The sequence below is a fragment of the Mustela putorius genome, unplaced genomic scaffold (genome assembly GCF_011764305.1).
Source record: "Mustela putorius furo isolate JIRA1106 unplaced genomic scaffold, ASM1176430v1.1 tig00003898_pilon_pilon_pilon, whole genome shotgun sequence".
Taxonomy (NCBI): Eukaryota; Metazoa; Chordata; class Mammalia; order Carnivora; family Mustelidae; genus Mustela; species Mustela putorius.
Window position 1 is genome coordinate 19,614,530 of NW_025422047.1, and position 72,089 is coordinate 19,686,618.

General features: G+C 39.1%; 1 pseudogene and 6 gene segments (V, D, J or C); 6 read left to right on the forward strand and 1 right to left on the reverse strand.

The window, feature by feature from the left end:
- Nucleotides 1-6,771: 6,771 nt before the first annotated feature.
- LOC101689615 lies at nucleotides 6,772-11,631 on the reverse strand (annotated as a pseudogene).
- Nucleotides 11,632-12,173, forward strand: LOC101689313. The segment is given in 2 exon segments: nucleotides 11,632-11,716; nucleotides 11,839-12,173. Coding segments are annotated over 2 exon segments (381 nt in total).
- Nucleotides 12,174-23,835: 11,662 nt separating this feature from the next.
- On the forward strand, nucleotides 23,836-24,316 carry LOC101689035. The segment is given in 2 exon segments: nucleotides 23,836-23,887; nucleotides 24,051-24,316. Coding segments are annotated over 2 exon segments (318 nt in total).
- Nucleotides 24,317-30,146: 5,830 nt separating this feature from the next.
- LOC106003341 lies at nucleotides 30,147-30,721 on the forward strand. The segment is given in 2 exon segments: nucleotides 30,147-30,265; nucleotides 30,387-30,721. Coding segments are annotated over 2 exon segments (381 nt in total).
- Nucleotides 30,722-32,866: 2,145 nt separating this feature from the next.
- Nucleotides 32,867-33,886, forward strand: LOC101688475. The segment is given in 2 exon segments: nucleotides 32,867-32,976; nucleotides 33,161-33,886. Coding segments are annotated over 2 exon segments (552 nt in total).
- A 5,927-nt stretch (nucleotides 33,887-39,813) lies between these two features.
- On the forward strand, nucleotides 39,814-40,364 carry LOC101688192. The segment is given in 2 exon segments: nucleotides 39,814-39,901; nucleotides 40,023-40,364. Coding segments are annotated over 2 exon segments (381 nt in total).
- Nucleotides 40,365-65,555: 25,191 nt separating this feature from the next.
- Nucleotides 65,556-66,219, forward strand: LOC101687901. The segment is given in 2 exon segments: nucleotides 65,556-65,679; nucleotides 65,801-66,219. Coding segments are annotated over 2 exon segments (465 nt in total).
- The last annotated feature ends 5,870 nt before the right edge of the window (nucleotides 66,220-72,089 follow it).

The window sequence follows — 72,089 nt, forward strand, 5'->3', positions numbered from 1 at the left end:
TGAAGGTCACACCTAAAAATTACAAAAATTGACCTTCCCACCAGTAGAGGGAATTTTGCCCAGAGAAGAATTTGAGAATTCTTACTTTATAGGGAGTGGAGGACGGAATGGAAGAATCTCAGAATCAAGAAGTTTTCCACACATAAAAACACATTTCAGGGACGCCTGGGTGGCTCAGTTGGTTGGGCAGCTGCCTTCGGCTCAGGTCCCACATTGGGCTCCTTGCTCAGCAGGGAGCCTGCTTCTCCCTCTGTCTCTGCCTGTCATTCTGTCTGCCTGTGCTCGCTCTCTCTCCCTCTCTCTCTCTGACAAATGAATAAAATCTTAAAAAAAACCACATTTCATATATATGCATATATTTATATTTTGAGTTGATATTCTTCACTATAGCTGTCTTTAAATCTTTCATGGTGGGAGAGGAGGATGCACATGAGTTTTATTCTTTGTCCTTTTGTGGATCTAAGAGTAGGCTTCACAGAAATTAGGAAAGTCTTGGTCTTGGAAATGAGGTAGTCTTGGTTTCCCAGGGACCATTTCTCTTGATCGGTACTTTAGGACCAGTTTCTTTTTGGTACCATTCCCTGGGCACACACAATGTTTATGCTTCTCTGGATTTTTTCTCACAGAGGTCATCAGAAGATTCCAAGAAATTCATGTGAATGAGAAAGGGGTTTTGGAAGGAGAGATAATTCTGGAAACTCACAGGATTGGAGAACTTTATCAATGAGTCTTGGGGAAAGAACACTGTCATGGCATTTAGGAGGAATATGGAATGTGAAGCCGTGTTGACCAGGAAGTGGGAAGCATGACAGGATGAATAGTGGATTCTTTAAAGGAACTTCTTCTGAGGCAATTAGTCAGCATTGCTTTGGGGGACATTCCATCTATTTTGATTTGGGAAAATGAAAGCACTTTAAGAATAAACTCATATAATTATATTTTCTGAATTTGCAGCTTGATGTTTTCTCAGAATTTCTACTGCATCTTTCAATAGTTTGCATTATATAAGACACATAACATTCAAGTAAATTTCTTAAAGCATGTCAGATTTCTCTATGCAAATTTGTCCCTCAGAGGCACAGGCTAAGAGAAAAGCATTTCCCCAGTGAGTTCCCTAGAGATGTGACCACAAGACATCAGTGCACCTGTGCTGATGCAGAACATGTGGGGAGTTCATTTTAGTGCATCTGATGGACTAGACTATGGCAGGAGCAGGGTCTTTTTCTTTCTTTTCCTTATTGGCTGTTAGACAATGTGGGAAGTTACTCTGTTGAGGAAAGAAGAGATGCTCTGATAAATAAATAAATAAATAAATAAATAAATAAATAAATAGTAGCTGAGCTGGCTAGAGGCTTTAATTCTGAACCTGAGCTTAACTGGGAGGAACCATGAAGACATCGATGGGAGCTTTAATCATGTTCTCGTGGCTGCAGCTGAACTGTGAGTTCAGAGTATATTAGTGGATATTCTTCAGAAGTCAAGACTGGCTTTACTCAGGTTTCTTCCTGTTAGTGTAGAAAAGGAGAATTCTGAAGCTTAATAACCTGGAATCTCTTCTCTATTCTCTGACCTTTTCTTTCTGCACAGGGTTCAGCCTGGGAGAGAATGTGGAGCAGCCTCCTCCTACCCTGAGTGTCCAGGAGGGAAGCAGCTCTGTTATCAACTGCAGTTATTCAGACAGTACCTCAGACTACTTCCCTTGGTATAAATAAGAACTTGGAAAAGGTCCCCAGCTCCTTACATACATTCGTTCAAGCATGGCCAGAATTTTGTATTTCATTCACTGCTATATTTTCAGTAGGTAGAACAAACATTTTCACATAATTCGTTATCACTAGGTGCTAAGGAAAGCAGGAAAGAAGAATTCTGCTACTCATAATTTAATTTAAGCTTTATGATTGGATTGAATTTGCAAATTTATTTGTGACAAATAAAAGTCCTTGAAGTATATGTCTGATTATTTGTTTGTTTTACAACACACTGTTTCTTTCCATTTATATGTGTCTCTTTCTTAATAGCGCTCAATGGTTTGAAGATAACTCCATTTTTCCTGGACTTGTAATTTTTTGTTACCATTATAATGAAAACTTTTCTTTCTGAGATACATGGGAAAATATTTATATGTATGTATCAGCCACCATACAATTTTTTAAAAGATTTTATTTATTTATTTGACAGAGACGATAGAAAGATCACAAGTAGGCAGAGAGACAGGAAGAGAAAGGAGGCGGGGGAGCAGGCTGCCTGCTGAGCTGAAAGCCTGATGCAGGGTTCAATTCCAGGACCCTGGGATCATGACCTGAGCTGAAGAGAGAGGCTTAAACCTACTGAGCCACCCCTAAAGATTTTATTTATTTATTTGTCAGAGAGAGAGAGAGAGAGCCCAAGCAGGGGGAGGAGTAGGCAATGGAGAAGCAGGTTTCCTGCCAAGCAAGGAGCCTCCTGCGGGACACAACCCCAGGACCCTGGGATCATGACCTGAGCAGAAGGCTGACGTTTAACCAGTTGAGCCACCCAGGCGCACAAAGTCATTTGGAGTAATGGCTAATGTAGAAATGACCTGTTACCAACCTCCCTGCCACATATATTCACATTTTATGGAATTAAGCATTGTTAATCACAACCTTCTTTTTAAACAAAGTTATTTCTCTAGTGTTGTGGAGATATCAGTGGAGCTAATGAAGTTGTGTAAATATTTAATTCTCTCATTCTCCCACCTCTGCTCAAGGGTAGGCTCCTTACAAGGTTCCTCCACGTCTTCCTCACTAAGGATGGCTATAATTGGCAATTGTCATGGTGAGAGTGGTTTCTCTTAGCGGAGTTACAGTTGTGAGTTATTTGCTCACTGGCTTTTTCTTATTGGGAAATGCATCAAATTAGATTCAGCTTATCATATCTGACCAAAGGAGGTTAGAACTGTAGCCCAACACGTCAATGGGCTTGATTCTTTCCCTCCTTATACCGCCATCTCCTGTGCAGTAGAAGGAAGATGACTCCTGATCAGTGGCTTTCCTATAAACCTGATAATGGAGTCAGAAGGAAGCATGCTTCTATATTATTCATTTATTTCCTCTAAAGTCCAGTTAGAGGCTTGAGAGAGGGTGCAGTTTCTACAGATTTGAATGCTTGATCATATTGAGGTGAGAATTGATTCAAGTTTAAACCTTCATCATATTTGGTATATTTGTTTCTTATATCCTGGGACAAGGTAGTACAAACTTTTAGGCCTTCTCTTGATCCTGTGAAGCCAGACTGCGTGCTGAGAGTCTCTCTTTTGTTTGCTTTCTCTAGGACGGTGCTGACTGAACTTGTTTGATTTCTCCCAATTGGGGAGAGTGGGTCTACTCTCTGCGCATGCTCACTAGCCCCTTACAAAAGCTCACTGCTGTTGTCATCCTGTTTGCACTGGTGGGAGGCCACAGGATGGGATGATGTATGGGTGAGGGGCTGGGTGTTGTGTTTAGGGTTTAGTCTAATTCGGTTTCGTTGTTGTGGGTGTTCCATACTCACATTTACTTTCTGAAGGTCTACTCTATAATGTAGTTTGTACAATATTTGTTCCTTCTTATTAACACCTCTAGCATAGGTGTGCTCAGTTTCCACACTGCAGGTTTACTTGCTTCCCACCAGTCTTAACCACAAATGCTCATAATTAGGAGCTCTTAGGGGAACACTGTGAAGGAGCAGAGTGTGAAATTTCCACTTCGTTCCTGTCCTTGACTTCAACACTCCTTCAAAATCACTTTTTGTCAACACCTGGCTCAGTTTGCACACTTCCCAGCACTGTTTGTTTAATGTTCCACACTCCAAAATCCTCATTCTCTCCATTTCCCTCCTTCTACCTCTAACCCCATTCCTACAGTGCCTTAAATTTTGGATGGTGATGGATGGTTGATAATTGGTCTTGCATTCTAACATTCTCATATTTGATCTGAAGGCTGATGTATAGAGTAGAAATCTTAAAAAGAGTGTCTGAAATATTTTTAATTATAAATTTTTACCATTTTAACATACAATTTACCATTTTAACAGTTTTTAAGTGTACAATTTACAGGTTGAGATACATTTACATTGTTGTTCAAGAGCAACACCATTGATTTCTAGAATTCTTTTGTCTTGAAAAACAAAATATTTGTAGTCATTAAACAATAACTCTCCATCACTCCATCCCTCCAGTCCTTGGGAACTACCATTCTGCTTTCTCTTTTCATGAATTTGACTAGTTTAGATATCTCACAGAGGTCAATTCTGCAGTATGGGTCATTTTGTGACATTTTATTTAACATTATCTTCTCAAGATTCATCTATGTTGCAGCTTGTGACAGAATTTATTTCCTTTTCAAGGCTGAATAATCTTCCAGTGTATGTCATATCCCATTTTGTTTATCCATTCCTATCTGTTGATGGACTTTGGGGTTGCTTCCACTTTTTGGTAGAAATAGGAATTCAGAAACATCTCAATATTTTTGGTATATAAGCAAATTCTTCCCATTTTTGAGTGTATACCAGAAGTGGATTGCTGAATCATAAGGCAATTCTGTTTCTAAATTTTTGAGAAAGGTTTATACTTGTTAACTGGAACAACTATGCTCTAGACTAGGTTACCACAAGCAATTGTCAAGGAATAGAGTGATCACTAGTCATGAATGGAGCTCCACTATCACTGAATCACAAAATCCTAGAATGGGTTGTCCCTTTTCCCACAGTCTAATGCATAGATCAGGTGTCAATAATTGGTCTGAATGGAATGGTGAAGCCTCAACTCAGGAGTCAGTTCCTGAATAGCAGTTTGGGTATCCATTATAATATATTTCCTTTCCAGTTTTGGTAAAGGGGCCAAACCTGCACATATCTGAATCTCTTTCTTAGTTCCAATTATATAATAAAGAGCCCGTTAAAGAGTGTCTTAAAACATTTCAAAGGCTTTGGAAGAAGTCTTCTTGCTACCCTCCAGTCTCTCTTCCAATTTTTCTCTGTCAACAATCTTTTTAAAAAATATTTTATTTATTTATTTGACAGACAGAGATCACAAGTAGGTAGAAAGGCAGGCAGAGAGAGAGAGGAGGAAACAGGCTACCCGCCGAGCATAGAGCCCAATACAGGACTCAATCCCAGGACCCCTAGACAATGACCTGAGCCAAAGGCAGAGGCTTAACCCACTGAGTCATCCAGGTGCCCTCTGTCAACAATCTTTAGTGGCAAATACAGGAAATGGGTTTTATTTTTTGGCTTGTTTGTCTGTTTTGTTTTATTTTTCATTTTAAAGAATAGTACTTTATTGAATAAGTTTTGTTCGCAAAAAAATAAGCTTCAATCTTTGATGATGGCCAGATTATATGGTGGGAAGCAATTTCCTTTGTTATCCATACTGATGGAAAGGTTTCTACTAAATGAAAAAAAGTCATACAAGTATATTCACACATATAGCATCTATCTCAAAACATTTCACATGATTATTCACATCACTCATACAATGACAAAATATCATTCTTTCAGATTGATTTGATAAAATATACCAGTAGTGAAAAAAATATAAAATCTTCTAACAAAAATTAATAAAAATGTACAAGACTGTTCTTATATACCTTAGAGAAATTATTTCTTATATACATACTCATAAAGTTTGGATTGGTTTACATGAATAAAATACCAAGTAAAGATAAAAAAAAGTCATTTTAGAAATAACTCTGGTTACTCCCATACCACACAGGTCATATGAGGATTTGAACAGCAACTATGGATTTAAATATATATATATATATATATACATATATATATATATATATATGTATATATATATACATACATACATATACATATAATCTTTATATAATCTTACCTATAAAACAGCAGTATACAAACTTCAAACTAAAAGGTTATGCAAAGTAACACACAAATGTCCTAAATTTTTTAAAAGATTTTATTTATTTATTTGACAGAGAGAGACACAGCAAGGGAAGAAACACAGCAGAGGGAATGGGAGAGGGAGAAGCAAGCTCCCCGTGGTGCACGGAGCCTGATGTGGGGCTCCATCCCAGGATCATGGGATAATGACCTGAGCCAAAGGCAGATGCTGAATGACTGAACCACCAAGGCATCCCCAAATGTTCTAAATCTTTTTTTTTTTTAAAGATTTTATTTATTTATTTGACAGACAGAGATCACAAGTAGGCAGAGAGGCAGGCAGAGAGAGAGGAGGAAGCAGGCTACCCGCTGAGCAGAAAGCCCGATGTGGGACTCGATCCCAGGACCCTGAGATCATGACCTGAGCCGAAGGCAGAGGCTTTAACCCACTGAGCCACCCAGGCGCTCCCAAATGTTCTGAATCTTAAGGAAACTTTAAAATACCTCTTCTATTTGTAAATAGAAGCAGAATAAAACTGATCTGATTGCCTTATTAGGAAGTTTATTCTGGAAACTTGTTAATAAAGTATTGGTGGGAATTCTCAATCTTCATTATGCTGTTACCTGAAGTACTCAATCATTTTCTTCAGTAAAGGAATAAGTAAATGAATAGACTACATATTAGTTAACACATATTATAACCAGTCTAACTCTGACAATAACAGGAGTGACCACAAAGTGCCTCAGAGTCAGCTGTGTCTTGAATTTCTCACTGAAGGATTGGGACAATCTACATTTGGAACAATTTTATCAGTAGACAGAAACAATAAATGCCTTTTATCCTGTTTTCTTAAAGTCCATATCTCTAGTCTTTAACAGATAACAATGAGATAGCTCTAGCAGATGAAGCAGGAAGGGAACTATGTTCTAGAAGAAGCATTTATCTGTCTTTGATACAAGCTTCTCAATTAATTCCTGAAGAGGTGCCAACTCATGCCTATCAATCAGATTAAGCTCCTGAACAAAGAAAATAAAGGGCTTAAGGGAGGTGTTGAGGTAGACCTTTTTCCACAGTTGCATCACAGAATCAAACTGCTGGTGTTAAATATGCATAAACCCAGAACAAATGCTTTAAATGGTCTTTGCCATAGACATAAAATTTTTTGGAAAGGGAACACCAATCTTGGAAGGCAAAAGACTTTCATCATCAAGCTGATCCTAACCCAAACATTTGATTGACTTTTTGATATTAGTACCATTTTCCCAATAGATATTCATATCTTGGACCTGCAGACATGACTGGACAGCTTGCTTCACTGCAGAATTCTGTAATAATTCCATACAGTAAGTTGATTGGTTGAAGAAATCTACAGTGTTAGCTGAAATCCATTCACCTAGGTCCTCTCCCTCTGTCAACAGAAGAGCTTGTCTCAGATTTCCACTTCCTAGAGTTGCTTCTGCCTGTTTTAAGAGATGATGAGAGCTGGAGAGAGCTGATGAGAGCCTTCAGGCATATTCTTCTTTGGTTTGAATACTTGAGAGGAGTGGCGGCTGAAGAGATAGCTCAACTTCTATCCTCAGAGGAGAGGGACTGCTGGTCCCCAACACTGTCTGGATTCAGAGTCCAGGCAGGAATCACAAGGAAGCAAACAGTCCTCAACTCTTTGCCCACAAATATACTGGGTGCCCCTGCTATGAACCACAGGTCTAGCAGGAGCAAGTTGCTACGCAGGCCTCCCCCACCTTGCTGACCTGAAAATCAGGGAACAGGTATTTTTCTGTCATCTATCTCTGTGTTCAGAAGTATTAGCTCTGCCATCAAGTTCTTGATACTTTTGAGCTTACTTTATTTTTATTTTTATTTATTTTTAAAATATATATTTTTTATTTTTTAGAGGAATATATGATTTTTTAAAATAATTTATTTTCAGCATAACAGTATTCATTGTTTTTGTACCACACCCAGTGCTCCATGCAATCCGTGCCCTCTCTAATACCCACCACCTGGTTCCCCCAACCTCCCACCCCCCCACCACTTAAAACCCCTCAGATTGTTTTTCAGAGTCCATAGTCTCTCATGGTTCACCTCCCCTTCCAATTTCCCTCAACTCCCTTCTCCTAACTCCCCATGTCCACCATGCTATTTGTTATGCTCCACAAATAAGTGAAACCATATGATAATTGACTCTCTCTGCTTGACTTATTTCACTCAGCATAATCTCTTCCAGTCCCATCCATGTTGCTACAAAAGTTGGGTATTCATCCTATCTGATGGAGGCATAATACTCCACAGTGTATATGGACCACATCTTCCTTATCCATTCGTCCGTTGAAGGGCATCTTGGTTCTTTCCACAGTTTGGCGACCGTGGCCATTGCTGCTATAAACATTGGGCTACAGATGGCCCTTCTTTTCACTACATCTGTAGTGAAATTGCAGGGTCATAGGGAAGCTCTATTTTTAATTTCTTGAGGAATCTCCACGCTGTTCTCCAAAGTGGCTGCACCAACTTGCATTCCCACCAACATTGTAAGAGGGTTCCCCTTTCTCCACCTCCCCTCCAACACATGTTGTTTCCTGTCTTGCTAAATATTTTACTTATTTAATTGAGAGAGAGAGAGAGAGAGACAGAGAGAGACAGAGACAGAGAGGGAGAGAGATACAGAGCACAAGCAGAGGGAGTTGAAATCTCCCTGATGAGCAAGGAGCCACATGTCGGACTTGATCCTAGGACCTGAGCAGAAGGCAGCTGCTTAACTGACTGAGCCACCCAGGTGCCCCTTGAACTTGTTTTATTACTTGTAAATTTGGGAGAATGATATCTTCTTTTAATATTTTATTGTGACAACGTATCGGCAATATATCTGAAGAGATTGGCACGTAGCGAATGAGCAATTTAGGAAGGTACCTCAATAGGTACAGAAGAAGTTTCTTCTGTAAAAGAAGATTCAGTGTAAGATTCAGATTCATTCCTGAGAGAAACTCCCAGTGAATAAGGAATTGAAGGAAATTTCCTTAATGAAAAAGGGCTCAACCGAAAACCTACATCAGATGTCATAGTTGGTGGTGAAAACCTCAATGCTTTCTACTTAGTTTCAGAAATAAGGCGAGAGTTTTGGCTCTCACCACTTGTATTTCATATTGAAGTAGAGGTTCCAGCCAATGCAATACAGCATGGAGAAGAAACAAACGCCACACAGTCTGGAAAGGGGGAAGTGAACTTATCTTTTAACAGCCAACATAAATGTCTGAGCAGAAAACTCAAGAGAATCTGCAAAACAGCTACTTGAAAGGTTGGTTTAAGAAAGTCAAATGTATGCCTACCATATAACTCACCTGTTGTACTTCAGAAATTGATCCAACAGAAATGAAAGCACATGTCTATAAAACATCTTATATACAAATATTTATAGCAGCTTTATTTGTAAGAGCCTTACTGGGATTAATCGAGATGGCCAGCAACATGTGAATAGACAAGTTGTTTTAAAGGCACATGATGGGGTACTGCACAGCAACAGAAACAAAGTCTTGATAAATATGACTACGGAAGAATCTCATAATAATTATGCTGAGAAGAAGCCAAAGAAACACATGATTCCATTTACACAAAATTATAAAGATGAAAACTAATTCATGACAGGAAGTTCCCCTGGAAATAGGGATGAGGAGGGTTGAGAGGAGGATTACAAAGTGACATGAAGAGACTTTAGGGGTGATGTATGTGTTCATTTTCTCAATTGTAGTGATGGCTTCACAAATATATACATACATCAAATCATATCGAATTGTTGAATTTGCTGCACTTTACTGTCATGTAAATTATGTATTAACAGAGCCATTCAATATCATTCTATGCACTATTTTCCCTTACTGCGGTGCCAGTCTTCTTGTGTAATGTAAAATGCAAAATATTTCTCCTGTAGGCTTTCATTGACCTGAAACTATATATAGATATAGATATAGAAAGATAGATAGATATTTATTTATTTTTAATTTATGCCTAATGACTTTCTGCATTCAAGTGTTATACTGTTTATTTTCTTTTTTTTCTTAAAGGTTTTATTTATTTGACAGACAGAGATCACAAATAGGCAGAGAGGCAGATAGAGAGAGAGGGAAGCAGGCTCCCCGCTGAGCAGAGAGGCCGATGCGGGGCTCAATCCCAGGACCCTGGGACCATGACCTGAGCCAAAAGCAGAGGCTTTAACCCACTGAGCCACCCAGGTGCCCCTATACTGTTTATTTTCAACCAGCATCATCCTAACCTATTTAGCATTTTCCCAGCAGATTTTTTTTTTAAGATTTTTATATATTTGACAGAAATATTTTTATATATTTGACAGAAAGATACAGTGAGAGAGGGAACGTAAGCAGGGGAGAGGGAGAGGGAGAAGCAGGCTTCCTGCTGAGCAGGGAGCCTGAGGTGGGGCTTGATCCCAGGACCCTGGCATCATGACCCCAGTGGGAGGCAGACACCCAACTAAAGAGCCACCCACGGGCCCCATCGCCCCATCCCTGCATATCTGAAGAGAAGTTTGTAGTGGCTTGTCTAAAATTGCGTTCTAGCATAATTTTGAGGCAGGTTCTGACAATGTAATTTGGAAGGGGAAGGGGAAGGGAATGGATACTTGAATGGAAACAGTATTCAGGCCTGAATTTCTTACTTTACTTGTATCTGGGAAATCATTCCCATGTTGACTGTGGACTCTGATGTTCCTCAACCTGAATATTTGGGGAATAGCCTCCAAAAAAACAGCTGAGCTAAGCTTCCTAATGTGTCTAGAGTATATGTTTACAGGACTTTAGAGAAGATTTAGCCATTTCTAGAACTTTTCTCTGATAATCCTGATTTCTTACTTTTTGAGAAAAATTATTTGATTAATGTTTAACAACAAAATGTATCAGATGGATGATAATAGAAAGCATCCTTGAGGTTAAACCTATTAAGAAGATAGGATTAGTATTTGTTGCTGAATTCACGTACACTAGTCACCTTAAGTTGGAGTCAATAAAACTGTGAGAACATAAACTCTCAGATGATTCTATAGGGATTTGATGACTCCGTGTATGAATTTATTCTGTCTAAAATTCCTATTTTTCACTTTTTAATTATTCTAAAAATCAGGAATATTTGACTATTAGATAGTGTGACTTCTGAAACTTTTTATTAAAAATAGTATTTATTGCATTTGCTAATAGTTTAGGAATAAGTAAATACAGCATTTTAAATAAATGCTATTTGCTCATTATTTTTGTTTAATTTAAAAATATTTATTGAGTACTTAAAAAATGACAGTCACAGTTCCAAATATTGCGTGAAGTGCCAAAAACACAGAATCAGTCACCAATGACTTGACTTCCTCTTACTATTTCTGTATTAAGCTCCAGTTCCTTTTCTGGCAGTCAGTAGGTTATAGGCCAGCCCACATGGACACATGAGAATATGAAGTACTGTAGTAAAATGCTTCTGAAGATTGTTACCCTCCCAACTACAGAAATGCCCCGGGATGCTATGATAAAGAAGTTCCATATCAGGCAGTATCTTAAGAACAAAATAGACCTGAGAAGTTAGGATTGCTAGTTAGGGTTTTTCAGACTTCCAATGGTCACCTGAAGCCTGACATGTACCTCTTAAGGTCAGGGGTGAAACAGATGGCTGCCTTGGGGAGGATTCTGGCCAACATGTGTATATTTTAGTCCCTGTCCACCAGGGGGTGCAGCTTCCTACCACAGTCACATTTCCTGTGGGTTTCTACTGATCATTTCTGTCACTCCAACCTTCTCCATAGTAAGAATGAAGAACATTATTTAGGTGACACTCCAAAGATGAAGTGTTTTCCAGGCTTCGTGAGTGTGATACTCTTAATGCTTGGTAAGTACCATTCCTCTTAAAATTTGGATTCTTTCTTCCACGGTGTCATCAAAACCTTTAACTATCATATATCCATGAGTTTTATGCCCAAGGTGATACAGATCTCCTTTCTCTTTCCTCAGGACAAACCCATGGAGACTCAGTGACTCAGACAGAAGGCCAAGTAACTCTCTTAGAAGAGACTTCCCTGACTGTGAACTGCACTTATTCAGCATCAGGATCCCTTACTCTTTTCTGGTATGTCCAGTATCCCGGTGAAGGTCTACAGCTCCTCCTGAAAGCCTTGAAGGACAAGGAGAAGAAAAGCAACAAAGGATTTGAAGCCACCTTTGATGGCAGATCGAAATCCTTCCACTTGGAGAAAGGCTCAGTGCAAGCCTCAGATTCAGCTGTGTACTACTGTGCGGTGACTGACACAGTGACAGAGACTGTAGGGGGAGCTGAGCACAAACTCTGAGCAGGACAGGGGCCTGGAAGCTGAGTGCCTTTGCCTGATGCACTCTGGTTCCATCACAATCTGTTGTTTGTCCCTCAGTGTCTGGTTGGTACAAAATCATACAAAGGACTAGAGCATAAGAACCAGCAGTAACGTTCCCCAAACCCAGGTGTTCCTTAGTGACATTGAAAACAGTTCAATGCCAAGAGTTCCTCAGCAAGGGTGTACCTTATTTCAATGTAGAATTACACAACAAAGAAGTGGTCTTGGAGTGCCCACTAGGTTAAGTGTCTGACTCTTGACCTTCTCAGGCTATGATCTCAGGTTTGTGTGATCAAACCCCAACATCAGGCTTCCTGCATGTTGGTTTGGAATTCTGCTTCTCTCCCTTTTTCCCTGTCCTTCTGTCCTCTCCCATTGACTAGTTTAAATAAATCTTTAAACTAAACAAACAGTTATGGATGAATTGGTCTCTTGTTCATCTTTGCAGTGAAATTCCAGGCTGAGAAGTAGTTCAGGCCACCCTGGTGGGTGTTGCTGTGTCTATGACACTTCTAAATACACACAGTGTGAATTGGAAGGTGGCTTCTGCCAAATATCTTCCTGACCGAGTATAAGCAGGAGAGGTGATGGGGGAGCTTCAGTGCAGAGCCAATTTTATTAGAGAAGAAAGGAGGAGGAACACATGTACCTGAGCAAGGAAAAGAGAGGCCAGCCACCTCTGCTGTAGTTTCTTTTCTAGTAAGTCAGGTGATAGACACAGACTGATATTCAACATGAAGTGCTGGGGGCAGAAACAGAATGAAGGTAGAGGTTCATGTTCTGGCCAGATAATTAGCTCAGTTGGTAAGAACTCAAGTGAGATCATTCTCAGTGCCCAGGAAATATGGTGATAGAAAATGCTCTTGCACTGAGGTTTCCTAACAATACAGATTGATAGATGATACTGGGCAGAAAACCTATAGATTTCTCTAACTTCTGTTTTGTAATGTCTCACAGAGAGTCACAAATCAGGGAATTGGGAGAATGCAAATGAGTCAAGAATGTCATACAGAAAGTAATAGAGACCCCAGTATGGAGCCTCAACTCTATGGTCAACTAATCTTTGACAAAGCAAGAAAGAATATCCAATGGAAGAAGGACAGTCTCTTCAATCAATGGTGCTGGAAAAACTGAGCAGTCACATGCAGAAGAATGAACCTGGCTCACTCTCTTACACCATACACAAAGATAAACTCAAAATGGATGAGAGACCTACATGTGAGGCAGGAATCCATCAAAATCCTAGAGGAGAACATCAGCAGAGTAACTTCTTCAACATTGGTCCCAGCAACTTCTTTCAAGGTAAGTCTCCAAAGGTAAGGGAAACAAAAGCAAAAATGAACTTCTGGGACTTCACCAAGATAAAAAGCTTCTGCACAGCAAAGGAACAGTCAACAAAAGTAAGAGGCAACCCACGGAATGGGAGAAGATATTTGCAAATGACATTTCAGATAAAGGGTTGGTATTCAAGATCTATAAAGCACTTTTCAAACTCAACCTTCAAAAAATAATAATCAAGTCAAAAAATGAGTGGAAGACATGAACAGACATTTATTCAAAGAAGACATACAAATGGGTAACAGACACATAAAAAATGTTCAATTTCACTAGCCATCATTGGAAATACCAATCAAAGCCACAGTGAGATACCACCTTACACCAGTCAGAATGGCAAAAATTAACAAGACAGGAAAGAACAGTGTTGGTGATGATGGGTGAAAGGGGAACCCTCTTGCACTGTTGGGAATGCAAGCTGGTACAGCCACTCTGGAAAATAGTTTAGAGGTTCCTCAAGACATTAAAAATAGAGCTAACCTACAACCCAGCAATTGCACTACTAGATTTTTATCCTAAAGATAAAGGTGTAGTGAAATAAGGGGCACAGGCACCCCAATGTTCATAGCAGCAATGTCCACAATAGCCAAACTGTGGAAGGAGCTTAGACGTTCTTCAACAGATGAATGGATAAAGAAGATATGATTCATATATATAATGGAATATTACTCAGCCATCAGAAAAGATGAATACCTACCATTTGCACTGAGATGAATGGAACTGGAAGGGATTATGCTAAGTGAAATAAGTCAAGCTGGGAAAGACAATTATCATATGGTTTCACTCATATGTGGAACATAAGGAATAGCCTGGAAGACCACAGAGGAAAGGTGGGAAAATTGGATGGGAAGAAATCAGAGAGGAAGATAAACTGTGAGAGACTCTGGACTCAGGGAAACAAACCAAGGGTTACAGAGCAGAGGGATGGGGTAACTAGGTGATGGGTATTAAGGAGGGCATGTGTTGTGATGAGCACTAGGTGTTATATGCAAGTAATGAATCCTTGAACACCACATCAAAAACTAATGATGTACTCTATGTTGGCTAACTGAATATATGAAAAAACACAATAGAAAAAAGCAATGTCTGAATTGTGCTGCATCACTTTGCCAATATGGTTGCAATCTTCTTTGTTTTTCAAGTATTTTTTATGTGACTTCTTTATTTTAGGAGGACTTACAGAAAGGTATACCCAAAATGTTTATTTGTGTTATAACAATGTTTAAATAAAATACGGTCCATTTCCTAGAGATTGAAATCTAGTAAAATACCTTGAAACATCAACTCCAAATTATCAAGATGAGGAACAACTTAGGCTAGTAAGTGACAAAGGGTCAGAATTGGGATTGTTAGTCAAAAGGTATTTTAGTTTATAGGTAGTAATGACTTTAATAATTCATATATTCACAAATTCCCACTTTTGTTAAAAGTAATAAAAAGTCATAAAACCTTTCATAAAGGTTTATGCATATTCCCTTCTATTCTTGTCACCAAAAAGGGGAAAAGAGAGAATGGTCAACTTCTATATAACATTTTGTCCAGGCACCCGAAGTACAAGCATTTCTCCCTCCTTTGGGATCAGATAGTTTTTAGTGTTCACTCCTCTGAGTCCTGCCTCTTGATCCTATTAGAGTTATGTGTACTTTCGTTTTTACCCATAGATTGTAAACTAGTTTGTTTTTCCTTTTATATATTCTTTTAAAAATTCATTCATTCATTCATTCATTCATTGACTCACAGGGTTTTTTTTTTCACTTTCAGGAAAGATTCATTTTAATTGGTTTCAGACTCATTTACCATTACCTTCTGAATGAGCTCTTAATGCAATATTCAAAAGAGTGCATTTCTTTTGCTTGTGAACTACCTGATCTAGGAAATAGTCCTTTGTCCTTTGTGAAAATCTCCCCACCAATTCTTTCTACATTCTGTCCATTTAAGTTTGGGTAATTAAATGCACTTATTGTTATTTCTTGGCCTAATGTTACTGCTTCTCCAGACTTTTTAAAAAATTAACATATAATGTACTATTTGTGTCAGGGGTACAGTTCTGTGATTCATCGGTCTTACACAATTCACAGCACTCACCGTAGCACATACCTTCCCCAATATCCACTCCCCTTTATCCCTCCCACCCCCTTCCTCTCCAGCAACCCTCAGTTTGTTTCCTGAGATTAAGAGTCTCTTATGTTTGTCTCTCTCTCTTTCTGGTTTTGTCTTGTTTCATTTCTTTCCTCCCTTTCCCTATGATCCTGTCTTGTTTCTCAAATTCCTCATATCAGTGTGATCATATGATATTTGTCTTTCTCTGATTGACCTCTTTTGCTCAGCATGATACCCTCTAGTTCCATTCACATTGTTGCAAATGGCAAGATTTCATTTCTTTGGATGGCTTCATGGTATTCTATTGTATATATATATATATATATATACCACACCTTCTTATCCATTCATCTGTTGATAGACATCTAGTCTCTTTCCACAGTTTGGCTATTGTGGACAGTGCTCCTGTAAACATTCAGGTGCACAAGCCCCAAGCCCCTTGGGATCCCTACATTTGTATCTTTAGGGTAAATACACAGTAGTACAGTTGTTGGGTTGTAGGGTAGCTCTATTTTCAACTTTTTGAGGAACCTCCTTACTGTTTTCCAGAGTGGCTGCACCAGCTTGCATTCCTACTAGCAATATAGGAGGGTTCCCATTTCTCTGCATCCTCACCAACATCTGTCTTTTCCTGACTGGTTAATTTTAGCCATTCTCACTGGTATGAGGTGGTATCTCACTTCACTTTAGTTTTTATTTAAATTCCAGTTAGTTAATATATGGTGTTATATTAGTGTCAGGTGTACAATATAGTGATTCAATACTTCCACAGAACCCCCAGTGCTCATCAGGAGTAGAGCACTGCTTCATCCCCTCAGCTACTGAACCCATACCCCAACCCTCTCCCTTTTGGTGACCATCACTTTGATCTCTCTAATTAAGAGTCTGTTTTTTTATTTATCTCTCTCTTATATTTTTCCCCTTGCTTGTTTGGTTTGTTTCTTAAATTCTGTATGAGTTAACATTATATAGTATTGTTCTTTCTCTGACGGACTTATTTCTCTCAGCATTATACTCTCTAGCTCCATCCATGTAATTGCAAATGGCAAGATTTCACCCATTTTTTTTGCTGAATAATATTCCATTATACTTTTGTATATTCTAAACATTTAGTAAATTACCCCATTGAACCTAAAAGCTCAAGAAATATTTATATTTTTTGACTAAAGACAAGAAATTAAATAAGTAGCACACAATGAGACTTACTAAATTATTTTCTGATATTAATTTCCATGAAATACCATTTTAAAAGTAGGATTTGGTTCACTTGTAATCCCCACTCAGTCTAAGCATTTATCTTATCTGCTTTTCCTTCATCAAGAAGCCTGGAATGTTCCTTCTATCCCTATACTTTGAAGCGTTTTAATCAGGAACGGATGCTGGATTTTGTCAAATGCTTTTTCTGCATCAATTAAGAGGACCATGTGGTTCTTCTCTCTTCTCATATTAATTTGTTCTATCACATTGATTGATTTGTGAATGTTGAACTATCCTTGTAGCCCAGGAATGAATCTCACCTGGTCATGGTGGATAATCTTTTTAATGTGCTGTTGTATCCTGTTTGCTAGGATCTTGTTGAGAATCTTAGCATCCATATTCATCAGTGATATTGGTCTAAAATTCTCCTTTTTGGTAGGGTCTTTGCCTGATTTGGGGATCCAGGTAATGCTGGCTTCATAGAAAGAATCTGGAACTTTTCCTTCTGCTTCAATTTTTTGAACAGCCTCAGGAAAATAGGTGTTATTTCTTCTTTGAAAGTTTGGTAGAATTCCCCAGGGAATCTGTCAGGTCCTGGGTTCTTTTGTTTTGGGAGGTTTTTGATCACTGCTTCAATCTTGTTACTAGATATCGGTCTATTCAGATTGTCAATTTCTTCCTGGTTCAATTTTGGGAGTTTATAGTTTTCCAGGAATGCATCCATTTCATCTAGGTTGCTTAGCTTATTGGCATATAATTGTTGATAATAACTTCTCATGATTGTTTCTACTTCCTTGGTGTTAGTTGTGATTTCTCCATTTTCATTCATAATTTTATCACCTTACACCAGTTAGAATCGCCAAAATTAGCAAGATAGGAAACAACATGTGTTGGAGAGGATGTGGAGAACGGAGAACACTCTTACACTGTTGGTGGGAATGCAAGTTGGTGCAGCCACTTTGGAGAACAATGTGGAGATTCCTCAAGCAATTAAAAATAGAGCTTCCCTATGACCCTGCAATTGCACTCCTGGGTATTTACCCCAAAGATACAGATGTAGTGAAAAGAAGGGCCATCTGTAGCCCAATGTTTATAGCAGCAATGGCCACGGTCGCCAAACTGTGGAAAGAACCAAGATGCCCTTCAACGGACGAATGGATAAGGAAGATGTGGTCCATATACAATGTGGAGTATTATGCCTCCATCAGAAAGGATGAATACCCAACTTTTGTAGCAACATGGATGGGACTGGAAGAGATTATGCTGAGTGAAATAAGTCAAGCAGAGAGAATCAATTATCATATGATTTCACTTATTTGTGGAGCATACCAAATAGCATGGAGGACAGAGGGAGTTAGAGAGGAGAAAGGAGTTGAGGGAAATTGGAAGGGGAGGTGAACCATGAGAGACTATGGACTCTGAAAAACAATCTGAGGGTTTTGAAGGGGCGAGGGGTGGGAGGTTGGGGGAACCAGGTGGTGGGTATTAGAGAGGGCACGGATTGCACGGAACACTGGGTGTGGTGCAAAAACAAGGAATACTGTTATGCTGAAAATTAAAAAAAAAAAAAAAGAAAGAAAAAAGAAGCCTGGAATGAATGGGGCTCGAGTTGTTTCTCCTGACGGCTTGATCTGAAGTGTTTTTGCCAACCTCGTCAGTACTCTAGGGGCACTCTAGACCTGAAAAGAAACAAAGACTTTCTGATGGTCTAACCTTGAAAGTTAAACAGAGAACAGAAATCATGTGAGTCCGTCCAATTATAAATAGCAAAGGTGGGGAAGACAGGGGACAGAGTTTGTGTAAAGTTCACTTCAGGCTTTCAGTTCTGCCATTTCATGTCAACTTCAGACATCTGGAGGCCATGTCTCTAGAAATCCATCATACAGATAATTCCTCACAGGTACCAGGATAGGATTATTTCGGGGTATTGTGAGCCTGGAAACTCAACAGAAAAATCCCATTACATGTTGTCAATTGTTATGAATAAAATCTCCCAACTTACTGGCCTTGGAACTATCTCAATATCCCAGATATACTACCTTTTCATCTATCTCTGCTGAAAGTGGAAAGAACAAGAATGAAGAGAAGAAGAGGAGAAGAAATATTAAGGAACACAAAGAGAAGGAAAGGGAGAGAACAACATTGACTTTTTACAGCAACAAGTGGCCCAATCAGATTCAGTTGTGTGGATGAGAAAGGTCCATGAATTGCACAGGAGAGGTGGAGATGTGAAAGTTATCTGAGAGAGGACAGTATCCTACATCCTATTTTTCACCAAGAAATTATGGTTGGAATAATGTTCTATGCAGATGGTGACTGTCTGTTTCGTTTCTGGAGCTCTCTTAATTTCAAGAAGGTGTATTTACTTCTGTAATACATAACACATGCTATCAGATAATTTTCCCTTATCCATTGTTTTATATAATTGAATTCTCACATTGTTTGTCAGACTGTGTGACTAGGGAAATGGTGTCATTCTTCCTTAGGATTCTTTGAAGTTCTAGGTAACCCCCTAGGCACTGACTCTTCTAGAAATATCATTCATCTTTACTCACACACTAACTCACAAATCTCTTACATAAAGTATTTTAAGAAAATAACCCAACCATTTATCCTCCTATATTAGAAGTATTGCCCCTATCTCCCTGCACTGTTGAGCAGCACAGTTTTGGAGACATAAGTGTGCCCTGTCCTGGGCCATTGTGGGTGGAGTCTGGAGTTCTGTGAATGACAGGGCTGAGGTGTGATTGGTGCTCGGTGGTTCTGTTGAAAGGGATTGACTATAAGACACAGTTTCTCTGAATCCAAGACTCTATGCTCTGCACAGCAGGCCGACGTACTCATCAAGTAGACAAGGAATCATGAGGAGACATTGGGGAACTCTACTGGGGCTCCTGTGCATCCAGGTTTGCTGTGAGTGGGGGCGTTCCTCATGGGTACTGGGGTGGAGTCCACAGACCGCAGTGGTGTGGGGAGCTCCAAGAGGGTCCCACAACCTCAGCGGTGTGTTTTAGGATATTCTGCAAGTTTGGAAACTGCATCAGTTACCTCTTGGTTACATCACTTGTCTTTGTTTTTCTTTGTTTTCACACAGCGGTGAGAGGAATGACGGTGGAGCAGAGCCCTTCAACCCTGAGCCTCCAGGAGGGAGCCAGCTCTACGCTGAAGTGCAATTTTTCTAGCAGTCCAGACAGTGTGCAGTGGTTCCGACAGCACCCCAGGGGTGGCAGGCTCATGGGGCTGTTTTTCATAGCTTCAGGGATGAAGCAGAGTGGGAGGTTAAACTGCACAGTGAATACTAAGGAACGGTCCAGCACCCTCCATATTGGGGCCTCCCAACTGGAAGACTCAGCCACCTATCTGTGTGCAGTGGAGGCACAGTGCTCCCTGGTGATCTGCAGCCTGCACCCAAACTGCAGCTGTGCCTGCAGCCCCCACCCTTCCCTGGGGCAGGCATTTGCCCGACTGCAAGCTTTGCACATGTCCAGACTTTCAGATTTACCTTAGGGCATGTTTTTCCTCCTAAAATTAGACCCATCAGGGTTGTCCTTTCACTTTCTTTTCTTGCCCTTCATCTTCTTAGAAAAGCCTTTGCAGGAAAAAAGCTCTTCGAAGGAGCTATTAGATCAAGTGACAGAGATGCTCCCATCTAGTGCCCTGGAAAAACAGATCTGCTGGAAGATAGCATAAAATGTGTATGAAAATGAAAATGGTTTGAAAAATAATACTTTAATTAAGCTTTAATTTATAATTATTTATTAATGCTTTAGCATTTATTGCTGTGCTATCACTTTCTTGAAAATAATACTAGACTTACCTTTGTACCTGTATTTTAAAAGTGAGTCCTATAAGTGGGAAGAACAAGTTTCTGAGCAGAGAGATACATGGGGCACCAGGACACAGGCAGGAACACATGCAGGCTCAGGTTCTGGGTCACAGCAGGCTGTGTGTGAGCTGAGCACTTGGCCGGACCACCTGTGCTGTTTATGCCTGCTTTGGACTAGCTGTGGTTTTTACATGCAACAAAGGATGTAGTAAGTACTGTCAGGAAATTAATGCAAAGTGAAAGTGTATACCTGGACATTTCAATAAAACAATTTGGCCATTTCTTGTGGAACTTTGGCCTCCTGAGTATTTTCACTGAAAGGATTGAAAACTCTTGTCCACACACAAGTCTCTTCACAGGTGTTTTATAGCTGTTCATATATAATTACCAACGCTTGGAAGTAGCAGCATGTCCTTCAACAGATAAATGAATAAATAAATGGTGTTCCGTACAAGCAATGGAATGGGATTTGGTGCTAAAATGATCAGGGCTATGAAATAATGAAGAGATAGGGGAATCTTATATGCATTTACCAAGTGAAAATAGCCTATCTGAAAAGGCCACATAGGGTATGATTCTGATCCTGTGACTTTCTGGAAAAGGCAAAAGATCCCAAATTTTCATTTTGAAATGATCTCAGAAATTGTTTATGCATCCTTGGCTGGAAATTCTGAAATTCTAAATTAAAATTTCAAGCAGAAATCCAAAATTCAGAAAGCAATTAGGCTGTTTTAGAGAGAGTGCTCCTTGCTTTCCATATTAGTAAGCGCATCCACCTCCTCTAGGGTGTCTCAGTAGAGGAGTTTCTTTTATTCATATAATATGTAAATTGTATGAAATAAAAATATATAGGAAATATGTCTTCAAAGAGCATCCTGCTTGCCTGTGTTTGAGCCATGTTATCCATCGGTCTCACTACCTGTGATTAAAGTCAGTGAATAAAGTCCAATTTTTTCCAGTATTAATATGAATTTATTTTCTCCTTGATATATTATTGATGTCATAGGAGAAATGAAAACCTGATAGAATCTCATCCTGTGTTTCTGTTTCTGAAGAGGCTTCAGCCATTCGTTAGGACCAACCTCAGAACCACTAGATCACATGTGGCTGTGCAAATGGTCTTGGGGTCCATGATGCAGGCAGTTTCACCCCACTCTGACACCAGTCCACATTGCACACAACCAGTTCTTAGTAAATGTTTGCTTTTTATATAGTATGAATGAAATTTAGAGCTGGAAGTACCTTTAGAAATCCTTTAGTCCAATTTAATGTTATACATCAGAGACTATAACCAAGTTGGCTGTAAAAAACAATTAGGTAGGGAATGAGCTGGAGGAAAGAGAAAGTGGGTTTCCTCACTTCCTCTTTGACATTCTTGCTCCTGCCTCCTTGTTGTAGGACCATTCTGCTGGGTAAAGAGGACATATCTAATGCAAGCCCAGCCACTTAGATCTCTGCACTTTGAGTCTGAGAAAGATGTGGTTCAATCAGTTTGAACACCTGAATGGAGAGTTCCAATTTGTGTAAATGTCTGAGACCTTGGGCTGGAAAGGAGACTTGGGCTGAGCCACTGTGTTTCTACCAGCAAACTTATCCATCACTCACTGTTTCTGTAGGAGAAATCCAGAGGTGATAGTTTCACCTGAACATCTACATGTATTTCTAAGGAAGTTCCCCAAAATAGCAAATATATTTATTATGCCAGGTAGACATCCCTTGAAGACAGGATGGATATAATGAGCATAACTTACACATTCTCTGCAAAATGATCATAGGATTTGGAAGATTTCTGCAGTGCAAAAACCAGGAAGCTGTTTGACAATGTTTTCTAGACCAATACTTGAAAATAAGCAAAGTAATATTCTGTAAAAACATCGTGGAGCTGGAAATTTTGCCCAAGGGTTGGCCTTATCTGTGAAACAGTTAGTCCATGGAAGAGATCCATTCATATGAACGGTCACATTCAGTTCTGAGAGTCACACCTAAATTTGCAAAAATTGATCTTCCCACCAGCAGAGGAAAATTTGCCCAGAGAAGAATCTGAGAATTCTTATTTTATGGGGAATGGGGGAGAGAATGGAAGATTCTCAGACTCAAGGCGTTTTCCACACATAAAAACGCATTTCATATATATGCATATATTTATATATTCAATTGATTTTCTTCACCGTAGCTGTCTTTGAATCATTCATGGTGGGAGAGGAGGATGAAAATGAGCTTTACTCTTTGTCCTATCTCAGATCTGAGAGTAGGCTTCACAGAAAAGGGGCTTCTCCTTTTGGAGGTAGCCTTGGTTTCCCAAAAATCATTTCTCCTGATCAGCTCTTTAAGGCCAGTTTCTGGGTGGCACCATTCCGGGGGATGCACAGTATTTGTGCTTCCCTATTATTCCCCTGCTCCCTTATCATTGAGATTTGGTCCTTTACTTTTGTCACAGTCATCTCAACTGACAATGATTCCACATTTTGACTGTTGGTATTATCTCTGGGAAGAAATTCAAAGTCATGGGCAAGAGCAAGTAGGAGGAGTAGAGTCTGAGGTAAGAGATACTTGAAATATCAAATGATCTTCATTCTCTTACTCTAATTCTTGCTCCCATGTTCCTTTTAGAAATAGTTTTACTCCATAATAGACAACTGAGGACAGTAGATTTGGAAGGAAGGAAATGTTTTCTGTTTTCTTTGTTTAAGGGAGTAAATTATGATTTCTTCCTGATTTCAAACATGTATACCCAGCCCATCCTAAAATAAACAACAATAGCATCTACCTCTTTCCAATGTACTAACAGTGACTCAGTAGTGTGGAGGCATGTAAATCTTGATCTCCACATTCCTACTGTACAGTTCATCCCTGATCTAAGATATAACTTGCTTGACTGATTGCTGCCTTGATGCATGTGAGTCCCTCAGAGGCGCCAGCTAAGAGAAGAGCATTTCCCCAGCGAGTTCAGTAGAGATCTGACCACAAGACATCAGTGCACCTGTGATGATGCAGAACATGTGGAATTTTCATTTTAGTGCATCTGATGGATTAGACTATGGCAGCAGCAGAGTCTTTTCTTATTAGCTGTTGGACAATGTGGGAAGTTACCCTGTTAGAGGAAAGAAGGGATGGCCTGATAAGAGAGGGAGCTGAGTTGATTGGAGGCTGCAATTCTTAACATGAGCTTAACTGGGTGGAACCATGAAGACATCCATGGGAGCTTTAATCATGTTCTTGTGGCTGCAGCTGAACTGTGAGTTGAGTGTTTATGGGCAACAGAGTATATTAGTAGATATTCTCCAGAATTGAAGACTGGCTTTACTCAGGTTTCCTCCACTTAGTGTAACAAAAGAGAATTCTGAAGCATAATAAGCTGGAATCTCTTCTCCTTTCTCTGACCTTTTCTTTCTGCACAGCGTTCAGCCAGGGAGAGAATGTGGAGCAGCATCCTTCTACCCTGAGTGTCCAGGAGGGAAGAAGCTCTGTTATCAACTGCAGTTATTCAGACAGTGCCTCACGTTACTTCCCCTCCTATAAGCAAGAACTTGGGAACAGTTCCCAGCTCCTTATAGACATTGGTTCAACCATGGCCACAAAAGAAGACCAAAGACTCACTTTTTCATTTAATAGGATGGCCAAACATCTCTCCCTGCACATCAGAGACACACAGCCTGAAGACTGAGCTGTGTACTTCTGCGCAGCAAGCACACATTGCTTCCCAGTTACCTGCTGCCTGCACTCAGACCTGGGACTGGGGCAGCCTCCTGTCCCATGACACAGACCATCAAGGATAGCTTTTGTGCTGTTGACTGTCTATAGGTGGAAGCTAATATGTTAGACTATTAGGATTGAGATGACCCAAACAGGGTGAAAACATTTCGTTGGATGAATCTTGTTTTTGGATTCTTGCTGTGATTTAATAATGTTCTATTTTTGAAATTCAGGTCTTCAAGATGACTTTACATTTGTTCTTCTGACTCTCTCTTATAAATATCCACTTAGTACTGATTTTACAGTCCTTTTTGTGGATGGGCATTTAACCATTGTGTTTCAAAAGTAGCCATAATGAATTTTGTGATTCTAAAACATTACATGCCAACATGGAAATATGGAAAATAGAGAAATGAAAGTGATAATTCTGTAATCACAAATATTGCAGATATTCCTTTTAGTCTCTATGAATTCTTATTGTAATGAGGATCATGAAATTTTCACCTTGTGTATTTCAATTTTAACATTCCCTTCTTCACTAATTCTTTCCCTCAAACATCTGCTTTTTAAAATGTTAATTTTGGGTGGGGGGTGTCAAGATGGTGGAGAAGTAGCTGGCTGAGTTGACATCAGGTAGCAGGAGAACAGCTAGATAGTTTATCAAACAATTCCGAACACCTACAATTCCAATAGGAGATGGAAGAGAAGAAGAGCAGCAATTATAGAAACAGAAAATCGACCTCTTTCTGAAAGGTAGGACCTGAGGAGAAGTGAATCCAAAGTGACGGGAAGATAGACTGTGGGGGGAGGGGCCATCTCACAGCAAGAGGCAGAGCAATGGAGCACTAAATCAGAACTTTCAAAAATCTGCTCCACTGCGGTCCATCGCTCCAGAGGCTAAGTCAGGGTGAAGCCCATGTGGGGACAGTGTGGACTCATGTCCCATGGGGTCACAGTAGGATCGGGGTTCTTGAGTGTCACAGAACTTGCAGGTATTAGAGCAGGAAAGCTAGCTGCAGAGATGGAGCTGCGGAGTGAGCTCTCAACTCGGGGTTACCTTAAACTGTGGTCCGTGTCACAGTCAGACTGCTGCTCTATGAGCACAGAGCCCACAAGATCCGGGGAGATCCACCTGGAAATGTGCAGGGATCTGCTGGTTTGGGAGACTCCAGGAGGTGCCATGTGCCAGATCAGAGCCTCTTGGTCACAGGCTGGGTGAGCTTGGAGCAAGGCCAGAGGCCAGGGAGATGGGAGTGATTGAGCACTTTTCTTGGAGGTTGTACTGAGGAGTGGGGTCCCCCAGCTCTCTGCTTCTCCAGGCCAGAGATTGGGAAGCTGCCATTTTCATTCCCATCCTCCAGAACTCTACAGAAAACAATCAGGGAACAAAAGCTCCAGAAAGTGAACCTGAACCCAAGCAGATTACTTATCCTGGCCCTTCCTAAGGGCAGTGCAATTCCGCCTCAGGCAAAGACACTTGAGAATCACTACAATAGGCCCCTCCTCCAGAATATCAGCAAGAAATCCATCCAAGACCAAGTTCACTTACCAAGGAGAACAGCAGGATTCCAGAGGAGGAGAAAGCAAAGCATGGAATTCAAGGCTTTCTCCCCATGATTCTTTAGTCTTGTGAAGTTAATTAATTTTTTTAATTTTATTTTTTTCTTATGCTAAATTTTTTTTAACTTTTAGTCTTTCCTCTTTTAACGTTTTTTAACTAGTTTAGCTTAACAATACCTTCTATAAAAAAATCCTTTTTGAGCCTTCATTATCATAGTCATATTTTACCCTTCATTGTATGTAACTTTATTTTTTGTATACACATAGGGTTTTTTCTTCTAAAAAAATTTTTGGGATAGAGCTTCTTCTAATACATCAAAATATACCCTAAATTTAGTGCAGGGCTTTGTTCTAGTCTTCAGCCTGAGCACATTCTCTCCACTTTCTTTTTCTTTATTCTCCCAACGAACTTACCTTATCAACACCTCTTTTAGAAATAAAAAAAAAATTTTCTTTATCTTTATACTCATATCCCATCCTTTCATCATGTTTACCCTTAGTGTGTACCCTTAGTTTACCCTTAGTGTATACACTTAGTGTGTGTCTATATATATATATATATATATATATATATTTCATTCTTTAAAATTTTTGGAGGTAGTTTCTTCTAAGAGACCAAAATAATCCAAAATTAATTGGTTGACTCTGTCTTATTCAGTCGTCTAATATATATATTTTCTTTTTTATATTTTTTCTTTATTTATTTTAAATTTTTTCATTTTATTTTATTTTATTTTAATTTTATTTTATTTTATTTCTTTTCAGTGTCCCAGAATTCATTGTTTATACACCTCATCCAGTGCTCCATGCAATATGTGCCCTCCATAATACCCACCACCAGGCTCACCTAGCCCCCTAACCCACCCCTCCAAAACTCTCAGTTTGTTTCTCAGAGTCCACAGTCTCTCAGTATTTATAACACTTAGCAAATTTCTTATAACGGTCTTTTTCAAAAGAAATTTAGTTAAAAAAAGAGAATAAGGGAAATGGTCTTAAGTAAGCATATGCTACCATTTAGGTGTTTGTATGCATTATTTTTAAATTAATTTAAAAAATTTTTTATAAACATATAATGTATTTTTATCCCCAGGGGTACAGGTCTGTGAATCGCCAGGTTTACACATTTCACAGCACTCATCATAGCACATACACTCCCCAGTGTCCATAACCCCACCACCCTCTCCCGACCCCCCACCCCCAGCAACCCTCAGCCTGTTTTGTGAGATTGAGTCTTTCATGGTTTGTCTCCCTCCCAATCCCATCTTCTTTCCTTTTTTATTTTTAGATCCCCAAACCCCCACATTACATCTCCACTTTCTCATATCAGGGAAATAATATGATAGTTGTCTTTCTCCGATTGACTTATTTCGCTAAGCATAATACCCTCTGGTTCCATCCATGTAAGCGCAAATGGCAAGATTTCATTTCTTTTGATGGCTGCATGGTATTCCATTGTATATATATACCACATCTTCTTTATCCATTCATCTGTTGGTGGACATCTAGGTTCTTTCTACAGTTTGGCTATTGTGGACACTGCTGCTATAAACATTCAGGGACACGTGCCCCTTTGGATCACTACATTTGTATTTTTAGGGTCAAAACCCACCAGTACAATTGCTGGGTCGTTCGATAGTTCTATTTTCAACTCCATGCTGTTTTCCAGAGTGGCTGCACCAGCTTGTATTCCCCCCAACAGGTAGGAGAGTTCCCCTTTCTCTGCATCCTTGCCAGCACCTGTTGTTTCCTGACGTGTTAATATTAGCCATTCTGACTGGTGTGGTTTTGATTTGCATTTCTCTGATGCTTAATGATGTGAAGCACTTTTTTATGTACGTGCTGGCCTTACCCAATAATTCTTATGCATTTTTGAACTAGCATTGTCTGTGCAGAGCTGAACTATAACACTAGGGTGGGTATTGTCTCAAATAAAGGCTATACCCATGCAAGATATTTTATTAGTGAAAAAACATTCAGGATAACCAGAAATATCTCAGATTTTACCATTAGAGTGAGAAAATATGTCTAAAAGGATAAAAATAACCTCTAAAGGATACAAAGGAAAGTATTAAAATGGGTGGTTCCTAATATCTAGGGGAATTCTTTTCTTCTTTTTTTATCCTTAACTTTTATTCAGTTCCTTTTTTTTAAATTGTGTTATGTTAGTCACCATACAATGCATCAATGGTTTTTGGGACTTCATTAAGATAAAGAATTTCTGCACAGCAAAGGAAACAGTCAACAAAACAAAGAGCCTAGTGGAGAGAATTCTTTTCTAATTGTCTTAGATGGAGCTGTTCGTCATGCAGTTGCATGGTTATTTTTCCTACGGTATTATGTGTACAGTCATCGTGGACTGTCTGCTTCTGCTGTTTTTCCAGAAAACCTCAGTTTAAGATCTCTAATATGAGTAACTTTTTCAGTTTCTGTCAGTGAAGGATATATGATGTCATAGTATTTGATAAACATTAACCAAGGATCCATTTCCTATACTTTATCTGCTGAATTAGTAATAAATTGTACATATAAGGTTATTTCACAATTCTCAATGAGTTTTTTTTCTGGGATTTTGTTCAGGGCACCAAAGGTTTAGGTCATGTAATGGTGATGAAATGAATGTCCGCAGAGCAGTCTGTATCTGTGATGAAAGGAAGACTGACAAGGCTTCACTATCTAGTTCAATAGTTTGGGAAGGCTGGAATGGGTATGGTTTGGGACATCTGAGTTATGTGGGCTACAGTGACCAGTTCAAAGTGAGACAGACTAGGACTTTGTAAGGAAGACACAGGGCCATGAAGGCTAAGGCTGTACCAGACCACAGCAGTTCAAGGGTAACGGCTACAGTAACTCATTTCAGTTTAACATTGCATTTGTTGTTTTCACTTTTCCACAGGATCTGGGTGTGATAGAAGAAGAGAAGTTTCTATGTGAGTCCTAACTTTACCTAACTTTCCCAGAGACATTTGCTCTGCCCTCTAGAGAGTATTTGAAATTGTATAGGTATGAAACACAGAATCCAACTGATATTTGACTCTTTTAAAAAAAAATCTATTTGTTTACTTGACAGAGAGAGAGCACAGGCAAGGGAATGGCAGCCAGAGGGAATAGAAGCCGGCTCCTTGCTGAACAGGATGGGAGACTCGATTCCAGGACCTCAGGATCAGGACCTGAGGTGAAGGCAGGGGCGCTACCCAGGCGCCCCTGATATTTGAATCTTGTGATTGTTGAGACTTTCAGGAAAGAGAATGGTTCAATCCATGTAGAAAATAATATATTATTACCCATCCACAATCTAAGCTCATGTAGGGAATGCAACTGTGTTAGATCCCTTTGGAGATACTCAAATGTTTCCTTAGGACAGTATTTCAGAGCATATCCCACCTTTTCAGATTTTTTGGGATCTCATTGACTCCCAGAAAGGCATGGAAAGCCCCATTGTCTGCCATCCTAGAAAAGTCTCCCCACTAGTGTTTGGTTTAATGTTGCATCCAGTATATTCCCAGTGTGAAGTGTTGTCTCTGCTGGATTGTAGTGTTCGTTGGTATCATTTGGCTACACTAGACAGCTGTCCTGGCTTTGCTACATCTTGTTCTCATGAATCAGCAAATCAATCATTCATAGTGATTCTTTAAAAATTTAGTGCCAAATATTCTACAAACAAGATAGAATTAATTGAACTTTTCCTTGGTTTTGTTTTTATGTTTTTAGAGAAGTGCTTACATAAGGACCATCTTTGAATTCATATTTATGATGACCTGCTCAAGCATTTTTTCTTAGCTTCTACCAGTGTCTTTTTAAACCTGAGACATTGTTTTGATGACAATTTAAAAAAATTTTCGTGAATACATGAAATAATTAATGTATTTGCTGCTCCTTTCTAGTAGAATGCAGGAGATACGTGAAAGGGTTAAGAAAAGTTGGAAACTTAAGAAACCAGATTGTCTTTATAGTATTGGGAGCAATGACCAACCTTAAAAACATACTCACTGACATCAACCACATAATTTTTTGTAAATTGACATATCCAAGAGATACTCATTAGTTCAACTACTTGATTTAATGATGCTTCTCAAGGGACTGGATTTTGTAAAGAGGTCTGGAGTAGTAATTGCATGACCAGTCTGGTCGTGTTTTTCAGTGTTTAAGGATTCTGGCCAACAAGCACCCATTTCAGCCCCTGTCCACCAGGGGGTGCAGCTTCCTACTGCAATCACATTTCCTGTGTGAAATGTGGGCTTCCACTGATCATTTCTCTGTCACTCCAAACTTATTCATGGTAAGAAAGAAAAACATTATTTAGGTGACACGCCAGAGATGAAGTGTTCCCTGGGCTTTGGGACTGTGGTACTCTTAATGCTTGGTAAGTAAAATCCTTCTTAAAATTTGGATTCTTTTTCTTTTGTATCAGTAAAAAGTTGAACTATAATTTATCCAAGAGCTTCATGCCAAAGGTGACACAGGTCTCTTTTCTTTTTCCTCAGGACAAACCCGTGGAGACTCAGTGACTCAGACAGAAGGCCAAGTGACCCTCTCAGAAAATGCTCTCCTGACTATGAATTGTACTTATTCAGCATCAGGGTACCCTGCCCTTTTCTGGTATGTCCAGTATCCAGGAGAAGGTCTAGAGCTCCTCCTGAAAGCCTTGAAGGACAAGGAGAAAGGAAGCAACAAAGGGTTTGAAGCCACCTACGATGGCAAATCCAACTCCTTCCACTTGGAGAAACGCTCAGTGCAAGCCTCAGATTCAGCTGTGTACTACTGTGCCATGAATGACACAGTGATGGGGACTGTAGGGGGAGCTGAGCGCAAACTCTGAGCAGAACAGGGGCCTAGAAGCTGAGCGTCTCTGCCTGATCCATTCTGGTTCCAGCACAGTCTGTGGTTGTTTGTCCCTCAGTGTCTGGTTGATACAAAATCATTCAGAGAACAAGAGTATAGGAGCCAGAATAACATTCCCCAACTCCAGGTGTTCCTTAGTGACATTGAAAACCGTTTGATGGCAAGAGTTCCTCAGCCAGAGTGTAACTAATTTCAAGGTAGAATCACATAACAATGATGTGATCTTGTGGTGATCCTTGCTGTGAACGTCCAGCCCCACAAATTGTTCATTGGCACCCTAGTAGTTGTTTCTGTGTCTATGACACTTTTAGAGACACACGGTGTGCCTGAGAAGGTGGTGATGCCTAATATCTTCCTGACAGAGAATGGCAGTGGAGGTGATGGAGACCATCAACCCCAAAACAGGTTTTAGTAGAGAAAGAAGGGAAGGGAAGAAAGGAGGAGGGACACATGTTCTTGACCAAGGAAAGAGAGGTCTGGGACCTCTGCCCTGCGTTTTTTTCTAGTAAATCACGTGATAAACTCAGGATGATACTCGACATGAAGGCTTGGGAGCAGAAATAGAATGGAGGAAGTGGCTTATGTCCTGGCCAGTTAAATAGATCAGTTGGCTTTCTGACAATAAGAACTCAAGGAAGATAGCTTTCAGTGCCTCGGAAATGTGGTGGGAAAAAATGCTCTTGCACTGAGGTTTCCTAATGATATGAATAGATTGGTGACACTGGGAGGGAAATCCTATTGATTTCTCTAACTCCTGTTTTGCAACCTCTCAGAGAGAGCCACAAATCATGGGATTTGGAAAATGTATGGGAGAAAGTGAAGCTGTACAAAAAAATAATAGAAAACGCAATGTCTATTTTGAAGTACAGGAATTTTCCAGTATTATTTCAAACTTCTTTAATTACTATCTCCTTATTTGCAGAGTTTACGAATGAGCTATGATCAGAATATTAATATATTCCCTTAACATATTTGTTAAGTATTCTTTGGTTAGTTAATTTTTATTTCATTGGTTTAAAATGAAAATTTTATTTTCAAACCTGTGTAAATATAAATGCATGTGAATATGTACTTTAAAGTATTCAAAGGATATATAATAAGAGTTTTCCTAGACTTCTGAGAAACGCAGTAGACTAGGGGTGCCTGGCGGACTCTGGTTTGAGTTGGAATTCTGGTTCTCCAGGTTGTAAGTTTGAGCCCATTTTGGGTAGAGATTACTTAAAATTGAAATCTCTAAAACAAACAAACAAACAAACAAACAAACAAAAAACACCTCATGGTAGATTAATAGTATGTGCTTGTATCTTGATTTCTCTAATAGTCTTTTCTCTTTGAAATCAACTATTTATTTATTTGAGGGAGAGAGTGCATGAGCACAGCAGGAGAAGAAGGGGAGGGAGAAGCACACTTCCCACTGAGCAGTGAGCCCAACAGGTGGCTGGATCCTAGGACATGGAGATCATGATGTTAACTGAACTTAGAAGCTTAATTGAATAGCCAACCAAGCCCCTCTAATAGTCTTTAAGAACTTTAGCAAAGCTGTCCTAAAGGGCAGTAAGCTGAAAACAGAAAGCGAAACAGGAAAGAACCTATCAGCAGACAGTGCCATCATAATTTTAGAAAATGAGCTGTATCTGGACAGAGGGGAACTTGCATGAGAGACTAAATAAGGAGAAACCCAGGCCTGGTGTAGAAGAACCTCAGTGTGTGCTGTGCCCTCCAGAAAGGTTTGGGGGAAAAGAAGCACCACATAATTTTAGAAAATTGAGGAAGATGGCAGAAGGAAGAATACAAGTAGACAGAGTGGTCACCTTGGGTCTCAGAATTAAGCATATGATGCTTAAAGTTGCTTAATGCCCACTGGGTGCCGTATCCAACTGATGAATTGTTGAACACTACATCTGAAACTATGTGAGGTACTATGTGTTGCTAACTGAATTTAAATAAGAAAAAGTTGCCTAATGCAAAAGGATGTGGGGTAGTGAGACTCTTAGCTAGAACACAGAGAATTATGACAGGACTCACACAACTTGCTATACCAGGAAACCCCTGTTTCCCGTTCTGGGGCCACAGCAGCACATAACCAGCAATCCTTTCCTCATCCTGTCAAGTTCTTCTCACAGTGCTGAGCCCTGAAGTTGAAGGGGAAGAAGACATTTTCCTTCTAGTGGGAGAACTCAAACATGTTGCTCTCCAACCTTCTCAAGGTGGTCATGGCTTCCGTGTGGCTAGGTAAGGATGGTCCCTGTGGGAATGTGTCTCCTCTATGACTTAAAATCAAGAGAGATAGGCAGGATCTTGTGCATACCTTGGGAAGAAGGGATGACAGTGGGTAAAACAGATGTTCTTTGTGCCACTCACCTATTCCAGAAGTCTCAGATTCTGTGTTTTTTTTTTTTTTTTTTTCCCCCTTCAGGATCCAGTATTGCCCAGAAGGTCACTCAAGCCCAACCAGCAATGTTAGTGCAGGAGAAGGGGACTGTCATTCTGGAATGCACATATAACACCAATGAACCATGTTATAGTCTTTTGTGGTACAAGCAGCCCAGCAGTGGGGCAATAATTCTCCTTATTCATCAGGATTCTTACAACCTGCAAAATGCCACTGAAGGTCGCTACTCACTGAATTTTCAGAAGACAAGAAATTTCATTCAACTTGTCATCTCAGCTTCACAGCTGGAGGACTCTGCAGTGTATTTCTGTGCACTGTGGGAGTCCATAGTGAGAGGCATGATGGAAGGAGGTATACCCATCAACAGGGCTCTTGTTGATGCTTCTTCCTGCAGTAGGGCCCAAGGGGGGCAATTGCCATCCCAGACAGGAAGTGGCACAGGTGTAGGCTTAGAGGGAGAACCTCATTTTAAGAAAACACCACTCTGGATAAGAGTTATCATTCTTCAAACACTTCCTAATCCCTGAAAAGTTGTGCTAAAATTATTTTTTGGAGACTAGAGTAACCATAATAAATAATTTGCCATTTTGCAGTTAGATTCAGCCAGAGAATTGGCTAAGGAAGTTTAGAAACCTTTGGCTCAAGGTCAGCAATAATGTGTGTTAGTTGTTGGATTTTTCAAATCACTTTGTTCAGTAAACATTTACTGAGCTTGTATTATTGCTCAACTATTATTGAGCATATATTATGTTACAGACATTGTAAAATATGATAGGCCATGAAATGTCTCTGTGGATATATGTGTGTGTGTGTGTGTGTATGTGTGTGTGTATACACTTTATGCATATGTGTATATATATACACATACATTCATATGTGTATATATATATATGCACATAATGCTGTTTTATACCATTTTTGACAGTTTAATTAGGTTTGTTTGCTGTGAGGCAATTGTACTCCTATTTAGTTTCCAAGGAGTCTGCTCTATAGTGTAGTTTTTCTCATTTTGTCTTATTAACACCACTAGGATACTTGTACTCAGTTTGCATACAGGAGGCTTACCTGCTCTCCACCAGACTTATCCACAAATGCTCATAATAAGGGGTTCTAGGGGGACACTGTGAAGGACAGAGTGTGAATTTGCCCCTTTGTCAGCTCCTGCCCTTCACTTCAACCTTTCTCCAAAGTCTGTTTTGTTATTTCACCTTCCTGGTTCCAGCGCTCATAGCATCTCCTTCCCCATTCTGTTTAATTTGAGTTGGTGAGACCACTTGGGAAAACATTGTGGATGTTCCACAAGAAATTAAAAATAGAGCTACCCTATGACCCAGCAGTTGCACTACGAGGCATTTACCCCAGAAAAGAAGGGCCACAGGCACCCCAATGTTCATAACAGCAATGTCCACAATAGCTAAACTGTGGAGGGAGGTAAGATGACCTTCAACAGAGGAATGCATAAAGAAGATGTGGTCCATAAATACTCAATGAACTATTACTCAGCCATCAGAAAGGATGAATACCTACAATTTGCACTGACATGGATGGAACTGGAGGAGATTATGGTAAATGAAATAAGTCAGACGGAGAAAGTCAATTATCATTTGGTTACACTTATTTGTAGAACATAAGGAATAGCATGGAGGACATTAGGAGAAGGAAGGAAAAAATGAAGGGCATGGGAATCCGTGAGGGCGACGAACCATGAGAGACTATGGAGTCTTGGAAACAAACTGAGGGTTTCAGAGGGGAGGGATTGGGGGTTGGGTGAGCCCAGTGATGGGTATTAAGGAGAGCACATATTACATGGAGCACTGGGTGTTATACACAAACAATGAATCATAGAACACTACATCAAAAACTAATTATGTACTCTATAGTGACTAACATAATGTAATATATGATATATAATATCATATATCATCAAAATAAAAAGCTATTAAAAATCATGAGAGACTATGGACTCTGAAAAACAATCTGAGGGGTTTGAAGTGGCTGGGGGGTGGGAGGTTGGGGTACCAGGTGGTGGGTATTATAGAGGGCATGGATTGCATGGAGCACTGGGTGTGGTGAAAAAATAATGAATACTATTTTTCTGAAAATAAATAAATAAATTTAATTTAAAAATCATCTATATTTAAAAAACCAAAAAGCACATTTTTTGGCCAACAGATGAGTTAGTTTGCACATTTCCCAGCCATCCTTTTTGATCAATGTTCCACACTCCAAATCTTCATTCTCTCCATTTTCATCCTCCCAGTTCTAACCCCAATGACCTACGGCCTTAAAATTGAATGGTAATAGATGGTTGATAATTGGTCTTGCATCAAACAGCCTCTTATATTTGTTTGGAAGGCAGATTTGCAGAGTAGAAATCTTAAGTATCTCCTCAAGTTTCTTTAATTAGAGAATCTGACCATTTTCACATTCATTTTTACCATTTGAGAATATTTTGAGTGTATAGTTCAGGGTTATGAAATACACTTACATTGTTGTTCAATCAGCAGCACCTTTCATTTCTAGAATCTTGTCACCTTGAAAAACTGAATATTTTTACTCATTAAACAATAACTCTCTTTTATTCCATTCCTCTACACCTTCAGAACTACTATTTTACATTCTCCTTCTTTGAGCTTAAGCTCTTTAGCTCTCATAGAAGTGGAATTATGCAGTATTGGTCATTTTCCAAAATTTCATTTGACATACTGTCCCCATGATGCATCCACTTGCATTATGTGTCAGAACTTCTTTACTCTTTAAGGTTGAACAATATTCCCGTGTATGTAATATACCGTTTTATTTATCCATGTCTATCTGTTGATGGCCTTTTGGGTTGCTTCCTCTTTTTGGTAGAAACTGGAATTCAAAAACATCTCAATATTTATGGAAATATCAAAATTCTTTCAATTTTTGAGTATATATCAGAAGTGGATTGCTGGGTCATAAGGTAATTCTATTTTAAGAAATTTAGACACATTTATAATGGTTATTTGGAAAAACTATGCTCTAGACTGCAGTATCACAAACAAGTTTCAAGGAACAGAGAAAGAGAGTGATCACTAGTCATGAATGGAGCTCCAGTATGTTGATGAATCACAAAAGCCTAGAGGAGTTTTTCACTCTTACTACAGTACATTGCTTATTTCAGGTCTGGATGGAATGGTGAAGCCACTACCCACTGGTCAGTTCCTGGATAGCAGTCTGAGTATCCATTATTTCTTTCCTCATTTGGTAAAAGATCCAAACCTGCAATTATTGAATTGTTTTTTAGTAGTTCCAGTTGCATAAATAAAGAACCTGTAAAAGACTCTCAAGATATTTCAAAGGCTTAGGAAGAAGTCTTTTGCTACCCACTAGTCTTTCTCTGAAATTTGACAATCTATACTGTCAAAAAGAGGGAATAGGCTTTTAATATCCCAGCTCTGTGTTGTAATCTATTAGCTTTTCCATGAAGTTTCTTGATACTTTTGAGCTTTGTTTCATTATCTGTAAATTTATTATTAGCAGTAAATTTATTATTATTATTATTAGTAGTAGTAGTAGTAGTAGTAGTAGTAGTATTTTGTTGTGACAATTTATCAATAATATACCCAGAGAGATTGACAAGTAGCAGATGAGCAATTTAGGAGGACAATCTTTTTTTTTTTTTAAGATTTTATTTATTTACCTGAGAGAGAGAGGGAGAGTGAGAGAAAGCATGAGAGCAGAGAAGGTCAGAGGGAAAAGCAGAATCCCCACAGAGCCCAGAACCTGATGCAGGACTCGAACCTGGGACTCCGGGATCATGACCTGTGCTGAAAGCAGTCGCTTAACCAACTGAGCCACCCAGGCTCTCCAGGAGGATAATCTTAATAGGTACATAAAAAGCATTTGACAAAATTCAGATCCATTCCTGATTAAAACTCCCAGCAAATTACACAAAATTGAAGGGAATTTCCTCACCTTAAAAAAGGGCTTAACAAAGAGTCTACATCAAATATCACACTTGATGGTGAAAGCTTAATTGTTTTCTCCTTAGTTTCAGAAATAAGGGGAAAGTTTTGGCTCCACCACTTGTACTTAATATTGAAATAGAGGTTCAATCCAATGTAATAAGGCAAGTAGAAGAAACGAAAGCCATAGAGTTTGGGAGGCAAGAAGTGAACTTCTCTCTATTACCAGAAAGCATATTTGTGCAGAAAATGCAAGGGAGTGAAACAAAATACTAGAACAAATCAGTTAAGAAAGTCAAATGTACATCTACCATGTGATACATCCATCCTACTCCCAGATATGGGCTCAGGAGAAAGGAAAGAATGGGTCTATAAAAAAAAATCTTATATGCAAAAGTTCATAGCAGTTTTGTTTGTAAGAACCTACTGGGACTACTCCATATGGCCAGCAACAGGTGCATAGACAAAATGTTTTATAGGCATAGGATGAGATACTACACAATAACAGTAAGAAACAAACTCTTGATAGTTATGACTATGGAAGAATATTAAAATAGTTACATTGTGAAGTGACAGATAAAAGAGTACATATAATTCCATAATTAAAAATTATAAATTATGCAGACTAAAGCATGACAGAAATGTTCCCTGGAAATGGGAGTGGTGAGGGTTGAGAGAGGGGCTGCCAAGAGACATGAGGAAACTTTTGGGATGATGCATATGTTCATTATCTCAAATGTGGTGAGTGCTTCACAAATACAAATGTCAAATTATATAGAATTGTCCAGTTGGTGCAGCTAATTTTAATGTAAAATATGCATTAATAAAAGACAGTAAGTATCCATATTTACTATGCAGTACCTTCCCTCAATGACATGCAAGTCCTCCGTGTGACACAGTGCAAAATATTTCTCCTTTGGTTTTCATTGGCCTGAATGTTTTTTCTAAAGTTATGGATAGGGATGCCTGGGTGGCTCAGTCGTTTAAGTGTCTGCTTTTGGCTCATGTCATGATCCCAGGATCCAGGGACTTAGTCCTGCATGAGGCTCCTTGCTCAGCGGGGAACCTGCTTCTCCCTCTGCCTCCTGCTCCCCCTGCTTGTGCCCTTTCTCTCTCTCTCTGACAAATTAAAAAAGTAAACTGTTTAAAAAACTAAAGTTACAGATAATGACTTTCTGTATCCATGTACTATATTGTTTATTTTCCTTTTAAAAAAAGCTTTTATTTATTTATATATTTTAGAGAGAATGATAGAGTGATAGAGACTGAGAGAGAGACATAGAGAGAGAAAGCAGACTCCAAATGAATGCAGAGGCCCATGCAGGACTCTGATCCTGAGATCATGACCCTAATCATAACCAAGAGCCTAAAGCTCCCCCAGGTGAGCCATCCTGGTGCCCCATGTTTATTTTCAACCATTATCATTCTAACCTCCTTGGGATTTCCCTTGCATATCTGAATACAACTTTGCAGGGGTTTGTCCAAAATTCCTTTCTAGTATACTTCTGTGGCAGGCCTGACAATGTGATTTGAGAGGTGGAGGGGAAGCCAAGGGACACATGAACCCAAACAGTATCCAGGCAAGAATTTCTTACTTCCCTTTGCATTGGGGAAAGTGTTTCCATGTTGGTTCTAGACTCATGAACCTCCTTGATCTGAATCTCTTGGAGAGTGGCCTCCAGGATATAGCTTGGGCTAAGCTTCCATCTATATGTCTAAACATAAATGTTTACAGGGCTTTACAGAAGATGTGTCGCTTTCTAGAACTTTTTCCTGATAATCCTGATTTCTTACCTTGTGGGAAAAATTATTTGATTAACGTTTGGCAACAAAATTTGACGGACAGTAATAGAAAACATCCTTGAGACTAAAGCTGTTAGGATTATAGCATTAATATTTTTTTCTTAATTCATATACACTAGTCACCTTGTTGGAGTCAACCAAATATTGAAAACTTAATTTCAGATGATTCTATACGGATTTGATGACTCCATGTATGATGTTTTTTCTGTCTGTATCTGCTATTTTTCACTTTTTAATGATTCTGAAAATCAGTAATATTTGACTATTAAAATGGTTGACTAACAAATAGTGTGACTTCTTCTGAAAACTTTTATTAAAAAATAGTATTTCTAGCAATTGCTAATAGTTTAGGAAAAGTAAATACAGTATTTCAATTAAAGGTCATTTGTTCATTATTTTTGTTTGATTTAGAAAACATTTAGAGAGTACTTAAAAAAAATGACAGTCATGACAGTCACAGTTCTAAATATTGCGGTAAAGTGCCCAAAACACAGAATCAGTCAATGACTTGACTTCCTCTTACTTTTTCTGTATTCAACTCGAACCCCATTTCTGGCAGTCAGTGGTTTTTGGGCTGGTGCACAAGGATGCATGAGAATATGAAGTACTGAAGTAAGATGCTTTAAGTTTGTTACCCTCCCAGCCACAGAAATGCCCCAGGATGCTGTGTTAAAGAACTTCCATATCAGGCAGTGTCTTAAGAACAAAACAGACCTGAGAAGTCAGGATTGCTGTTGTTCAGACTTCCCAGGGTCACCTGAAGCCTGACATTCGCCTCATGAGGTCAGGGATGAAACAGATGGCTGACTTGGGGAGGATTTTGGCCAACATGTATGCATTTTAATCCCTGTCCACTAGGGGGTGCAGCTTCCTACCACAGTCATATTTCCTGTGTGAAATGTGGGCTTCCACTGATGATTTCTCTGTCACTCTAACCTTCTTCATAGTAAGAATGAAGAACATTATTTAGGTGATGTTCCAGAGATGAAGTGTTCTCTAGGCTTCGTGACTGTGATAATCTTAATGCTTGGTAAGTACCATTCCTCTTACAATTTGGATTCTTTCTTCCATGATGTCAGTTAAACCTTTAACTATTATTTATCCATGAGTTTTATGCCCAAGGTGATACAGATGTCCTTCTCTTTCCTCAGGACAAACCCGTGGAGACTCAGTGACTCAGACAGAAGGCCAAGTGACCCTCTTAGAAGAAGCTTCCCTGACTGTGAACTGCACTTATTCAGCATCAGGGTCCCTTACTCTTTTCTGGTATGTCCAGTATCCTGGTGAAGGTCTACAGCTCCTCCTGAAAGCCTTGAGGGGCAAGGAGAAGGGAAGCAACAAAGGATTTGAAGCCACCTTTGACAGCAAATCGAAATCCTTCCACTTGGAGAAAGGCTCAGTGCAAGCCTCAGATTCAGCTGTGTACTACTGTGCGGTGACTGACACAGTGATGGGGACTGCAGGGGGAGCTGAGCACAAACTCTGAGCAGAACAGGGGCCTGGAAGCTGAGTGTCTCTGCCTGATCCATTCTGGTTCCAGCACAGTCTGTGGTTGTTTGTCCCTCAGTGTCTGGTTGATACAAAATCATACAGACAATTAGAGTTTAGGAACTAGAAATAACATTTTCCAAGTACAGGTGTTCCTTAGTGACACTGAAAGCAGTTCAATGCCAAGACTTTCTCAGTCAGGGTGTAACTCATTTAAGGTAAAACCACTTAATAATGCAGTGGTCTTGTGGTCATCCTTGCAGTGAACGTCCAGCCCCACAAGTTGTTCATTGCACCCTGGTGGGAGATCCTGTGTCTTATGACAGTTTTAGAGAGACACAGTGTGACCAAGAAGGTGGTGATGCCCAGTGTCTTCCTGACAGAGTATGGGAGGAGAGGTGATGGGAAAGCTTCAGCCCCAAACCTATGTAATGGGTACATGTTGGCCAGAATCCTCCCCAAGTCACCCATGTGCTTCATTCCCGACTTCATGAGGCACATGTTAGTCTTCAGGTGGCCCTTGGAATTCTAAAGAACAGCAATTCTCACCTCTCAGGTCTATCATTCTGATTATGGGGTAAGAGTCATCAGTGGGAGGGACAGAGAGGGAGGGAGAGAGAATCTCAAGCAGATTCCTCAAAAAGCATGGAGCCTGACATGGAACTTGATCTCATGAGCTGATCATGCCTTGAGCAGAAACCAAGAGCCAGTCATTTAACCGAACTACTGTATCACCTAGGCACCCTATGACCTTTAATTTAGTAATTAAATTATTAAATTTAATAATCCCCTTATCAGTAGATTTTATGAATGAGCTATGATCAGAATATTAATACATTTCCTTATATATTAGTCATATATTCTTGGTTTAAATTAATTTTTCATGTAATTGGTTTAAAATATAACCTTTTATTCATACCTCTATAAATATAAAAGCATATGAAAATGTACTTTAAACAATTAAAGAGGGTATACAATAGAAATTTTTCTCAGACTTTTAGATAAACATTGTAATCTAGGGGTGCCTGACTGGCTCTGCGGGTAGTGCTGGGACTCTGGATCTCAAAGTCATAAATTTGAGACCTGTGGTGTGTGTTGAAAGTACTTAAAATCTCTAAGAAAAAAAAAAACCCATTGTAGATTAATAATACAATTTATCTCTTGATTTCTCTAAAACTGTTTTAAAAAGATAGTGCAGATACTCCAAAGGGTAGAAAGCCACAAAAACAAAAAGAAACAAGAAAGAAGCTATCAGCAGTCAGTGACATCAATCACTTTTAGAAAATAGGTTCTTTATGGATAGGGACACACTTGCAGGAAAGACTAGATAAGAGGACACCGGAGACTACTGGGAAAGCACCTCAGTGTGCGCTGTGCCCTCTGGAAATGGTCAGGGAAAAGAAGCACCACATGATTTTGGGTAATTGAGGAAGATGTTGTTGCCCACATTGGTGCATGGGTGGGTGCGTGCATGTGTTTGCATATGTTGAAGATATTGCGGTGGAGGGAAGTAAAATATGTGGACCCAGTGAGGCAATTTTCCAAGTCACAGAACAGCTATGCATCCACGACCCTATAAGAAACAATGATCATCTTCTAAACTCAGCAGAAAATGGGACTTTGGTCTTTGAGGAATTGAGAAGATGACATAAAACATTTTACCCAAATATTGTGCATTACAGAGCTTTTTGATTTTTGCTCACCAGTTCACCTTTCCTTTACTTAAAGATGTTCTTCTGTTCCTGCCTCTACTCCCTGGCAACCACTGGTCTTTTTATTGTCTGCATAGTTTTCCACTTCCAGAATGTCCTATCTTGGATGTCAAACAGATGCAGCCTTTTCAGATTAGCTTCTTTCACTTTGAAGTATGCATGTAGGCCCCTCTGGGTAGCTCAGTGGATTAACCATATGCCTTCAGCTCAGCTCATGATCCCAGAGTCCTGAGATCAAGTCCCAGGTTGGGGTCTCTGCTCAGCAGAGAGCCTGTTTCTCCCTTCCCTCTGCCTGCTACTCCCCCTGCTTGTGCTTGCTCTCTCTGTCAAATAAACACATGAAATCTTAAAAAAAAAAAAAAGGGGGAAAATATGTACGTATATTTTCTCCATGTCTTTCCATGGCATGATGGCTCATTTCTTTTCAGCACCAAGTAAGATTCCCTTGTCTGGCTGTACCATAGTTTACTTACCCTTTCTTCTACTGAAGGATGTCTTGGTTGCTTTCATGTTTTTGGCAATTATGAATAAAGGTGCTATAAACTTTTGTGTGTTGATTTCAAATCTTTTTGATAAACACTCAGAAGTGGGATGACTGGATCGTATGGTAGTTCTTTTTTATACTTTTTGAAGAACTTCTATACTGTTTTCCGTGGTTACAGCATTGTGCATTGCCATTGCCTCCAACAGTGGACAAATGTTCCAAACTCTTCACATCCTCGACCACACCTGCATTTTGTTTTTGAAAATAGCATTCAATTTTTATTGATCTTTAAAGTCTGAATGGTACCAGGGGATTTATTGTAAATGTAGAGACAAATACATTGAGATAGTCACCATTAAAAAGGAATAGAAAATTACATATTTAGAGTATTTGTTTTTTATCTGATACCTTCAATTAGTGGTTAGTACCAACATTTTATTTTGTTTTATTTTTAAACGATTTAAATTCAATTAATTAACATATAATGTATGATTAGTTTCAGAGGTACAGGTCAGTGATTCACCAGTCTTATACAATACCCAGCACTCATTAGATCATGTGGCCTCTTTGATGCCCATCACCCAGTTAACCCATCCAACCACTCCATTCCCCTCCATCAATTCTCAGTTTGTTTTCTATGATTACGAGTCTCTCATGGTTTGTCTCCCTCTCTGCCTTCATCTGGTTTATCTTTTCCTCTCTTCCCTGATGATTCTCTGCCTTGTTTCTTATATTCCTCATATCAGTGAGATCATAAGATAATTGTGTTTCTCTAACTGACTAATTTCATTTAGCATAATACCTTCTAGTTTCATCCATGTCATTGCAAATGGCAAGATTTCAAACTTTTTGATGGTTGTGTAATATTCCATTGTTTATATGGAACAATAAGTTTAGTTTTTGATTCAATTCAATAATTTCTTTTTATCTATGCTTTGATTACTGATGTATTTGAACTTATTTCTAATATTTTGGTTTTGCTCCATATGCTTTCATTCCTTTCTTCTCTTTCCTTTTTTGTTGCATTGATAAAATTTTCTCTTTTTTTTCCGATGATTTGGGGAAAGTAAAGTACCTTTCTCTTTCATTGACAATATCCTCGAACTATTTGTGTGTATACATGTACAAGTGTGTACATTTTTTATGTCTAATTTTATTCTGTAATATATTTTCCTTGTATACACCATGGCTTCTCCTTGGGTGTGCTTTTTCTCCTGCTGATTTAGTATATTTAGAAAACCTCAGTGCCTGACTGAAGCAAACTATACACTATCTCTATATCAGGACAGAATTTCAGAGTTTATCAAATGAGCTGATAAGCTCCAGTTTTAATGCACATTAAGGAAAACACAGAAAATAAAAATCTTCCAGCACAATAATGAGAACATGAGTTCTCTTCATTCTTCTTCAAGCCCTTTGTTCCTGACTTTCCTCCACCTGGAGTAATTTTCACCTGCCAGCCTCAGGGCTTATTCCTTCATTTCCTCCTAGTCTCTGTTCCTAGAAAAACATGTGCTCATGTGAGGAATGCTTATAAAGTTTATTGTAGTGTAATATTTCCTAGATTAAGGAAGTCATCTTAGCCTTTAATCAATAGAGGAAAGGATGCATAAATGGAAGTATATCCACAATATGGAATATAATGGAACAAAGGATATATACGGATTAATGTAATAAGACCTACAGGATTTACTATTGAGGTTATAAACAAGAAATATATATATTTATATTATAATAATGTCTAAATAAAATGCTGTGTATTTTATGTTTATTCAAATCTAGTAAAACATCTGGGAACATCAACCCCAAATTGTTAAGATGAACAAAGAAATAAGGTAATAAGTGATGAAAGCATCAGAATTGAAAGTGGTAGTCAAAAAGGATATTACTCTATGGGTAACATTTTATTACTTTTAATAATTCACATATTCACAAATTTCTCCTATTGCTAAAAGTATTGAGAATCATAAAGGCCATTATAAAGGCTTATCTGTATTCTCCTCTTTCCTTGGCACCAAAAAGAGGAAAGGAGAGATGACCACCTTTTTCATAACATTATGTCCACCGACCTAAACTATACATATTTCTCTGGGGTCACATAGTTTTTAGTTTGCCCTTCACTTAGTGTCCTATTCTTTGACTTGATTATAATTATATATATTTTCATCTTCCCCTGTAGATAATAAACTAGTATGTGTTCCTCTTTTGTATATTTTATTTATATATGTATTGTTTTAATTTTATTTCCAGTAATTAACATACAATGCTATATTAGTTTCAGGTGTATATATAGTGATGCAAAACTTCCACAGATCACCCGTGCTCATCAGGAACAGGGCACTCCTTCATCCGCTCACCTATTGAACCCATCTCCCAACCCTATCCATCTGGTAACCATCAGTTAGTTCTGTTTAATTGCATTGTTTAATTGCTTCATTTTTGTCTTGTTTATTTCCTCCTTGTTTGTTTGGTTTGTTTCTTTAATTCCACTAGAGTGATATCACATGGTAGTTGTCTTTCTCTGACTAACTTATTTCCCACAAAGTTATATTCTCTAGCTCCATCCATGTCATTGCAAATGGCAGAATTTCATTTTTGATGGCTGAATAATATTCTAGTACACCTTATATATTCTGATCATCTAGGAGATTACTCCTTTAAAAATGCTCAATGAATACTTGTTGATTTCTTTTGAACTCAGGTAAAGAAACAAAATAAATAGCACAAGATGAAATTTACCAAATTATTTTCTGATCTCAATTTCCATGCAATTCCATTTTAAAAGTAAGATTTGGTTTACCTGTAATACCCATTCAAACTAAGCAGTTATCTTCTTTTCTGGCCATCTGCATTTCCTTCACCAGGAAGATTGGAATAAAAGGGGCTGGGGATTTGTGTCTGCTGAATGGCTTGTTCTAAGTTGTCTTTGCCACCAGCTTTGTTCCTCGAGGGGGCACTATAGACCTTAGGAGAAACAAAGACTGTGATGGTTGGAAGGTTGAATAGTTACAGAGAACAGAAATCATGAGAGCCAGTCCACTTATAGATAGCAAAGTTAGGGAAGAGAGAGGAGAGGGTTTTTTGTAAAGACCCTCTCACGTTTTCAGTTCTGCCATTGCATATCAACTTCAGACATCTGGAGGCCATGACCCTAGAAATCCATTATGCAGATAATTCTTCACAGGTACCAGCATAGGAATATTGCTGGGCATTGTGAGTATGGAAACTCAACAGAAAATATCCCATTATCTGCTGTCAATTGTTATGAATAAAATCATCCAAATTTACTGGTCTTGAAACTGTTTCAATACCCACATATCCTACCTTTTCATGTGCTGAGAGTGGAGGGAAACAAAAATGAAGAGAAGAGAGGAAACAATAAGGAACAAAAAGTAAAGGAAAGGGAGAGGACAATATTGACTTTGGCCAGCAACGTGTGGCTGGTCAGACTGAGCTCTGTGGGTGAGCATGGTGTCTAGCAGTAGCACAGGAGAGATGGAGAGGTGGAAATTACATCAGTGAGGACTTTAAGCACTACCTCCTATTTTTCACTGACCACATTCTGGTAGGAATCATTTTCTTTACAGACAGTGACTGTCTGTCTTGGTTTCTAGAACTCTTTTGATGGATTGCATTTACTTCTGCAATACTGAGTGGATGCTATCAGATAGTTTTTCTTTATTAATATTTTTACATAACTGAATGATCACATTGTCTGTCAAACTATGCATTTTAGGGAATGGGGTCATTCTTCCCTATGATTCTTCAAGGTTCTGGGTAATCCCCAATAGGCTCTGACTCTTCTCGAAGAATCATTCACCTTTCTTCACACACTAACTCACACTTTTCTAATATAAAGTGTTTTAAGAAAAAATAATAACCCTTACATCCTCCTATATTGGAAATATTCCTCCTACCTGCCTGCACTGCCCGCAAGCACAGTTTGGGAGAGATTCCTGTGCAGTGTTATAGGGCCACTGGGCGGAGTCTCAAGTTCTGAGAATGACAGGGCTGAGGTGTGATTGGTGCTCAGTGATTCTGGTGGGAAGGATTCACTGTAAGAACACAATTCCTCTGGATCCAAGACTACACTCTACACAGTAGGGGTGAAGGCACCTCATTAACTAGAGAAGGTATCATGAGGACACCCTGGGGAACTCTGCTGGGAATCTTGTGGCTCCAGATTTGCTGTGAGTGGGGACGTTACAGATGGGGGCTGGGGAGAGGTCCACAACCCACAGTGATGGGAGGAGCTGACACTGAGCTCCCAGAGTCCTATATCCTCAGGGGTGTGTCTTAGGATATTTTACACATTTTCAAACTGCATCAGTGACTCTCCAGTGACATCATTTGTGTTTGTTTCCTTCTTTCCACACAGCGGTGAGAGGGATGACAGTGGAGCAGACCCCTTCAGCCCTGAGCCTCCAGGAGGGAGCCAGCTATACTCTGAAGTGCAATTTTTCTAGCAGTCCATACAGTGTACAGTGGTTCCGACAGCACCCCAGGGGCAGCGGTCTCATCCGCCTGTTTTACATAGCTTCAGGGATGCAGCAGAGTGGGAGGTTAAACTGCACAGTGAATACTAAGGAACAGTCCAGCACCCTCCACATCACGGCTTCCCGACTGGAAGACTGAGCCACCTACCTGTGTGCAGCCCAGGCACAGTGCTCTCTGGTGATCTGCAGCCTGCACCCAAACTGCACCTGGGCCTGCAGACCCGCCCTTCCTCGGGGTGGGCCCTTGCTCCCATGCAGCCTTTGCACATTTTCAGATTTATGTAACAGTGTCTTTTCCCTCCTAAAATTAGACCTACCAGTGCTTTCATTTCACTTGTTTTTCTTGCTCTTTTTCTTCCAAAAAGCTCTTTGCAGGTAAAAAGCTCTACCATGGAACTCTTGGAGTAAGTGACAGAGATGCCCATATCCAGTACCATGGGAAGATAGAGGTCCTGGCAGCTACCACATAAATTATTTATAAATTACTTAAATGGAAAACCCCCCAAAAAGTAGATGGTCATGAACAAACAAAAGACGTGACATAATTTTTAAGTTTCTTATAGGTTATTTTTCAGTGAAATATGAAGAGATCATGTGGAATGTTTTTTCAAGTCTGTATTCAGCTTTTTTTTAACTCCTGGAAATGGAAATGTAAGAAAATAATTTCTTTGAGGATCACTCACTCTTCTTATCTAATTATACTTATTTTCTTTTTCAGCAAGATAATACCCTATGAATAAGTATTTTCATTTTATGCATGAATAAAGGGAGGATTTTAGAGTATAAGTGACTTGGTGGAGCTAATATTATTTCAAAGTTGGTGAATCTGAGGTGACACAAATGCTTATCCTCTGAATACCGATATAGAAGACCCCACAGAATCACAAAATCTCAATGATTTCTATTGATCAATTTGTATGATGTGTTGACTTCTATTACTGACAGAAGTAACCATTTCAGTCGTTTCTGAATAGTACCTTGTGTGGACAAGCACATGGATATTTCCATTCTGTTCCATGAAAATCATCACTCTCCCTTGCATTTTGAATGAACATATTTTCATGATCTTGTAACATCTTTCCCTGTTTGGAAAAGGGAGCAGAAATCCTCCAGGACAACCCTAAAAGAACACTACTCTGTTGTAGCCATAGACAAAGACTGCTGACCCCAAACCCAGAATTAAAACTTGCATGTAGAAGATTCCAGCACATACTGAGTTCCAGCCTGCACTGGTTTTTATGTTGAGAAAAGGGCATTGATAGGAAGGCCTGTCCCCCTGAAAATTCAGATAGAGATAGATGGGCAGACACCCTGAAGCTTGGAGAAAAGCCAGCTTCCTGAGCATGGGACCTGTGCAATTATATAACCCCAAACTCTCCCAAAGAATCCTGCCCTTAGTTTGATGTTGTGGCCTCACTGACTTGAAATCAATACTAATTTTATCTTTGTACGTGTATTTTAAAATGTTGTCCCATAAGTGGGAGAACAAGTGCCTGAGCAGAGACATGTGGGAAGCAGGACTCAGACAGGAACACATGCAAGCTCAGGTTTTGGGTCACAGCAAGCTGTGTGTGAGCTGAGCAGTTGGCATGGCCACCTGTGGTGTTTATGCCTGCTTTGGACTAGCTGGGGCTTTGACATGCAGCAAAGCAGCTAGTAAATATTGTTCGGAAGTTACTACAAATTAAATATGTAGGGCGCCTGGGTGGCTCAGTGGGTTGAGCCGCTGCCTTCGGCTTAGGTCATGATCTCAGGGTCCTGGGATCGAGTCCCACATCGGGAATCTCCACTCAGCAGGGAGCCAGCTTCCTCCTCTCTCTCTGCCTACCTCTCTGCCTACTTGGGATCTCTGTCTGTCAAATAAATAAATAAAATCTTTAAAAAAATTGAATATGTATACCTGGTCATTTCAAGAAAGCAATTTGGCAGGTTTTTTTTTACAGACCAAAACATACTCTTACTTCATTACTACATTGTCCATAGTTGTTCCTTTGTATTTTTCCAAAGGATTTGAAAAGTTATGTGTACACACATACTTGTACACAAGTGTTTTATAGAGGTTTTATTCATAATTACCAACCCTGGAAGTAAGCTACCTGTCTTTCAGTAAGTGAATGAATAAATAAATTGTGGCACATCCAAACAATGGAATATGATTTGGTACCAAAAAGAAACGAGGTATGAAGCCATGAAGAGATAGGGGGAAATTGTATGCATTTTACTAAGTAAAAACAACCCATCTGAAAAGGCTATAAGGTATGATTCAGACTCTATGGCTTTCTGGAAAAGACAGAACTCTGGAGGCAGTAAAAGGTTGTTGTTGCCAAGGGTTGAGGGGAACAAGAGGTATCAGTGTAGCTCAGAGCATGTTTAATGTAATGACTTACTCTCTATGATACTGCAATGGTGGATACATACTTTACACATTTGTTCAAACCCAAAGAACATACAACAGCAAGAATGAACTCTAGAGAAGCTGTGGGTATGGGGTCACATGATGTGGCAACATAGGGTCTTCCACTGTGAAAAGGCCATGGGGAAGGTGATAATGGGAAGGCGATACCTGTGCGGGGTCAGAAGGTATACAGGATATCCTCCTTTTTCTTTGAACCTGGTTGTGATGGTTGAAGAGAAGAAAATTTTTAAAAAATTAAATGGGAGACATGAAACTAATATGTATGAAGGGTTAAAGCATTTTAGATAAATGATTCCCATAGAAACATTACCTGATGATATATTTTTTTTTAATTTTTTATTTTTTATAAACATATATTTTTATCCCCAGGGGTACAGGTCTGTGAATCACCAGGTTTACACACTTCACAGCACTCACCAAAGCACATACCCTCCCCAATGTCCATAATCCCACCCCCTTTTCCCAAACCCCCTCCCCCCGGCAACCCTCAGTTTGTTTTGTGAGATTTATTTTAACCTGGTTTTTGAATTATGTTCCCGAGTTTTCATTTTGAGATAATCTCAAAAATTGTAGAGGCATCCCTGTTTGGAAATTTTGAAACTGTGAACTGAGGATTCAAAAGAGAAAGCCAGAATCCATAAAGCAATTAGGCTGTTTTAAAAAGTGCATCTCGCTTTCTATATTAGTAAGCTCATGCACCTCCTCAGGTTGTCTCAACTGCAGAGATTCTTTTTTTCATACAGTACATAAGTTATATGTAAAAGATATTTATAAGAAATTGAAACTCCAAAAGAACTTCCTGCTTACCCATGGCTCAGGTCATAGTGCACTCTCATCTCAGCGCCTCTTAAGGACTCCACTCAGTGAATAAATTCCCATTTTATTTAATGTTAATTTGGATTTATTTCTCCTTGATACATTAGTGATCTCAGAGAAGAAAAGAAAACCCAGATAGTGATCTCAGAGAAGAAACGAAAACCCAGGTAGGATCTCATCTCATCTCATCCTGCTGAAGAGGCCTCAGTGTGAGTTAGGATCAACCTCAGACCCACTAGATCACATGTGGTTATGACAATGGACCTGGGGTTCCATGATGCACACAATTTCACTCAATCTGACACCAGTCCACATTGCATACAACCGGTCATCAATAAATATTTGCTTCGTTATATAGCATAGAGAAAATTAAGAGCTAGCAGGGCCCTTAGAATTTCTTGAGTCCAACTTCATTTTACACATCTTGACTGTTTCCAAGATGACTGTATGGAAAAATTAGGTAGTGAATGAGCTGGAGGAGAAAGACACTGGGTTTCCTAATTTCCTCTTTAGCATTCGTTTCCCTGCCTCCTTCCTGTAGGACCATCGTGCTGAGTAAAGAGAAGGTGTCTAATGCAATCCCAGGCATTTATCTCTGTGGTTTGTGTCTGAGAAAGTTGTGGTCCCATCAGTTTGAAACCCTGAATGGAGAGTTCCAATTTGTGTAAATGTCTGAGACCTTGGGCAGGAAGGGAGACTCAGGCTGAGCCACTGTGATTTTACCAGGAAACTCACGCATCACTCACTGTTTTTGTAAGAGTAAGCCAAAGGTGATGGCACCATGTGAACACCTACAAGTATTTCTAAGGACTTTCCTTAAAAAATAAACAAATATATTTAATATCCCAGTTGGGCATCCCTTGAAGGCATGATGAACATAATGTGCATAACTCACAAATTGTTTGCAAAAAAGATAACTGGAATTGGAAGACTTGCAGAGCTGGCAGTCCATGAAGATGGTAGATGAAGGTTTTCTAGACCAACACTAGGATCAAACTAAACCAAGAGCCTATGAAATAATCAAGGAGCTGGAAATTTTATAAAAGGGATGGCCTTATCTGTGCAAAAATTAATAAATGGAAAAGTGTTATTATAAATAATGGTCATATTTGACCATTACATTCAGTTCTGAGTGTCACACCGAAAAAGTGCAAATATTGACCTAAATAATCTATGTTGGAGAAGACAGAAATTTTCCTGGAGAAGTGTGAGAATTCTTACTTTATGGAGAATTGGTGAAAGAATGGAAGATTCTCAGAACCAAGAAACTCTATACATAAAAACACATTTCATATATACACATATATTAATATATTGAGTTGATGTTCAGATAGCTGTCTTTAAATCTTTCAGGGTAGAGCAGGTAGAAGGAAGATTAGTTGTATTCTTTGTCATTTGAGAGGCTCCATGAATAGGAAGCATAGGAAAGGGGATTCCATTTTTGGAAATGAGGTAGTCTTGGTTTCTCAGAGACCATTTCTCTTGATCAGTTCTTTAGGACTAGTTTCCTGTTGGTACCATCCCCCAGCACACACAATATTTATGGTTTCCTGGATTTTTTCTCATAGAGGTCATCAGAAGATTCCAAGAAATTCATATGAATGAGAAAAAGATTTTGGAAGAGAGAGATAATTCCGGAAACTCGCAGGACTGGAGAACTTTATTAATGAGTCCTGAGGCAAGAACACTGTAGTGGAGTTTAGGAGAAATATAATGGAGTATGGAATGTGGAGTAGTGTTGAACAGGAAGTGGGAAGCATGACAGGATGGATGGCTAATACTTTAGTGGAAATTCTCCTTAGGCTGTGAGTCAGTAATTGCATTGGAGGACATGCCGTGTATTTTGATTTGAGAAAAGGAAATCACCTCAAGGATAAACTTACATGTGGTCATATTTTCTGAGTTTGCAGCTAGATGTTTTCTCGGGATTTCTACTGAGATTCTACTGCTGATTACACTACTGCTGATTGCACTAATTTGTATAGAGGTATCTGACAGATTTCTCTATACAAATTAGTACAATATTAGGTCAAAAAGTTTCCTACAGTTAAAATAGTAATAACAGATGCAAGTTATCCCTGCTCCCTTATAATTTAGATTTGGTCCTTTGCTTTTTGTCATAATCATCTTAGCTGAAGGGATAGTCCCCATTTTGACTGTTGGTACTGTCATTCCTTTGGAAAAAACAAGGTCAGGCAACACCACCCAGGAGGAGCAGAGTTGAGATCAGACGCATTTGAAATATCATATGATCTTCTCTCTCTTACTGTAATCTTTGTTACATTTTCCTTTTACAAAAGGGTTTTCTCTGCAATAGACAATTGAGGATGGTAGATTCGGTAGAACAGGAAGGAAGTAAATCATGATTCCTACCTGATTTCAAACATGTACACCAGGGCCATTTCTGAATAAATAGCAATAACATCTACCTCTTTTCAGGTTACTAACAGTGACTCAGTAGTGTGTAGGCATATAAACCTTGATCTCCACATTCTTACTGTGCCCTTCATCAGTGATCTAAGATATAATTTGCTTGACCAATTGCTGCCTTGATGCATGTGAGTTCCTCAGAGGCACAGGCTAAGAGAAGAGCATTTCCCCAGCGAGTTCAATAGAGATGTGACCACAAGACGGCAGGGCACCTGTGCTGATGCAGACCACGTAGAGGGTTCATCTTAGTGCATCTGATGGACTAGACCATGGCAGCAGCGAAGTCTTTACTTATTGGCAGGTAGACAATGTGGGAAGTTACTCTGTTAGAGGAAAGTAGGGATGGCCTGATAAGAAAAGAAATTGAGCTGGCTGGAGGCTGCAATTCTGAACGTGAGCTTAACTCGGAGGAACCATGAAGATATCCATGGGAGCTTTATTCATGTTCTCATGGCTATAGCTGAACTGTGAATTGAGCATTTATGGGCAACAGAGTATATTAGGGGATATTACTCAGAGGTCAAGCCTGGCTTTACTCAGTTTTCCTTCACTTAGTGTAGGAAAAGAGCATTCTGAAACACAGTAACCTGGAATCTCTTCTCCTTTCTCTTACGTTTTCTTTCTGCACAGGTTTCAGCCTGGGAGAGAATGTGGAGCAGCATCCTCCTACCCTGAGTGTCCAGGAGGGAAGCAGCTCTGTTATCAACTACAGTTATTCAGACAATACCTCAGACTGCTTCCTCTGGTATAAGCAAGAACTTGGAAAAGGTCCCCAGCTCCTTATAGACATTCGTTCAAGTGTGGCCACAAAAGAACAAAGAGTCACAGTCTCATTGAATAGGACGGCCGAACATCTCTCCCTGCCCAACAGAGACACCCAGCCTGAAGACTCAGCTGTGTACTTCTGTGCAGCAAGCACACATTGCTTCCCAGGCACCTGCTGCCTCCACTCAAACCTGGAACTGGGGCAGCCCCTGTCCTTTGACATAGACAAACAAATTATGTTTTGTGCTGTTGTTTATCCACAAGTGGAAGCTAACATATTAGATATTAAAAGCATATAAGAGGAAAGGTAAGCTAATGATGACCTGGACAGAGTTAGAACATTGTTTTAGATGACTGATGGTTATGGATTCTTGAAGGCAGTTAGTAATGTTTTATTTTGAAATCTGAGTTTTAAAGATGACTTTACATTTGCTTCAGAACCCTGTCATACAAATAATTTTTAATACTTTTGCACAGCCTCTTATGGATAAACTTTTAATTCTTGTTTTTCAAATGTTACAAATGTCACTTTTTCCTTGTTATAAAACATTACATGCTAAATACAGAAAATATGTAAAATATAAATAGTGAAATTGATAATTCTGTACCCAGATAATTTATTACTAATGTTTGGTTTGTTCTCTTCTTAAATCTAATGTAAGTAGGATTCTGATTTTTTTTTCCACTTAAATTTTATATCATGAATTGAGTATTCTCAATTTTAAGTCTCCTCCTCCAACACCTGCTTTTTAATAGCTCTGTGAGAGATTTTCAGAAATCACAAATTTGTTTTAAATTTTCTTCTTCTTCTATATTTCTGGTAAAATTTGAGAGCCCTTTGTATGCATTCTCGTTATTTTCTTATTGAGAAAATGTGAGTTGGAATTTTCTTTAGAGCCCAGTAATGGCACATATTGTTTGTATTTTTGACAGAAATTAAAAGAAGTGATTTCTTCAAGAATATGAGTTGAGGATTAGAATCTTTTCAAATTATGTTAGTATGTGTTCATATTTACACTCAAAATTTGGAAGAAAAAGATACATATACAGCATGAACTTTTTTTTTTATTACCATGTAATGTATTATTAGCCCCATGGGTACAGTCTGTGAATTTTCAGGTTTACACTCTTCACAGCACTCACCATAGCACATACGTCTCCAATGTCCATCACCCAACCACCCTCTCCCTACCCCCTTCCCCCAGGCAACCTTCATTTTGTTTTGTGAGATTAAGAGGCTCTTATGGTTTGTTTCCCTCCTGTTCCCATCTTGTTTCATTTATTCCTTTCCTACCCCTCAAACCCCCCACGTTGCCTCACAACTTCCTCATATCAGGGAGATCATATGATAATTGTCTTTCTCTGATTGACTTATTTGACTCAGTATAATACTCTCTAGTTCCATCCATGTGATCACAAATGGCAAGATTTTATTTCTTTTGATGGCTGCATAGTATTCCACTATATATAGTGGAATACTATATATATATATATATATATATATATATATATATATATGTCATATATATATATGGATAAAGAAGAATATAAAGAATATAAGAAGAATATAAATATATATGGATAAAGAAGAATATAAAGAAAAAATTATATATATATGCCAACTCTTCTTTATCCATTCGTCTGTTGATGGACATCTAGGTTTTTTCTATAGCTTGCCTATTGTGGACATTGCTACTATAAAATTTGGGTGCATGTGCCCCTTGGATCACTACATTGGTATCTTTAGGCTAAATACCCAGTAGTGCAATTGCTGGGTCGTAAGGTAGCTCTATTTTTCAACTTTTTGAGGAACTTCCATGCTGTTTTCCAGAGTGGTTGCACCAGCTTGCATTCCCACCAACAGTGTAGGCGGGTTCCCCTTTCTCATCCTTGCCAGCATATGTCATTTCCTGACTTGTTAATTCTAGCCATTCTGATTGGTGTGAGGTGGTATCTCATTGTACTTTTGATTTGTATTTCCCTAATGCTGAGTGATGTGGAGCACTTTCTCATGTGTCTGTTAGCCATCTGGATGTCTTTGCAGAAATGTCTGTTTACATCCTCTGACCATTTCTTTTTTTTGTTGTTGTTATTTTTTTTTTTTTATTTTCAGCATAACAGTATTCCTTGTTTTTGCACCACACCCAGTGCTCCATGCAATTGTCTAGTGTGAGGTGGTGTCTCATTGTGGTTTTGATTTGTATTTCCCTGATGCTGAGTAATGTGGAGCACTTTTTCATGTATCTGTGGGCCATCTGGATGTCTTCTTTGCAGAAAGGTCTGTTCATGTCCTCTGCCCATTTCTTGATTGGATTATTTGTTCTTTGGGTGGTGAGTTTGCTAAGTTTTTTTTTTTTTTTTTTTTTTTTTTTTTTTTTTTTTTTTTTTATAAACATATATTTTTATCCCCAGGGGTACAGGTCTGTGAATCACCAGGTTTACACACTTCACAGCACTCACCAAATCACATACCCTCCCCAATGTCCATAATCCCACCCCCTTCTCCCAAACCCCCTCCACTAGCCCTTTATCTGATATGTCATTTGCAAATATCTTCTCCCATTCTGTTGGTTGTCTTTTGGTTTTGTTAACTGTTTCCTTTGCTGTGCAAAAGCTTTTGATCTTGATGAAGTCCCAATAGTTTATTTTTTGCCCTTGCTTCCCTTGCCTTTGGGGATGTTCCTAGGAAGAAGTTGCTGCGGCTGAGGTTGAAGAGGTTGCTGCCTGTGTTCTCCTCAAGGATTTTGATGGATTCCTTTCTCACATGGAGGTCCTTCATCCATTTTGAGTCTATTTTTGTGTGTGGTGTAAGGAAATGGTCCAGTTTCATTATTCTGCATGTGATTATCCAATTTTCCCAACACCATTTGTTGAAGTGACTGTCTTTTTTCCATTGGATATTCTTTCCTGCTTTGTCGAAGATTAGTTGACCATAGAGTTGAGGGTCTATTGTTACTTATCATTGAAGTATTTCTTCCTAGTGTATGTGGGAAAAATTTCATACACATTCATCATGCACCTTACTCACATCTTGCTAGTGGACTGCAAAAGACATTGAGATTCCCACCAACAGTGTAAGAGGGTTCCCCTTTCTCCACATCCCCTCCAACACATGCTGTTTCCTGTCTTGCTAATTTTGGCCATTCTAAGTGGTGTAAGGTGGTATCTCAATGTGGTTTTAATTTGAATATCCCTGATGGCTAGTGATGATGAACATTCTTTCATTTGTCTGATATCCATTTGTATGTCTTGATTGGAGAAGTGCCTGTTCATATCTTCTGCCCATTTTTTGATATGATTGTCTGTTTTGTGTGTGTTGAGTTTGAGTTCTTTATAGATCCTGGATATCAACCTTTTGTCTGTACTGTCATTTGCAAATATCTTCTCCCATTCCGTGGGAGCATACCTTTGTTTTGTTGACTGTTTCCTTGGCTGTGCAGAAGCTTTTGATTTTGATGAAGTCCCAAAAGTTCATTTTTGCTTTTGTTTCCTTTGCCTTTGGAGACATATCTTGAAAGAAGTTGCTGTGGCTGATATTGTAGAGGTTACTGTCTATATTCTCCTCTAGGATTCTGATGGATTCTTGTCTCATGTTGAGGTCTTTTATCCATTTTGAACTTATCTTTGTGTATGGTGTAAGAGAATGGTCAAGTTTCATTCTTCTACATATAGCTGTCCAGTTTTCCCAGCACCATTTATTGAAGAGACTGTCTTTTTTCCACTGTATATTTTTTCCAGTTGTGTCAAAGATTATTTGACCATAGAGTTGAGGGTCCATATCTGTGCTCTCTACTCTGTTCCACTGGTCTATTTGTCTGTTTTTATGCCAGTACCAGCCACTTTGGAGAACAGTGTGGAGATTCCTCAAGAAATTAATAATAGAGCTTCCCTATGACCCTGCAATTGCACCCCTGGGTATTTACCCCAAAGATACAGATGTAGTGAAAAGAAGGGCCATCTGTACCCCAATGATTATAGCAACAATGGCCATGGTCGCCAAACTATGGAAAGAACCAAGATGCCCTTCAACGGACAAATGGATAAGGAAGATGTTGTCCATATACACTATGGAGTATTATGCCTCCATCAGAAAGGATGAATACCCAACTTTTGTAGCAACATGGATGGGACTGGAAGAGATTATGCTGAGTGAAAGCAGTCAAGCAGAGGAGTCAATTATCATATGGTTTCACTTATTTGTGGAGCATAACAAATAGCATGGAGGACAAGGGGAGTTAGAGAGGAGAAGGGAGTTGAAGGAAATTGGAAGGGGAGGTGAACCATGAGACACTATGGACTCTGAAAAACAATCTGAGGGTTTTGAAGGGGCGGGGGGTGGGAGGTTGGGGGAACCAGGTGGTGGGTATTAGAGAGGGCATGGATTGCATGGAGCGCTGGGTGTGGTGCAAAAACAATGAATACTGTTATGCTGAAAAAGAAAAAAAAAAGACATTGAGATTAATATTTATTGTAGATATAGCTTGTTAAGAATGTCCCTGTCTTATTTTCATGTTTTGACTGAATTAAATAGTACTTCTTCAGTTTTTAAAAAGTAATTTTTTTAGTGTTGAAGTTTAAATTAATGTAAGGAAGGAATTTGCATAAATAATTGATTTCCTAATTCTCCCACCTCTGCTCAGGGGTAGGCTATTTTCTAGACATCTTGTATTTTTCCTATGGATGGATGTAATTGGTGATTTGGCATGATGAAAATCATCTCTCTTAGCTGAGTTATGGTTGACTCACATGAGCTACCTGGTTTGTTCTTCTAGGGAAAGTCATTAAGTTTAATTCAGCTTAAACTATCTGAATAAGAAGGGAACCTAGGTGGCTCAGTTGTTAAATATCTGCCTTCACCTCAGGTCATGATCCCATGGTCCTGGGATCAAGTCAAGCATGGAGCCCTCCCAACACACCCCCCAACCCCCCCCATAACCCCTCCAAGCCCTGCATCAGGCTCCGTGCTCAGCGGGATACCTGCTTCTCCCTCTCCCACTCCCCTGCTTGTATTCACTCTCTTGCTATCTTTCTTTCTCTGTCAAATATATAAATAAATTTTTTAAAATATCTGAATAAGAAAGGTCAGTACTGTAGCCCAACACCTCAACAAGTTTTGATTATTTGATAACACTACTAGCTCCTGTCTAGTAAAAGCAAGGTGACTGTTGATAGGTCCATTTCCTCCAAGCCTGGTAAAGGAGTCGGAGGGTAGCACAGCTTATATTCTACTGTTTTATTTCTTCTTAAACCAAGTTGGTTGAAAAAGTGGGTACAGTTATTGTTAACTTAACTGCTTTATTATACTTAGGTGAGAATGTATTCAACAGAAGAAAAGACAATGCTTAGTCAGAGTGTGCAGAGTCAATACACAGCTTAGATACAGACACATTCAGGCCTTAGGATTTTTACCATGGCTAGTGGATTTGTTTCCTACCATCTTTGGGCAATTTATCACAGGCTTGTTGGCTTAAAGCGACAGAAATTCTATCATTGTTCTGAAGGCCAGTAGTTGAAATTATTTTCACAGGGCTGATATCATGATGTCAACAGATCTATACCCACTCCAGAGGCTCTGGGGAGAAACTGTTCCTTGCCCCTTTGGCTATGGTTGCTGCTGGCATTTTTTGGCTTGTGACCACACCTCCCAATCTCTGCTTCCATGGTTTCACTGATTTCTCTTTTTTCCTGTCATCAAGCCTCCCTCGACTTCTCTCTTAAAAGTGTACATGTGAGGGGCACCTGGGTGGCTCAATGGGTTAAGCCTCTGCCTTCGGCTCAGGTCATGATCTCAGGGTTCAGGGATCAAGCCCCACATCAGGCTCTCTGCTCAGCAGGGAGCCTGCTTCCCCCTCTTTCTCTGTTTACCTGTGATCTCTCTCTCTCTCTCTGTCTGTCAAATACATAAATAAATAAATAAAATATTAAAAAAAAGTGTACATGTGACTGAATTTGGATCCATATTATCCAGGATTAATCATATTTTTAACTATTTTGGGGTTTTTTTCTCCATTTTTCACCTGATTTTTGTTGTTGTTGTTTTTACCATTTTGCCTATCACAGTTGGTATGACTGTTTTTTTCTTTACCAAAATGAGAAAATAATATACATATATTTTTTTCATGATTCAACTCTGCCTAATATATTATATATATTAGGTTATATTAATATATAATATATATATTATATATATTAGGCAGAGTTGAGTCATGAAAATAGAAACTACATCAATTATTTTTTTCTCAGTGTTTGAAATTTTTATTAAAGAGACTATATAGAAAAATGGACTATTTTCATGTACAGTTGTATCTGTGAATATTGAATTTTAATATCTAGCATAGATTCATATATCCATGATACAATCATGATAGAGAACAACTTCATTGCTCCACACAAATCCCCTGTTCTATAACTTTGTAATCATACTCTCTCCCATCCATAACTTTTTATACATCTTGCTTGTTTTTTCATATTTTTCTTCTTTAAACATGTCATATGAATGGAGCACAATACCTAATCACTCTGCATCTTAGGGATAGGAAGCACATGCCTTGGGCACGGTATAACCTCCATGCCTGCTGCCACTCTCAGTGTTTCCTAGTCCTGATTTTATGAAACTTTATGTTATTTTATAGAAGTAAGCTATCACTTCAAGTGTTTGGATGGCTTTAAAGATTTAATTCATAGTTCTAGAAAAGAAACACTGTAGCAATCAATAACAGAATGGTTCAGTGGAGTGTTCGAGCAATGCTCCATATGAGATGTCATATATTCAGGTTGAGACATGTTCTTCATATAAGTCTCATTATACCAACTCTATTCTAAAATTTTCTAACATTTTAAGACAAATTTTATTGATCAAAATTTCCTTTAGTCATTCTAATTGTGGTCTGGTTATTATTTGGCTTTTCCAGGCATTGGCACAAAATAACATGTCCAATAATGTTTCACTTTTGTTGCACTACCAATGGCTTAGTAAAGGTGAACTACAGCATTAGGATGGGTATCGTCTCTAATAAAGGCTATACTCAAGTTATTTTATTAGTAAAAGAACAAAATCAGGTAATTCAGAAATATGTAAGTATTATTAAAATGGGAATATATTCCTAAAAGGACAAAGAAACAAAAGAATCTACAGAAGAATATGATAATCAGTGTTGCCAAATATCTGATACCTCTTCTAATGTCCTTGGATGGAGCTATCTGTTTCATGCTGTAAATGTTTGTTTGACATTTCTTGGGTCAGCACTCACTTTCATGAAATGTCTGCTTCTGCTGATGCTCTTGAGAACCTCAGTTTAAGATCTCTAACATGAGGGGCACCTTGGTGGCTGTCGGTTAGGCCTCTGACTCTTGATCTCAGCTTAGGTCTTGATCTCAGGTTGGTGAGTTCAAACCTTGTGTTGGGTTCTACACTGGGCATGAAGCCTACTAAAAAAAGAAAAAGGAAAGAAAGAAAAAAGAAAGAAAGAAAGAAAGAAAGAAAGAAAGAAAGAAAGAAAAGATTAATATGAGCAAGATTTCCCATTCCTGTTAATGAAGACTGCATGATGCTGTACTAGTTGGTACACACGTAACCACGATTCCATTTCTGGTAGTTTGTCTGCTGAACTGGTAATAAAAAGTGCCTAATAAGGTTATTTCTCATGTCTCAATCTCAGTCTCTCTCTGAGATTTTGTTTAGAGCTGATTAAATGAAAGGCCAGGAGAGTATTCTGTGCCTGGGATGGAAGGAAAAGTGTCAAGAGTTTATTTATCTAGTTAGTTTGTGAAAGGTTGGGTTGGGACATTCTGAGTTATGTGGGCTACAGGGAACAGTTTATGGTAAGACAGTGCAGGACTTCATGAAGAAAGGATGTGGCTAAAGCTAACATGTACTAGGCCACAGTAGTCCAAGTGTATCTGCTAACATAACTCATTTAAGTTTTTATATTCTATTTTTTGTTTCCATTATAAGAGAGGATTGGGAACGAGGGTGATAGGAAAAGTGAAGTTTCTATGTGAGGGCTAACTGACCAAATTGTCCCAGAGAAATGTTTTCCACTACATAGAGATAAATTGAAATGGCACCGGTATGAAACACAAAATTCAGTTGATTACTTTTTAAAAGATTTTATTTATTTATTTGACAGAGAGGAGAGAGAGAGTGAGCACAAGCAGGGGGAGCAGCAGAGGGAAAAAGAGAAGTAGGTTCCCCACTGAGGAGAGAGCCCAATGAGGGGTTCAATTCTAGGACCCTGAGATCATGACATAAGCCAAACATAGACACTTAACTGACTGAGCAAGCCAGGTACCTCAAAATCCAGTTGATTTTTAACTTTTGTGATTGGTGTTATTTTCTGATGGGAGAGAGCTTCAATCCATGCAGTAAATAAAACACCATTATTACTACATACACATAGATGATGCAGGGAATGAAATTGTGTAAGATCCTTTTAGAGATACTCAAATACCTCCTTGGGACAGATTTCCAGACCATATTCCACATTTCCAGATTTTATGGGATTTTGTCAGTTCCAAGAGACATATGAAGAGCCCCATCATCTGCTTTCCTAGAAACGTTTTCCCACCAGTGTTCATTTAAAGTTGCGTCCAGTATGCCCCTACTGCGATTTGTTGTCTCTGACAGATTTTAGTAAGTGTTTGTTGGCAATCATTTGCCTCTACCAGGATGTTATCCTGACTTTGATACATCTTGTTCTCATGGATCAAACAAATCAGTCATTTTTAATGATTCTTTACAAAATTGGGGTCAAATTTTCTACACCTAAGATGCAATTATTAAACTTTTCCATGGACTTTGTCTTTATGTTCTATAAAAGGCTCTTGCATAAGAACCTTGATCAGAAAGGTATGCTTGTACAATAACCTCCTCATGTTTCCCTGCTTTACAGGGTCCTTTGTATTGTGAGACTTTGTCTTTATGGCAAAAAAATTTTTTGAGTAGCATAAAGACATTAAAAAAATTCATGTATTTTCTGTCCCTTTCTAATAGAATGCATGAGAGGGTTAAGGAAAGGTAGAACATTAAGAAACTTCATTATATTTATAGTATTTGAAAACTGTGTCCTACATTAAAAACATATTGCCTGAGACTGACTACACAATTTTTTTTTTTTGTTTAAAGTGGAGCACCTGAGAGATATCCACTAGTTCAGCTACTAGAATTAGCGTTGCTTCTGCTAAGGGACTGGGTCTTATAAAGGGGTCTAGAGTACTAATTTCATGACCAGGCTGGTATTATCTTCTTCAATGTTTAACATAAAATTATTTTTAAAAAATCTATTAGCTTGTAATTTGATGTGGGAGTGTCCAAAAGATCTGTTCAGCACATGGGCACTTCTTGAATGACAGAAGCACAATTATGAGATTCCTTTCATTGAGAAATATATTACAGTTGAATGATAGGAGGAGAAATTAATAATATTTCCCATTTACTCAGCTAGCTGGGCATTTTAGATAGTTATCGTCTATCCCTTAGAGAGGAGGCCACTTTGTACATTATGTGGTTCCATCATGTTTCATGCAGACATATACAATGCAAGCTCTGAAGATGCTTCAAACAATTTAGCTGAGGCGACAGTGATTTTGAGGCAAGGATGTTAAGTCTTGGCTACTCTATCAAGAGACAGACAATAATAGGCAATAATAGGCAATGGATCTTTGCTGTTTGCTATGATGTGGAGGAATGCCCTTAGAGCACAGTCTTACTTTTAACATACATACACAGATAAAGTTCTATTACAATAAATTATTATATGATCAACAGTTCTGTGGAGGAGTATAGGGTCACCTAGAGTATATTCCCTTTAGAACTGAACATACAAACATGGAAGCTTACTGTGGTTCAGCTGAGGCAAGGGAAAAACATAATTTCAAAGGCTTGATAACCTAATGATCAAACTCTGGTGTCTATTTTGGCCTTTCTGAACAGCTCAGAAAGCTCAGCAGTGGAAACTGAACAGTAAGGAGAAGACCTTGGTGACAGGTCTATTATCTGAGGGCTGCAACCTGAACTCTTCAGCAAAGGATGATTAGATTTTTCTACTTTTGGCCTCAACATAGGCATCTGAACAGATCTGAGTAGTGAGGAGGAACACTGGCATAACAACACGTTACCTTGAAAGAGCTACAGTGAATGTCTAAACATTTTGCCTTCTTATCACAACATACTTTATTTCTACCTTAGGTGATAGAGCAGCATATGTAATGTGAGGAAACCTGATTCTCAATCATATGTTGTTACATGGAATTTTTTTGAAGATTTTATTTATTTATTTGACAGAGATCACAAGTAGGCAGAAGCAGGCGGGGTGGGGGGAGAGGGTCCCTGCTGAGCAGAGAGTCAGATGTGGGTTTGATCCTAGGACCCTGGGATCATGAATTGAGTCAAAGGCAGAGGATTTAACCCTCTGAGTCCCCAGGCACCCCACATGGAGTATTTTTAAGTAAGTGCCACCCACCCATATTCATCACAGATGCAATGATTGAACATAACATAGTTAAACCATCAATCCTCATTTCAATGTAAAATTTTACTCATTCATTTTCAGATATAATTGTTTCCAAGTTAAGGGTTGTTGAATGCAAAAGGATGTAGGGTAGTGAGACTTTCACTGGGACATGAGAATTATGACATGACCCACACACTTGCTCTACCAGGAAACCCCTGTTTCTTATTCTGGGGCCACAGCAGCACATACCCAGCAATTCTTCCCTCACCCTGTCAGGCTCCCCTCACAATACCAAGCCCTTATTTTGAAGAAGAAGAAGACATTTTTCATCTCGTGGGAGAACTCGAACATGTTGTTCTCCAGCCTTTTGAAGGTGGTCATGGCTTCCATGTGGCTAGGTAGGAAGAAGCCCTGTGGAAATGTGCCTCCTCTATGATCTAAAACAGGGGAGATAGGCAACTTTGTGGGTATTGTGGGACGGAGACTTGTTTCCACCTGCAGGAAACAGCCTGAGCTAAGCTTCCTCTACGTGTCTGGAGATGAATGTTTATAGGGCTTTACCGAAGATGTGTCCCTCTCCAGAACTTTATTCTGATAATCCTTAGAAGTGTTTTTATTTTCTTTAGTTTTTAAAAATAAATGATCATAAAATGGGAGCTAAGGAAGTGCTTGTTTTTGCCTTTTGTGTATTGTAGAAAAAGACCAGTTTTTAAAAATTTGTTTAGTCACAGGGATGTTTTCCCATGCAGACTCCAGACCTTCTTCCCTGATATTTGATGACCATCTTGGCTGGAGGGCAGTTATCACAAATGAAATCTCACAAACCGGTGTGGGACTGGCTATGACAAAACCATGGTGGGGAGTTTAAAAATTTATAAACTTGTGATTATATTATTATAGTAATTAGATAAGTGTGATTATATTTTCCTAGGGCTAATATTTTTCACTTTTCAAATGATTTTGAAATGCAGGGATATTTGACTATTGTAAAGATAATGTGAGGTTTTCCTCCTAAAAAGCTTTGATTAAAAATACTGCATCCCTTACAATTGGTATGATTTAGGACTGAGGAAATATTATATTCTAGTAATAGTGATTCCTCATCAAAAGCTGTTTATTCATTATTTTTGTAATTTAGCAAATATACAGTGAGCGTGTAATGAATGACAGTCCTTGTTCCACATGTAGGGTACAGGTCTGAAAACTGAAGAATAATGATGTGACTTCTTATTACTTCCTTTTATTTCAAGTTAAAACACTTTTATGACATTCTATTGGATTATTGGCTGGCTCTAAATGGATATATGAAAATATATTTTTTAAAAAAGCTGTTCTAAAATGCTCAATAAAATGGGTGTCTTCTCAGCTACAGAAATTCCCTGGGATGTGTGTTAAAGAATTTCCACACCAGGTAGAGTAAGAAGAACAAAATAGACCTAAGGGGTCAGGATTGCTCTTGTTCAGGCTTCCAAAAGCCACCTGAAGCCTGACATGTGACGCATGGAGTCAGAGCTGTAAGGGATGGCTGCCTTGGGGAGAATTCTGGCCAACATGCACGCATTTCAGTCCCTGTCCACCAGGGGGTGCAGCTTCCTACCACAATCACATTTCCTGAGTGAACTGTGGGCATCCACTGATCATTTCTGTCACTCCAACCTTCTCCATGGTAAGAATGAAGAACATTATTTAGGTGACACTCCAAAGATGAAGTGTTCTCCAGTCTTCGTGACTGTGTTACTCTTGATGCTTGGTAAGTAAAATTACCTCTTAAAATTTGGATTCTTTCTTCCATTGTGTCAGCAAAATGCTTACTTGTAATTTCTCCAAGAGCTTATACAAAGGTGACACAGGTCTCCTTTCTTTTTCCTCAGGACAAACCCATGGAGACTCAGTGACTCAGATGGAGAGCCAAGTGACCCTCTCAGAAGAGGCTTCCCTGACTATCAACTGTACTTATACAACAACAGTTTACCCCACTCTTTTCTGGTATGTCCAGTATCCAGGAGAAGGTCTAGAGCTCCTCCTGAAAGCCTCAAGGGACAAGGAGAAGGGAAGCAACAAAGGATTTGAAGCCACCTACAACAAAGATTCCAAATCCTTCCACTTGGAGAAAGACTCAGTGCAAGCCTCAGATTCAGCTGTGTACTACTGTGCCCTGAGTGACACAGTGACAGGGACTGAGGGGGAGCTGAGCGCAAACTTTGAGCAGAACAGGGGGCTGGATGCTGAGCTTCTCTGCCTGATTGACTCTGATTCCAGCACAATCTGTTGTTTGTCTGTCAGTGTCTGATTGGTACAAAAATCATACAAATGACTAGAGCATAAGAACCAGAAGTAACATTCCCCAAACCCAGCTGTTTCTTAGTGACACTGAGACCAATTTCATGCCAAGAGTTCCTCAGCCAGAGCATAAGTACTTTCAAGGTAAAGCCGCATAACAAATGAAGTGGTCTCTTGCTAATCCTTGCGGTGAATGTCCAGCCACACAAGTTGTTCAGGGCACCCTGGTGGGTGTTGCTGTGTCTATGACACTTTCGGAGACACACAATGTGCCTGCGAAGGTGGCCCCTGCCCAGTGTCTTCCTGACAAAGTTCGGCAGGAGAGGTGATGTGGGAGCTTCAGCTCCAAACCAGGTTTTAGTAGAGAAAGAAGGAAAGGGAGGAAAGGAGGAGAAACACATGTACCTGAGCAAGGAAAAGAGAGACCAGGAACCTCGGCCCTGCTTTCTTTTCTAGTGAATAAGGTGGCAGACTTGGGCTGATATTCAACATGTAGGCTTGGGAGCAGAAACAGAGGGGAAGATATGGCTCATGTCCTGACCAGTTAAACAGATCAGTTGGCTTTCTGACAGTAAGAACTCAAGTGTGATTGTTCTCAGTGCCCAGAAAATATGGTGAGAGAAAATGCTTTTTCACTATTGATTTCTCTAACTTCTGTTTTGCAAACTCTCACAGAGGGCCACAAATTATGGGATTGGGAGAATTTATGGGAGTCAGTATATTGTGTAAAGAATAATCGAAAAGAATAAATATTGTGAAAATGTCTATGCTACCTAAAGCAATCTACACATTTAATGCAATTGTTATCAAAGTATCATCCATCTTTTTCAAAGAAATAGAACAAATAATTCTAAAATTTATATGGAACCAGAAAAGACCTCAAATAGCCAAAGGGATATTGAAAAAGAAAGCCAAAGTTGGTGGCATCACAATTCCGGACTTCAAGCTCTATTACAAAGCTGTCATCATCAAGACAGCATGGTACTGGCACAAAAACAGACACATAGATCAATGGAACAGAATAGAGAGCCCAGAAATAGACCCTCAACTCTGTGGTCAACTAATCTTCAACAAAGCAGGAAAGAATGTCCAACGGAAAAAAGACAGCCTCTTCAATAAATGGTGTTGGGAAAATTGGACAGCCACATGCAGAAAAATGAAATTGGACCATTTCCTTACACCACACACAAAAATAGACTCAAAATGGATGAAGGACCTCAATGTGAGAAAGGAATCCATCAAAATCCTTGAGGAGAACACAGGCAGCAACCTCTTCAACCTCAGCCGCAGCAACTTCTTCCTAAGAACATCGCCAAAGGCAAGGGAAGCAAGGGCAAAAATGAACTATTGGGATTTCATCAAGATCAAAAGCTTTTGCACAGCAAAGGAAACAGTTAGCAAAACCAAAAGACAACTGACAGAATGGGAGCAGATATTTGCGAACGACATATCAGATAAAGGACTAGTGTCCAAAATCTATAAAGAACTTAGCAAACTCAACACCCAAAGAATAAATAATCCAATCAAGAAATGGGCAGAGGACATGAACAGACCTTTCTGCAAAGAAGACATCCAGATGGCCAACAGACACATGAAAAAGTGCTCCATATCACTCGGCATCAGGGAAATACAAATCAAAACACCTCACACCTCTGTTTTTGTGCCAGTACCATATCACCTCACACCAGTCAGAATGGCTAAAATCAACAAGTCAGGAAATGACAGATGCTGGCGAGGATGCGGAGAAAGGGGAACCCTCCTACACTGTTGGTGGGAATGCAAGCTGGTGCAACCACTCTGGAAAACAGCATGGAGGTTCCTCAAAATGTTGAAAATGGAACTGCCCTATGATCCAGCAATTGCACTACTGGGTATTTACCCTAAAGATACAAACGTAGTGATCCGAAGAGTCACGTGCACCCAAATGTTTATAGCAGCAATGTCCACAATAGCCAAACTATGGAAAGAACCTAGATGTCCATCAACAGATGAATGGATAAAGAAGATGTGGAATATATAAACAATGGAATACTATGCAGCCATCAAAAGAAATGAAATCTTGCCATTTGCAACAACATGGATGGAACTAGAGCGTATCATGCTTAGCGAAATAAGTCAAGCGGAGAAAGACAACTATCATATGATGTCCCTGATATGAGGAAGTGGAGATGCAACATGGGGGGTTAAGGGGGTAGGAGAAGAATCAATGAAACAAGATGGGATTGGGAGGGAGACAAACCATAAGTGACTCTTAATCTCACAAAACAAACTGAGGGTTGCTGGGGGGAGGGGGGTTGGGAGAAGGGGGGTGGGGTTATGGACATTGGGGAGGGTATGTGCTTTGGTGAGTGCTGTGAAGTGTGTAAACCTGGCGATTCACAGACCTGTACCCCTGGGGATAAAAATATATTATATGTTTATAAAAAATTAAAAATTAAAAATTAAAAATAAGAATAATCGAAAATCAATGTCTATGTTGCACTAAAAGACTTTGCCAATATTGTGGCAAGCTTTTTAAATTATCATCTCCTTATCCACAGATTTTATGAGTGAGCTATGATCAGAATATTAATATATTTCCTATTGCATTAGTTATATATTCTTGGTATAATGTAATTTTTCTTTAATTCTTTTAAAGCATCAATTTTATTTTCAAGGGTGTATAAATATAAATGCAAGTGAAACTATACTTTAAACAATCCAAAAGGGTATATAATAAGAATTGTCCTTAGATATTTGGATAAATGTGGTAAACTGGGGCGGGGGGGTTGCAGGCTGGCTCTTTCAGGAGAACTGTGACTCCAGATCTCATGGTTGTAAATTTGAGACCCATGTTGGGGGTTGAGGTTGCTTAAAAATATAATCTTTAATAAAACTCCATTATTAACCCATATTAATAATACACATTTACCTCTTGAATTCTTTAAAACAGAACAGACACTTCCAGTCTCCTCATGATATAAGCTGCTTTTTAATAATATACCCCCGAGCCTCTTCCCATAGCCAAGTTTGATTGCTTACAGTTCGTGAACTGTCTATTTGGTGTGTGCACATGACACTTTTATTAATTACCACTTTGGTGAGGTTCCCTGGATTGATCTGGGATATTCCTAAGTTTTTGACACCAACATTTGGTGGTACTAGTGTTTTAGATTTTGGCCATTATAACAGGTGAGACCTGTAGGGTCTTATTTTTTTTTTTTTAATTTAATCTGTAAAATGTAAAGAACACTTACCAGGAGACAGAACCTCTGGGATTTTTAAGTGTACGATATGTGATTTTTGGAATAGGTACAATGTTGTTCAGCAACTCTCTATTCTTTCATCTTGCTCATGGATCAGTAACTCCCCATTATCCTATGCCCAGAGACCATGGTAATCTCTTTTTTGATTCACTCTTTGATTCTTTGACTATCATAGATACCACATTTAAGTGGAATCATGCATTATTTGTCTTACTGTGACTGGTTTATTTTAGTTAGCATAATGGCTTCAAGATTCATCCACATGTTTGCTTATTGTAGGATTTCCTTTTCTTTTTTTGTTCTCTTTAAGGCTGAATAGTACTCCACTTATGTATTGAGCACACTTTCTTTATCCATTCATCTGTTTTTGGACATCCAAGTTGTTTCCCTAATTGGCTACTGTGAACAGTGGTGTAATGAACATAGGAGTGCTTAATATCTTTCCAAGATCCCGAGTTCATTTAAAAAAAAAAGATTTTATTTATCCATTTGACACATACACAGAGAAAGAATAAACACAAACAGGGGGCAACATAGAGAAAGGGAGAAGCAGACTCCCTGTTGAGCAGGGAGCCCAATGTAGGGCTCAATCACAGGACGCTGAGATCATGACCCTAGCCAAAGGCAGACACTTAACTGCCTGAGCCACCTAGGTGTCTCTCATTTTTTTTCTTTCTTTTTTTCTTTTGAGAGAGAGAGAGTTGGGGGTGGGGAGGGTCAGAGGGAAAGAGAGACTCTTAAGCAGGCTCCACGCTCAGCACAGAGCCCACCATGGGGCTCCACCTCAGGACACTGAGATCATGACCTCATTCCACATCAAGAGTGAGATGTTTAATCAGCTGAGTCATTCAGGTGCCCCTCAATTTTTTTTTGACAAATACTCAGAAGTAGGATTTCTGGATCACATTGTAGTTCTATTTTCAACTTTTTGAAGAACCTCTATACTGTTTTCCATGGTTACACCATTTTGCATTCCCACCAACAGTGTACAGTGTTCCAATCTCTTCAATCATAAAAGACATCATAAAGGTTTATCCATGTTCTCATCTATTCTTTCACCAAAAAGAGGAAGGGAGAAAATGATCACATTCTTCATAAGATTTTGCACAATGACCCAAAGTACAAGCATTTCTACCTCCTCTGGGATCAGATAGTTTTTACTTTTATTCCTCTTAGGGTCCCACTCATTGATTCTAACTATGTACCTTTCTCTTTCCCCTGTAGACTGTAAACTATTATATTATCCACTTTTATGTATTATCTTAAAAAGTTCATTCATGGGGGCACCTGGAAGGCCTCTGCCTTCGGGGGCACCTGGGTGGCTCAGCTGGTTGAGTGACTGCCTTCGGCGCAGGTCATGATCTTACAGTCCCGGGATCGAGTCCCACATCAGGCTCCCTGCTCGGCAGGGAGTCTGCTTCTCCCTCTCATCTCTCTCCTCTCATGCTCTCTCTCTCTCTCCCAAATAAATAAGTAAAATCTTAAAAAAAAAAAAAAAAAAAAAGCCTCTGCCTTCAGCTTGGGTCATGATCCCAGGGTCCTGGGATTGAGCCCTGCGACCGTCTCTCTGCTCAGCGGGGAGCCTACTTCCCTTCTCCTCTCTGCCTGCCTCTCTGCCTACTTGTGGTCTATCTGTGAAATAAATAAATAAAGTCTTAAAAAAAAAAGTTCATTCATTCACTCACTCACAGATTTTATTTAAATTCCAGTTACTTAACATACAGTGCTGTATTAGTTTCAGGTGTACGATATAGTGACTCAACACTTCCACAGAACACCTGGTGTTTGCTCATTGGGACAAGGGCACTGCTTCATCTCCTCACCTATTTAACCAATCCCCAGCCTCTTCCTCGGGTAACCATCAGTTTGTTCTGTTTAATGACGAATCTGTTTCTTGATTTATCTCTCTCTGTCTTATTTTTTTCCTTTTCCTTATTTGACTTGTTTCTTAAATTCCACATGAGTGAAATCATATGGTATTTGTCTTTCTCTGACTGACTTATTTCCCTTAATATTATGCTCTCCAGCTCTATCTATGTTGTCGCAGATGGCAAGATTTCATTCTTTTAAACTGCTGAATAATATTTCATTATTCTTATATATATTCGTAGCTCTAGTAAATTACCTCAATTGAAACTAAGGGCTCAATAAGTATTTATGGATTTCTTTTGAACTAAGGTAATGAAATCAAATAAGTAGCACAAGATGAGACTACCAAATTATCTTTTATATCCATTTCCATGAAATTCCCTTTTAAAAGTAGGATTTGGTCCACTTTTAATCCTCGCCAATCTAAGCAGTAATTTTAGTTTCTGACCATGGGCATTTCCTTTGTTAGGAACCTTGGAATGAATGGGGCTGGGGGCTGTGTCTGCAGAGTTGCTTCCTCTGGGGTGTCTTTGCTGACAGCTTCATTACTCTAGGGGGCACTCTAGGCTTTACCAGAAATAAAGATTTTTCTGATGGTCCAAGGTTGAACAGTTAAAAGAAAGAACAGATATCATGTTAGCCAGTCCAATTATAGATAGCAAAGGTGTGGGAGAGGGGGGACTGTGTTTGTGTAAAGCTCATCTCCGGTTTTAGGTTCTGCCATTGCATATCAACCTCAGACATCTGAGGCCATGTCTCTAGAAAT